Genomic DNA, 52,026 nt, shown 5'->3' on the forward strand with positions numbered 1-52,026 from the left:
CCTTTAATGGGTCCTAATGAGCATAAGATCTTAGCAGACAAAAGGATGATTGGGGTCTTGTTTGCTCATTATAATCATTTGATAAAATGCGAAGTAACATGCCATTTTTGATAACCCTTTACTGTGGGAGAAAAGGTTAAAATAACATTTTTTTTCCAAAGATTATGTAAATACACTCTTGTTCTACTGTATTTGCACTATTGGGAAAAACGCTTTTTATTAGCTTAAATTTTGAAATACAATAACCAGACCAAGGACAGTGGCCACTGACTGTGATTCTGCAGTGCAAATCTGCAGCATATACTGTACATGTGGACATGTTTCCTCAGTTTAGTTGTGGCATCTGGCATTCTGACCATGTCTTTATGTGTTTACATTTTCTTCTTCTTTGCAGGGCCATAGTTTGCAATCACTTCCTTTCCACTTCCCATCAAGTCCTTTCTTGCCCCCACTCGCTTGTTTTGGCTGGGTAACTCCTGAAATCTAACACTTCTGAAACAATTTTGCATTGAGCAAACAAAAAGAAACATGATCTGCAGGAGGCATCAATCTGATTCTCCACTAGGCATCAGGTATGTTTTCTCAAATCTAACAGAGTATATTAAAGTGGGTTGTGGTGATCTAAAGCCAATAATTGCAGCAGGGAAACTGTCTCAGTAATGATTAACTCCAAGCAGCAACAGTGGGAAACCAGCTCAGCTCAAGTAATCCCCCAGTCAGACTTCAGTCAGCAAAAACATTAATGACCAGAACTTGTTGGTGTATTGATTTTGTTTTCATAGCTTAAATCTATAACCCAGAATGCTTCCACAAACTCTCACTAAAGTAAGCAAGAAAAGGGGGGAGAGAATGGTTAGTGGGTTTTATTTGAAAATGCCTAAGCCCTGGGGGATGAATCAGTGTTGACACTTTAAATGTTTAACAATCAAACCATTGAGTTAAAACAAAAATGGTGTGTCATCTGTTGAGCCTAATATTGAGCCAGAACCCTGTCCAAACACAAAAGCCCACACAGACAGACTGGATCTGGACTCCATCCAGAGTTTCACGTGTCATTCTTCTTCTCAAGCATAATATTTGGATGCTGACAAAGAAGCTGTAACACCCTAACACACACACACACACATGCATACACACTGTCACCGTCATCTCTCCATCCTTCCCTCCTACAGCCACCCACATATGCCACATGCTCCGGTCCTTCCCCTCCTCCACCTCCTCCTCCTTCTCTTCCCTCCAGCTCCCCCATCCTCCACTCCTGCCAGGCTGCCACCTGCTATCTGCAGCATGCCGCACAGCTGCTCTGCTACAATAACAAATTAAGGTCCACCGTAGCAGGCAGAAGTTATTACCTACCACTCCTGCAATGGAAGAGTGGAGAGAACATCAGCTATCACCCCTGTTTGTTTCCTTCTTTAATGTCTAAAGAAAAGGGCGCAGTGGACATGAACAATTTGGTGTGAAGCAGGAGTTTGAGGGGCAGCTACAGTTTGGGGCCCACAAGAGCCAAGAGTCATTGTGATCTGTCAGTCAGTGTCAGAGCATGTCACATGCTGCTGACTGTGCCATTTTCATAATCTCTGGGTCAGATCCCCACCTCAAGCTACTGTTGAGCAGTTATTCCCCCACATCGACTGACAGTTTCACCTGCACATCCCGATGTGTTATTTGTCATTTCAACAACAAAAACTTGTAACATTTCTTTTTACCAAATTCCAACATTTTCTAATTCAAAAATTGTTTTTCATTTCAAAGTTTCAAAGTTTATTTCAAACATGTTCTTTCATTTACAATATTTACATCTTCACATTTCATGTCTGAAAAGGAGTAGGCATAGTATAAACTTATATACACTGAAACACTCCAACTCTGTTACGCAACTCAAATTTCCTACTTCACAATAAAAAAATGTACACACTCCTCCCTCCTCCCAAGAGGACATAAATAAATTAAACAAAACACCCCCATATTTCTGGCTTCAAACACTATCACACCATAATCACTGTCCTTTGTTAAACTGTTGTTCTTTAAGCTTCAAGCTTATATTTATTTAATATTTGCATTTTGTACCTTCTCTTAAACTGATATGTTTTACTTTCCTTTAATTGATCTGTTAAGCTGTTCCATAATTTTACCCCAGACACTAAAACACACATACTTCTTAAAGTTATTCTTACATGCTGCATTTTTAAATTCCCCCTTAAATCATAACCTTCTTCTCTTGTTGAAAACAAATTCTCAGTATCCTTTCCTTTAGGTCACTTACAGAGTGTAAAATCAAACTATTATTTGCTATCAAAGTAGCTCTTCACACTGAATGAATGACATGTTCAAATTCTTGTTTTGAATTGATTTAATGGGTGAAAAAATTGAGGTAGGGGGAAAAAATCTATTCCTTTTACTAACAGCTTGTTGTTAGGGTACAAGTAGTAATAGCAGTAGTGCAAAAAGTAAAAACAGTGAACACAAGTACATATTTTGGAGAGTTTCAAGCTAATCAGGCTACTGGTTTTAGATTTGAACTCTAGGCAAGGAGATATTTTGCAACCACGCAGATATTCTCTGGCAGGTGCACACAGTAACTGGAAGAAGATTATGCATGACAAGGTGTAGAAGTTAATGTTACTGTGGTTTCTTACATTTTAATTGCAGGACATTCTTGGTATGAGACATTAGAAGGACTGCTCCGTTTCAGTCAGGACTTATTCACATCTTAACCATGTTAGCCTAATGATAACATTTTGCTTTAAATCTGTCTCTGAACTTAGTTACTGTTCTAGTGTGAATAGAATCAGCACCAAATGGAGAGGAATGTACGTTCTTAGATTGCATTCTTTTATGTAAGAAGTACCACTTCTAAAAAGCTCCAATCTTTCAAATAACTCATGGCTTTTCTTATTGGTATGATCTTTTTTATTTTTATAGAAAAGACACACCAAATAGCTTTGCCTAAGTGTATTACTCATTCAAAAAATCTGTTTGAACACAATGTTCGGTTGTGACAACAATGTCTCATCTAACTCATTTTGTCAACCAGCTCTGTGACAGGCCAACAAAGAGATGACTAGTCAGTTAGCAGGAGGCTGAAGTCAACGAAGAAACAGGCTCAGACGGTGGTGGGATTGTCTGTGGCCATTATGGTTTCTCTGTGTGACAGCTGGTCATTGCCCCCCCTTGCCTTTCAGCATCTTATTCACAGTCTCTTTAATCACACCAGCAGGGCTGTTACACAGCAAATAAGTTGACCTGACCTATGAGCTGACTGAATGACTGTCCAAACGTTTAATCCACTGAGGTGCTGCAAATTTTATTTCAGCATGTAACAATTTCTTGTCCCCCCCCCACCCCCTCTCCCATTAACTTTAACTCACTATCAGTATTTGTTCAACATGAATCTCCTGAGTTCAAAGTTTTACAAAATAAAATCATTACTGCTTCCAGGACTCTGTTATTGAGATTGTATGTCCTTGCAAATATCGTTGCATTTTATGACATGATTATTTATTTATTAATTCATTTCTTTCTTTTATTCATGACCAAAGACAGGGTTGAGTGTTGTGGCTTAGTCATCTCTGTACTTGGTTATGGTGGCATTATTTACATATATGCATCCTTGCTATTTTTGGATATATTAGGTTCAGTCTATAAAGGACCTCTGCAGTGTATCAACAAGTTTAAAATTTTAAGCCTCTGCTTGTTTTATAGTCATGCTTGATGAACCACAGTATCAACAGATACTCAATTATTGGCTATGGACCTAAATCAGGGATGTAATGTTTGTTTATTTGAAAGAAATTTTTGAAATAGAAGAAATGTAAGCTGGAAATGAAAGTTATGTTTTCACTGTGAACTTTGAAAAACAAATAACTGAATTAAATAAAACTGAATTTTATTGGGATTATTATTATTATTATTATTTTGTGTATTTTTTAAAAATAAACTTAAAATAAACTTTAATTATATATTTTCAAGGCCAAAACATTTTTTACAGTTTCAGATTTTTCTTTAGTTATTTTTAGGTTTTAGTTAATTTATTTCAGACATGTAATAATCATACATTGATTAAATAATAATAACAAAAATTCTGCATATTCTATTTACATGTCCAAAAAGGAGTGGGAGGCAGTAAAAACCTATATTATCCTACCCCCTTTTAAATAAATCAATGTTTTCTTTCACCCTCAGACTTTTATTTTATACTTTCAGTTTCCTGTTTTTGAGTTTCAAACTTTTGGCCCTGATCTGGCGTGGTGGGTGTGGCTACAGAAGAGAATACAGGAGGCATTTCCTCTATCATGTTGCCTTCAGGAAACATGGAAATTGACTGAGTCTATTAAACACCTCCAACACAGTATTAACATGTAATTGGCAGAGAATACGACATAACAAATCTTAGCTGTTTCAGTCAGCACTGTGGAACAAATCGTGGGTCTAGAGTGGGAAATTATGAGTATTTTCCCCAACCACAACTCAGAAGTGGACACACCACACGCACAAATTATCCCGCGATGCACTTCACTGAAAGATGTCATCCTCCTCAGGTAATGCTGCAGGTGTTCTGGACAAAATTCAAACATTAGGCAGAATTGAGCTAGGATGTATGCAGCTCAGTACGGCACCAGCAGCCAGTGAGTTTGGACTCTGTACTACATGTCAACAGGCAGATTTAGAGAGAAGTGGAAATGCTTCTGGTCACAATTGCAGCTTTGGTATTTGCACTTGGTTTTATGTTCCGCTGTCCTGTAATCCCAGTCCACCTTAAAGGGTTTATGTTTTTACTGTCAAACAGTCTGAAAAAACTGCAAATCTAATAATTTTAAGGAATTAGTTCCTGTATTTGTTTCAGTAATCAATGTTATGGCTAATAATAAGAACAGTTTACTTCAGAAAAGCTGGTAACTGCACCTTTATTGGTCTACAGCCATCAGTAGATGACAGTTTTTTGTCACTGAATGAATTCACTGGTAACTGGAACAGCAAATTTTATTTTGCAGTATTAATGGAACACATACTGATCAATGGACACCATAGACAAACCAATATTAAGTAACACATTTTCCTCTCCCTCACAAGGAACTGCAATGCTTACTGGTACTGTGCTGCTTAGAATAGTGTTAGGATAGTGTAGTCGGTGCATACATCTCCAACCAGCCTCTCAGCCTGAAGTGTGCTGCTGTCTGCTCCACATCCGTGGCATTAAGCTGACAGCATCCTCCAGGGAAAGCAGGTGTTTTGACTTCAGCACACACCAGTCTAGCACTGTCTCTAATGTCAGAGCCACGGTTTCCCAACACTCACAACAAATTAAATAATACATAATTTTACATGTACTATGTAAATACTTACATATTTACATTTACATGGACTTGTTTTTTTTATCTTGAAAAAAAAAAAGTGCACAAACGTCCATAGACGACACAGATCACAGAACAACTGAAAAACGTAGCTAACAGCGAAGTTGCAGAAAAGAAAAGTATGCAAAATAAAGTCATCAAACACTTCACCTTCACATACAATTAATGATAACTTATTACTGTAAAAATGCCCCTGATGTCCTGATATAGCTTCATAGAAAACGGGACCAAATGGCACAACACTGGAAAAACTTGTTCTCGGACTTCTTGTCAGTAAGCTTAACTACTGTAATGGAGCTTATACAGGTCTCTCAAAAAATTCACTAAGATGACTGGAACTAATCGAGAACACTGCTGCTCGTATCCCCACAAAGACCAAAAAAGAGGGAACATATAACTCCTGTTGTCAGACCTCTACACTGGCTTCCTGTGCAAAAGAACTGATTTTAAAATTTCAATCAAAATCAATCAAATTTTATTTGTATAGCCCTTAACAATAACCAAAAGATACTCGTAGTGCTTTACAACAGTCATAAAAAGTATGTAAAAACAACACTTAAAAACATAAAATGATTAAAACAACACACAGAAACACAATTTGAAAGTGCTATAGGGCTGAATAACAAAATAGACCTAAAAACAGAGACTGCCGGGGGCAGTTTGTTCCATAGTCTAGGAACAGCAACCGCAAAAGAACGATCACCCCACTGTTTGTACCTGGACCTTGGGACTTCCAGCAGAAGCTGACCCGAAGTACGTTGGATTTGATTGTGGTGAATTCAAACAAGTAGGAGGCTGCCAGGCTATTAACAACATTAAAACAGAAAAAAGATTGAGCTGAGAAAAACTTGTTCTAACAACAGAACTAATCTGTTTATCAAATTTGAGCCCACTGTCAAATGTTACATCAATATTTTTAACATGATTTAAAAATAAATACAATCTACAATCTGAGAACACATTCAACATAGGTGACATGCCAAACAAGATACATTTAGTTTTAATGTCATTCAAGTTCAAAATGTTCCATGCCAACCATTGCTTTACACCATTTATACAACCCAGTAGCTTAGTAAGCACAGTATTTTCATTTGGTCTTATGAGCAAGTACATCTGCAAATTGTCAGCATAAAAATGAAAAGACAGATTATGTTTTCTCATAACTGATCCCAAAAAAAGAGAATTAGGCCGAGAATAGACCCCTGTGGCACCCCACACAAGAGGGATGCATGAGAAGAGCAGAGATCACCAATCATTACAGAAAAGCTCCTTTTTGCCGGGTATGACTTAAACCATTTGACAGCTTTGCCACGGATATCTAAATATACTGCTCCAGGCAAGATACAAGGACTGCATGGTCGAAAGGCTGCTGTGAGGTTCTGCAGCACCACCACAGCGGGGTTCCCAGCATCCACAGACAAGGCAATGTCATTGTGCACCTTTAACAGTGCTGATTCAGTGCTGTGTCAGTGGGATCTGAATGCAGACTGGAATTTATCCAGAACTGAGTTTAACTCTAAAAATGTCTGTAATTGAATAAAACTTTTTTCTTTGTTTTTGCTGCTGGTGTGCAAGACAATGAATGGCTCTGGTCCAAAATATATATCTGATCTGCTGATGATATGAGCCACTAAGACATCTAAGATCTGGGTCAGGTTTGCTGCCATCTCGAGAGTTAAAATTAAACATTAGAAACAGCATTTAGATTTTATTCTCCTAATATCTGGAGCAAACTACCAGAAAATCTGATCTCTGCTTCGAACCTCAGTTCTTTTATATAATAAATCTTTTTTATTTGCTACTCTTTTAATTACAGTAGACAGTATTTCTTTTTCTTTTTGAATATTTCTTACAGATGTACATTGATGGTGATGGTGATGATTACGGTGATGATCATGATTAAATTCTGGTTGACTTCTCTTTGTATCGTTTGTACTGCAAAGTATGTATTCTCTTGTCTGTTTCTCTATTTTCAGTTTCTATTTAATTTATTTTGTTCTTTTTACTTAGTTTTACTCCCCTTTTAGAGTTTCTTTTGCACTTTGCAGTAATGTTTTTATTGTTTTATGTAAAGCTCTTTGAGTTGTTTTGTACATGAATTGCGCTTTACGAATAAACATACTTTACCTAACAACACTAACCATGGATGGCTTCCTCTATAACTACAGCTGTGCATTTTCTATAAACAAAAATCTGTAAGGCATGGTCTTCACTCTTCTGATTAATTCTTCTACAACTTTCTTTAACTTAAAAAATAACAGTTTTAGATCTGTGCTTTCTCGTCCTTTTACAGACTGTATTTTCATAAGTCATGTTGTGCAGGACTGCAGGACTTTCTGCCACCCTGAGCCCACACATGTACTCCTGGGTTTGAAGAGGAACTATCTTTATGATCTGACATTCCCAACAGCACTGTGCAAAGATTCAACAAATATATTCACCCACGTATTGACCATGAGTTTACATACCCTCTACACTGTACATGAGATGACTTTGACAGGTTCTAAATCTCCATGTTGGACCATTTTCTCCAATTGTTTCTTCTTTGGTTTCACTGTACCAAGTCAAGTTAGGGCAAGTCATTAGCTGGGACTGTTTACCCTACTTTCTTAGCAGTCGTGCCATCTGCGTGTGCTCCGTAGGTTGCATAAGGCCTGGCAGAAATTACACCTCCGCAAAACCTGTTCCCTTTCAGTCATTGTTTCACTTTGCTTCCAATATTATCTTTCTCTTTTTTGCCATGTGCCTTCCTTTCTTCTCCTTCTGCTGTTATTTCATTATTTTATTTCCTGCATCTATTGTCAATAAATGATTTATTCACTTTGCAGTTTTTATATCTTCCTCTTCCTCCATTATGTACACCTCTCCTGTCCTCTGCTCATGTCAACCTCAACAGCTGACAGACCAGACCTTGCCTGTTGGTGACACTTCACCCACACCGACCTGAGCCAGATCATTCGTCCATGTGGGAGCCAGAGCCAGGGCCAAGGCCAGGGTGGAGGGGGAGGGGGTTATACCGAGGCCAGCAAGATGGCCCTAGTCATCATAATCATTCATTGCCTGCTGTTCCTTCTGTCCCTGTACTCCTCCCACTCCTCATGCGGTTTTGTCCTCCTCATGTCAGGGCCACAAGGCACGCGTATCAGCTGAGCCCAGGATGGTTGGAGTCAACGGGGTCAGGTGGCAGACGCCTGGTTAATTCTCCTGAGGCTACAAAGTACTCATGTCAGCTCATACAGACGGACACTGAAATGCACAGATAAAGACAAACGCATACGCACCTGCACTGGTGCATATGGACAGTTTTCCTTGCACGGGGCTGCTATTCGAGTGCGATATTATAGGAAAGGGCTTGATCGTTAGAGGGGGGGGTTGTTGATGGAGTTGTGTCAAACAGATAGATCAGCATAAAGAAGGAGGAGGGGAAGATTATAAACACATGACCAGATGGAGAGAGATATCCCTATTATGTAGATCCTTCCAACCCTTATCCCTGTCTCTTCTCCACCGCTTGGATCCCTCATGCATATACACCTTTACATTATTCAGAAGGTTATAATGAGAAACTGAAGACTGTGGTGGTTAACGAAATGGTCACAGGGCGGTTTAGATGGCAGAAGGTGGGCCACAGGTGTACAAGCCTGACACTTATTCTTCTCTTTGACCTCTCATTATCACCCTCCAAGTTCTCATTCATTATTACCCTTTGTTCTCTGGTGTTTAGAAGGCAACATGGTGTCTGTCTGCTGCAGTCTGCTCAACACTGTCATTCATATTTTAAGAATAAATTTAGCACTTTTTGAATTAATTACTGTCTGCTCCTCTGTTTGTTTCTCATGCAATTTATCAATTTATCCAACTGTTTTCTTATCGCTCGTCCCCTTTTCTCTTATCTTATTTATATAAACAACTATACATAAGGCTAAGATGTGCTGAACAATACCACGCTCACAATTTTCCAACTGACCTAAAGTCCACAATCATGACTTTTGATTGAAGTCTTGCTAAACCAAACAGCCACATCTACCTCAGTCTGTGTTCTTTTTGTCTGTTATCAGTTGATCTGTCAATCCACCAGCCCATACTCGGTGGCCTGTAGATGAGAGGTCTGGTCTGTTGTTACAGAGGAACAGGTGGGGCAGGCTAAACAGTCAGCATAGGGTTGAATCACACACACAATCACACACACTCATGCAAGCTGCAGGCAGGCAGGCAGCCGCTCAGACACTGGCCCATATGGTAGACCTCTGGAGTTGTTGCCCTTAGCAGAGGAGGGGAGGGAAGCAGAGATGTTCGGAGGATGGCAGGAGCAGGAGGACACTGAGGGAAGGGGGGCAGGTTGAAACTAATCAGCAAGCAACTCCAACTGTCCACTGTCTTTGGGGAGTTAAGACATGCATATATGTGTCTGATTGAACTGAGGGTGTGGAAATGACAAGTGGGGGGTTGTAGTTGTCTTAACTGTGCCAGTTTGGACTTATTGTTCTATTTTCAGTCATTGTTGCTTGTGGTTTTCTTTATTTAAACATCACACATGTTCCAGTCATTCCTGAACATGTTAAACTCTTAAACAAACATTTTATTAGCATTAAATGCTTTAAATGTGATATATATTTTTTACATACTGAATCTGTAGTTTGTTCAAGCTCAACCTAAGCAAGAGCTGAGGTATATCATCAATAATGTTTGTTAGTTTGTGTTTTTACAGGCTAATGCAAAACAACATAAAGCTAAATTTTAAAAACCTGGAATTTAATGGGAAGAACACGTTAAATTTATATGATGACCCAAAACACTTCCTGAAATGCTGCAATGCAGTATATTATCCCTGGTGGAGGATGCACTCTGTGAATGGCCTGCTAGCTGTTACTATTGTTACTGAATTTCCTAAAACACAAGTATAGCACCAAAGTCAAATACATATTTAAATGATTTGTGATATAATTTTCTTAGAAAAATATTATTCCAATAGGATATAATTGCACTGCATTAATATTTGAAAATGTTAGCTGTTTTGCCTCTGCTCCACAAAAATTTTACCCAAGGGCTGATTTTAATTCTATATCCAGTAAAAAATTAATCCAATATTGTATACTGTATCAACACCTTTACATCCAAAATCAGCACTTTAACATCACTTATTACTGAAGTTAAATGTCTTAGAGTCAGAACAACAAAGGACAAATCACCTTTCAGAATGATATTTTACAGCACAACCTATCCCCTTGTGTATTTTGTTGGGCATGTATTTATATGTGCGTGATAGATCCTATATGCTTAAAAATCCTCCTGTTCTCTCAACTGATGCTTTGAAAACACGTTAAGCTGTGCTAGAAAGATAGGCTGGCCACCTGCCACTCACATTGCAAAGTAATAGACTGACAGATGTATAGACGGGAGGTCAGATGGTCAAACCCTTTGTCAAAATGCAAAACATCATTAGGTAGATGCAATGCTTAAGTCAAGCCTTGTCGTTGAGGCCTCAGTCCTATTGTTGTGGAGATATTTAAATGTGCTAATTCACTGTAAGTATGTGCTGAATTATACATACTACTAAACAAAGAGGTGTGCGCCTTATAGATCATCATTCCTCAATTAAAAATCTACTTATAGTAAATTAGAGTCTGCCTGGACTATTTTATGATGTGGCCACTAGAGAGAGCAGAGACAATCTATGTTGCTCTATTTTCACCTTATAAAATGTTGGTAAACAGCTTTATATATACTCTGAATACACAGCTGGTAACACATAGGGATGTGCATTCTTAATCTCAGATAAGTCTGTGAGCTTAAAACAGCTGCATGCTGTTGCTGGAAACAGCGTTGATAGAAATTCCCAGAATGAATCTTTAGGTACCCTTTCTGGTTTAAAATGTAATCGGTTATAAGAGGCAAAGAGCTTGTGTGTGGAAACACTACAATCATTTGACATTTCTTTAAATTACTGAAAACAGAATCATCCATATTTGCTGCATTGGTAACAGCTAGAGCAGCTTGTTCTGGGTGCATGGTTATAACGTCAATAGAAACACACTTTGTTGTGTTCTATAAAGTTCCCAGAAAATATGGTCTCTTTTAGCTTGGATTTAAAAAATTCTTCACCATCTGGCTGACATAGGCACTGGGGTGATAATAATAAAAATGAAAGAAGAAAGGTTAGATGATTAAATTTATTCCATTTCTGTCTTAGATGTGTTTTACTTCCATATTTCTTTGTATTCTGCTTTGATTCTGATTTGCTTGGGTAAAATGTATTTTACAGGCCATATGGTTGGACGTGAACTTAATCACAGTGATGCATCGGATCTGTGGACAGATTGTGGCTGTGTGATGTCACTTGATGAGACATTAACAATGTCTTTAATCTTACACACAGTCTCGTGAAAGATTAATCTGTATTTGACATGATTAAATTTGTGAACCTGTAAAAAATAGTTCTTCCTCCACAATGTCTATATACTGCCAGGCAAATATGACAGGAACTTTTGCCATTGATGAAACGCTGCTCTACTTGATTTTTTTTTTTTTGTAATAAAAACCTCATTACACATTATAGTGTGTCAGTAAATCAAAGGTTGAACCAGATGAATATATAGTATGCATGCAAAATGTTGTATATAAAATGTTTTTGTTGAGGTAATGGAGACATTTAATCACTAGAGGGCGACAAAATATTGGGAACCAACTCTTAAAAAAAAGAACATGGCTGTGGAAAGAGTAGCCTGTGAATTCTGCTCAATGGCTAAAGGAGATCCATTTAATTTTATTTTTATTAGTTATGATGCAATCACCTCTATATGCAATAGTAATAGAAGCTCAGAATAACTAAAATAAAGAGTAAATATTCAGATTCAGAACACTTTATTTATCCCCAAGGGGCAATTCAGTTTGCAGACATAAGTCGCAGCAAAAGACAGGACATTCACGTTACACATAGATCAGTGAGTATTCAGGATAAAGCATCAACAACTAAAAGATCCAGCCATAAAGTGCAGCTGTTTCACCATATGTAGCGAAGTGCAACAGTAGAAATAAATAGATGAAATGGATCAAAACCTATAAAAAAAAAACAAAAAAAAAACAACACATGTAACACAAGCACTGTCACCAGCATTTAAAAGCCTGAAGGCAAGAGGAGTAAAATAATTGCAATATGTTTGTTTTCTTGCTGGGAGCGAGATACCGCCTCCCAGAGGGCATCAAGGCAAACCTCTCGTTGAAGATATGATCTGAGTGACCAATAATGTTCTTTGCTTTCTAGAGGACCTGCATGCTCCACAGAGAGTGTAAATCACGTATCTGCACACCCATGATCCTGGCACAAGTTTTGACAATGCTGGACAAGCTGTTTTTGAAAGATTACTAAAAGAATGAATTAAAAAGCACATAAAAATGGATTTAGACGCATTAAAAGAATTCAATCTCAGCAGCAGGTAGATATGCTGTTTTTTTTTTTTTTTTTTATCAAATTTGAGATCAGAATCAAATATTGTGTCCAAGTATCTGTAGGCATCCACAATTTCAACCTTTTCTCCAATGATGATTATGACTTCATACTTTTAAGGTTATTTTTTAAAGTCAATTATCATTTCTTTAGTTTTTTGTTGAGATCAACATAGTTGTCTCCACACCATGTTAGAAAATCCGACACAGCTCTGCCATGCCCTGATTGCAGGCCCTGAAGAAGAGACAACAAAACACTGTCATCTGAGAATTTGACTAGATAACTGCCCTCCTTGCTGGCTCTGCAAGTGTCCATAATGTACAGCAGGGGCAAGAGAACACAGCCCTGTGACATTTGGCCATTCACTAAAATCTGTTGAAAATTGTCAGCTAGAAAATTTAAAACCAACAATAAAATCTGCTCAGAGAGGTTAAAACAAGATGCTCGATGTTCAGTTAAAATATGTGGCTGCATTTTATTAGAAGCAGAAGAAAAAACAGCAAACAGAATTAAGGCCAAGGATCACTTCTTTAAGGATTTTCATTATAAGTGATGTGAGAGGGATGTGACATGAAAACCTTGTTTTAAAGGTTAAAATTGTCAAGATGCTTAGCTACTTTTGTGATGTGAAAACATATCATTAACAAATGGGCATCTTTAAACCATCTGTAAAGGTTTAAAGCAGTTTTTTATTCAGCCTATGCTCCAAACTTGTTTTCATTATCAGGGCATTTGCTCCTCACCAGCCCACCCAGGAGAGTGTTTTCTAAAATTGGGTGCTAGAACTTTCTTGCTGTTTCACCTGCTGTGAAGCAGATGCAACAGCTGAAGGGGCTGGGAGATAACCTGGCAGATGCAGTGCTGGAGTCGTGGACTGCTGCATCGGTTTGTATCAGTGACTCATGATTGTTCTCAGCGATGCACAATTACCCGTACCTGTCATGAAACCACCATGACAGTGCAAGACTTATTCATGATGAGTAGAAATCCAGCAAACATGACAAAATCATATTTATAGTACATAGAAATTTCTATTTTTTTTCTATAACATTTGGTATTGTGAAGAAAAAATAAAAAGTTGCTACTTAAAGTTTGTCTGAAATACAAAAATCACACGTAGTCTGAGATGACACGAAAAAGATGTTCATGCATGTTTAGATAAAGATTTTGTTTAATTAAGTTATTGAGCAAAGTCAGGTTCTTTTAGTCTCTGAACTTAGCTTTGTCACTGTCCATAAACGGGTGAGAAAATCCTTAGTTTGCATCTGCCTTTCTTGAGATTTTGCATGTATCTATCGGAGCTTGTTTAGTCTGTAAACGACACTTGAAACAGGGCAAAACTGTCTTGTTAGGAAATGAGAATAATGTCTATTCGCCTTCTCAAAACTAGCCAGAATGTTGAAGAACGTCCATTCTTTTTAAATCATATTTTGAACCATATGTCATATATCAAAATAACTGTTCAACACGATTAGGCTTATTTATTTTTGTTAACCTCACAGCCATGGCAAGTAGATTCCAGCTGCTTTGTAGATTTTATGCCTGATATAAGTTCTGTCCATTGGAAACAGAATTGCCTCTAGAAGCATATGATTTTCCTCTTGACAGAACATCTGTATTGGTTTTGCGTTTATTAGGGACAGCGTAAATTAGATCTGTGATATGACGCCTGGTTGTTCAATGCACTTGAAATAAATAAATAAATGAATGAATCAAAACTTAATTTTGTGTGACTCAGCTACACACAGCTGATTAATGGGTGGACTCAACAAGAAGCTCTTTGAACTCTGAGTATGTGTGTCAACACCGTTGCTAATCGTATCACCCTCAATTAACTTTACTTCTTACTACTGGATAAACCTCTTTGGAGGAGGAGAGAGTAGAGAGAGAGAGAGAGAGAGAGAGAGAGAGAGAGAGAGACTGTGTGTGTGCGTGCGCGTGTGTCTGTGTCTGTGCATGCCCCCTACCCCAGCCCTCCACCCCTCTTTACAGGACTGCCAGCCCGTCTAGAGTTATTCCAGGAATGCGTTGAACATGGCTGCCGCGATGAAGGCGCAGAAAACGGGACTGCTGGAACTTCGAGTGACCGTGGACCGCTGGATCCGGGTGTTGGCCACGCTTAACGAGGACGCTCTCACAGTAAACCCCGGTGAAGGCGCCGAGGAGCCCGCGAAGCCCAGCCCCAATCCCGCAGGTGCTGTCAACGGAGACCCCCCGAACCTCAGCTCGTCCCCGGTCCCGGAAGCCATCACAAACGTGAAGCGTACTGTGCGGGTTACCAAGCAAGATGTGGGAGGACTGGGAATTAGTATCAAAGGTAAGATGTCCAGGCTGCCTCAGTAACCGACTAGTTATAATCAGTTAACAAGTTTCTGTCTCGTAGTTTGCGAGCAGCGTCTGTCAATGATTGCGAAAACACAAGAAGTTAGCTAACTTCAAACTGTCCACGAAGTCCTACAAGCATGCGATAAAATCGACTTTTAAACTTTGTGGTGGGGGGGTTCATATTATAAGTTTCAATAAAATAAGCCAAATTGTTTCAACAGAAAAAATATGACAGCTGGGGGTGGGGGGATATAGTTCAGTGCCCCAAACTAACGGAGTTGCTCGTTATTAATAATTATTGCTTGCTGCTTTTGTAACCGAGAAGTCTCAAACTCCACTTTAATAGGAAACAGCAGAATGAACTTTACAAATTCACATTTGCTCATTTTCCATGAGTTCACTTGAATATGAGCTTTCTGATTTTGCTTTGTGTCCTACAGCCTTTTCTGAACTCTGAACTTATTAAAATATTTTGTGCTGTAAAGCCATTTTAACCTTTTTTTTAATAATTTTTTTTTACTTATATATCTAAAAAAAGGGACTCTTACAGCCAAGGACTTGGATACTAATTCTTCTTAACAGGTTACATGGAAAGCGTACAATAAGATAAGCGACATAGTCAAGAAATGGAGGATCTCATCATAATATCATGTTTAAAAGATGACAGTATTTGAACTGTTTGCATCTGAAGTTTTTGCTAGTTCTGTTTTAAAGAGTAATGAAACTTGACTTTTTGTTTATTTATGTATGAATATATTGTGGAATATTTTCAATGCTTGGTTTTCAAGTAACCAGAAGTATTCTGATTCTGATTTCTTTAATTTTTATTATACAGTGTATTACTATTTATAAAAATGTTGAGTTCTTTTTTATTTTCAGTAAGTTAGTGGAAAAAGAGGATTCTAACTCAGAATATGGATAACATTATTGTGTTCTCCACCGGGCATAAAATATTGGTTAAATTGATTGTTTTTCAGATTTGTATTGCCACTGGATGAGCAAAGGTTAGAAGCTCACATGTACACACAGAAGACTGTTACGTGGATTTTACTCCTGTAACCTCCCAATGGGATGAGGTTGTGGGCTTTCCATATCTTACAAGCCAGGCTAACATGCTTGTGATATGCTGACAAAAGCCTTTTCCTTGTCATGTTTCCTCAGCCTGCAGCAACAGGCAGTTATCTCTGTGGCAAGATCTCAAAGTGAAAAAGAATAAGAAGGACGAACACTTGGAAGCTGTGTAAATACAAAAAAATTCAAACAAAGTGCAGGAAAACTAGAGAAATATTTTGATTTAAGTTCCCTAGGGGTTGGCTAAATTTATTGCTGCTCACTTAAACTCCAGTTTACTTATGCACCATCATTCCTGCCTTTGTTTTTATACAGAAAATTCCAATACGACGCTCCTTTGTTTTATCACTTTTGCAGTTTTGTAACACATTTTAGTGTCACTTAAATTTCCCTTTGGTCCCGTGATGAGGAGGTGATTCTTCCATGCTAGACACATTGGGCTGTGATGTATGCACCATCAAAACAAACATCATGGAAGTAAATGTGATAAGAAATGTTTTCTTGCTCAGACTATATGCAGTATGTGTTTGAACTTGCATGTGTGTGAGCTGAAGCCAACTCCTCTTCCTCTTCCTGGCAGTTTTGCGCTCACAGGTAATCACTCGACAGCTGGCTGTTGCACTGGGTTGATTTGATGGATAATTGCAAACTTTGCGCTATAGTCATGTTTCAAAGGTGCCTTATCATTGTAGCTGCTTGTGGCATGTTCATTTTAGTTCCCCCCACCTCACCACAGCCAACAAAGCTAGGCTCTAATGACATAAATGTAATGTCCATCTCCATGGAAATGGGTGGTTTTAAAAATGAGACAGGATGTTATTAAAACAAAATCATAGCTGGCAGCCTGTTGGCTTGACATTGTTGTGACGCTGGCTGTTCAAAGGCAGGGAGGGAGAAAGGGTACAGCAGAGCAACAGAAGGAGGAATGCACCAGCACAAAGAGCAAGCTCGAGATGAAACAAGACGTGGAACGAGCCAAAGAGGCTGAATGAGTAAAGAGGAATGGAGGGAATAGGAATAAAGTGTGACACTCAAGCAGGGAAATACAAATAAAAGAAAGCAGAAGGTGTTGTAGGGTAGCTGACACCACATTGTGAACAGCTGAGAGAAGCAGTCTACAGCAGTCAGTTGTCATTGGCCAAAGATGAAAGCTATGTGGCTGGGAGTGGAGTACTCCACCAGTGTTAATTTTAGGGAGCCCACCCCAACTTCCAGAAGAGCATGAAGGCAACCTTTACTCACATGTCTAAATTTAAGAGGGGAGGCTAGACTTAAGGTCTCTAGACAGACTGACTAGTATAAAAGAAACTAGAATCACTCAGAGATCACAGACCTCATCCAAGCCATTTTATTTATTTATTTATTTACCAATGATTGTGAGCATTAGTTTTTGAGTTAGAAGCTGTAATTGCAAAATTATCCATATCTCCCCATAAGCAGGTTAAAACCTATGTCATAACCCGGTGGTCACATGACCATGACCAGCTTGCTGGTGAAACCAAACTAGCGTCCGTGTTGAAGTGTGCACTTTGTTCTCATAGTTTTAATAAAATTATCCTTAATGTCATGCAGTTATATTAATCCGCTCTGTGTCAAGGCTGGAAAAAGATATGAGGCGAAGCTAGTAGCAGTAGGACTGAACAAATGCCCTTATGTCTATCCACCGTCACATTGTGAAGGAGCTGCTGAGAAACACTGAGGAGTTCACAAAAACCACCAACAGATGGATGATTTCATGGTATTTTTGGCATTTATACAAAAACAACCATGAGTTTTAAACAGTAGTATCATAATAAATGTTTTGCTCACCAGTTACAAAATGATCTGAACAAATAATTCGAAGGACTAACCAGCGATTAACCAGCTTGATAGCTGCTAGCCAGTTATCACATCTTCCTGACCTTTTGTGTCTTTTTAGTAGTTCGAAGAACGATCTCTTGTTGTCTGTGGAACATCTATGTTCATGGCAGCCGACCACAACACAACTTTGCAGCATATTTAAAGGAAACTATGAAAATGAAAGAGAAATCTGTGAGGATCGAGACTGAAAATCCAATGGCGGTACGCTTTAACAACCTTTTGTTTTCACCAGCGAACGACCCAAGTGGGTCAAAGTTCACAAATGTTCCTGGATGTTTGCGCTGCGACTCATAAGAATCCTTTAAAAATTCCTGCATCCAGGTGGTGATCCTGATCACCCGTAAAATCTCATTTTAAAGACCAACATAATTGCACGCTGTTTGCGACCAGCTTACAGGCAATATTTATGTTAGTTAACATGGCTTAGGTGCAGTGTTACATGAGGAGCATGTCATTGCTGATTTACTTGCTCCTTCCTTATGTGGCACTTTACTTTCATCAGTGATATTAACCGGCGAAGTTTTGTGTCTATTTTCTGTTGCTTCTTTTGTTGGTAATTATCACTTTGTGCAGTTTAACTGAGGAAGTGCTGACCACGCTTTTTTAAAGTCCTTTTATCCCAGCAAACATGGAGTTACCACAAAATTACCTCATTAGACACATATCAGTACTGACGGTGCCAATACCCTTCATTTACCTGTCATGAGTAGCTCCAATCATCCCACCCAACAACCAGCGCTGCCACCCACCTGTCAGCCAAGTGACAGGCTTCCAGTTGGAGGGTGCTGAACTGTTTGATATGAAAAGTTGGAGTAAAAAAAAGTGAGAATGGGAAGGAGAAAGCAGTTTCTAGGAGTGTCAGGCATACTGACGGTCATTTTCACTGCAAGATGTCAGATATGTTTATTCAGTAGTCATGTCAGTAAACGGTATTTCAACTGGAGGGAAACCTCAAAATATGTGAGAATAGCAAGATGAGATGAAATGAGACATAAAGTTGGAAAAAGGTTCATGTGCTTCTGTCGCTGTAGTTTACATTTAGTCTTTTTCTGCTGCGAGAATCAGCTGCTCTCCTGGTGCACACTTTGTCCATCTGGTCCCAATGGTAAATTATTTTCACATGAATGACAATATCATCTTTTAACTGATTTAAAAGAAACAAGACAAGATGAGAGCTTTTTGTAGCATAAGATGTGCCCAACCCATGTCAGTTTTAATGAAGCTGACAGTCCATGTCCTGGCCTAAAAGAAACTGTTGACATTTCCAAATTCTTTTATTTTTTTAGTTTTTGCATTCATGAGTTTTTAGCTTATTTAATCTGTGATTGGACCAGAGTCCAGTGTTGGTTTCTTCCATAGTTTCTTTTCATTATTCAACATTTTATCATTAATTTCCTTAAATCTCTACAAATGTTTATTTATGCATTTTACTGTCAATCCCCTGAAAAAATCAGTTGGAACTATCTTTTCTCATAGACTAGCTGTCGGTAAACGCTACAGTTTTTATTAAACTGTTAAACCCTTCATGCATTCAGATAATGTCTGTAGTTCATTTATAGTAGTCCAGTGGAGTTTAAATGCAGTGAATGGAGATTATAGAGGCCTGCAGTTCAAATGGTGGTGCAAACTGGGGGCAAAGGTAACCTGAAGGTTAGAGAAGCAAGTTGTGACTGGAGGGTATTCAAATTTAATTCTCAAACTGGCTATGAGTGTTTTGATTGGAGTGAGTGGGGAGAGCAGTGAGTGTTCAGCTATCACCACTGACGTTAACCACCAGCTGAATAGTAAGTTATTTTTTTATGCAGGTTTTTAGTAGGACTTTTAGCTTAATCTTCTGAATGTTTTTTTTAACCTTGAGGGCTGGTAGGTTGTGTTAAGTGTCACTGTTTTTATTTTTAATATTTGATTTTTTTTTCATGAAAACCTTCATAAAAAAAAAAAATAAAAAAACAAAATGCCAGCCCTGCAATGGACTGGCTACCTGTTCAGGGTGTACCTTCCCTCTCGCCTGCTAATTGCTGGCTCCAGCCCCCCCAACGACCCAGAACTGGACCAAACGCAACAGAAAATGAATGAATAATAGCCTTCAAGTACAAGTTGTTCTTGTCACTGAACTGCATCCATAGAATCTAAATTCAAAGATTTTTTTCTACAATGCAAATAAAATACAGTATCCTTAATTAGTACAACATAAATGAAGCTGTATATGCAAACCAACATTTAAAATGGGCTCTAAAGCTCATGTTACAAAAATAAGTAGTAAAAAAGATTGTGCATTTTATTCGAACACGCTGCACGGTGGTGTGGTGGTTAGCGCTGCAGCCTTGAAAAGTTTGTGTGATTTAAGTACTTGAATGATGAAACTTGTTGCTAACATGTATGCTTTATGATACAGTGGCTTTGAGACAACTTTCTTTTCAGAACTAAAAGTATATTTTATCTTTATCTTTCTCATTTGGCACTAGGCTTTAGAGCTCGCTTCCTTCATTTGGCTTCAGTCCAAAGTGTTCCCACACTGCAGCTGTGGATTGCAATTTTAAACCACGTCCATCTGGACTTACAGTGTTGTTCCATACGTGTTTGCTTCAAAATACAGCCAGAAACCAGAATACTTGTCAACTTTGAGTCACAGGTCAAAAGGTCAAGGGAAAGAAAACTCAAATAAGCCATCTAGAATTTGGTTTGAGTGGCTGAGATTTTGGATGTCGTCTGTTAATTATCTGCCTTGCTAAGTCTGTCTCCTTGTGACATACATGTGAGGTTAAGTTTTGATTCAGGATGGACTAGGCAAGAGTGTGGACGTGCATGGTTGTCTTGCTATGTTTCATGTTACCAACTTATACAGACATGCCTTACTAAAGCTATTTACTCACCTACAGTAGCTTAATCATGAAAACAAAGCACAGTTTTGCAATTTTCCTTGCTGAATAAAAACATATCAGCACACTAATATTACTGATCCTGAGGGGACTCACAGCTTGTTGTTTCATCAAGGCATAATAGTAAAAAGTAAGAGATACTTATAACATGTTATAGTGAAACAGACACTAACCTGGAAAAGGACAAGATTCACTGTCACCGTGGGGGTTTGTGTGAGTTTGTGGAGGAGAGGCCCACCCACAGTGACACTCCAGCATGGAGCAGACACAGGCTGTAAGCAGTGCAATCAGAAGTGACAGCAAAATTGGTCTCAGCTTAATTCTTAATATTCATAAAACTTAAACCTTGTAAAAAAAAAAAAAAGCTTTGGTCTTTTAAAGTAGTGAAGATTTTTAAGTTTATTCCTGCGTTAGGTTAGCTAAAATGATGTTGACATTCTTAGGGTGTTTGTCCGCATAGCATTTTTCCTCTTGCAGAAACCGCTGGCTTGGCACTTGGAAGCGCCCCTTCCCATCATCTTGTCAAAAAAAGCATCCTACTCACATTAATATTGACTGCAGAGCTCGCAACAAGCTTGCAACTCATATGCTGATAAAAACACAGCACTCTCCAGCAATATTGAGTGTCTGAGTGATCTGCTTTAATGGGCTTTTCTTCGCATGGTGTGATCATTTCAGTCTGACATCTACTCGATACAGAAGGACATTATTAGAACTGGTTATCCTCTGTTTTATAACACTAAACTTTAAACCCCTTAACCCTAGCCTCCACAGGAATCCCTATTAGGGTAAATCTAAAGAAATTGCCCTGAAAATTCAACCTGTACAAGATATATTTAAAAATTTATTAAATGTAATCCTTCTTTTAAATAGTTTCTAGCTTGAAGGCCACACTGCAATGCCTTTAATGATGATATTTTTCAGGAAGAAGAAGCCCACAGTGAGAATCCATCAGATTACTAGCTGACCTTCATTTAACTACAGAAAGAGAGAGAAAGAAAGGGTTGGAGGGGGATGGAGCGGACATGATAGAATCTACAGAAGTTAGTACAGGAGCGTTATTGCTGCTGTTGGTGACTGTCCTCGTGCTCTTTTAACTGCAGTTCATGTTACTTTAATTTAGATCATTAAAGGGGCAAGAAGTGAAATAAGTTCACACAAGGTTTGCTGTTGTGCGTTCTTCTCCCCACCTCCAACTCGCCCGCTAAGGAATGTGCAAAGTGCAAATACAATGAGCAAAATAATACCACTATGTTGTGGAACATGTCAAAGTAACTTGTAACGTTTATGTTGTTACTTACTGTCCAGGAGAAGAGCTAGCTATAATTACCCCTTTAAAATAAGGACTGCAAAGGTTAGAATTAAGATAAATGTTGGATGAAAGTTGTTTTTTGTTTGTTTGTTTGTTTTTGTACGTTTCCAGAATTACAACTACTGATTTTTCTTGTTTTATGCCTCACAAATTGGACAGTCTGTTGTGGAGTCACAACCGCTATATTTGGCAACATAGAAGAAAACACATACATTAATTAAATATTTACTCTTTACATGTACCGTGTTTGGTTTGTGTGATTAGACAAAAACGATACTTGAATCTCCTTCGTAAATCTAAACAATGGCCAGAAGTTTAGTGTTATAATTGCAACGTGCAAGAATAAGCAACTTTGTGGAAAAAGTACTGAAACAATTTTAAGATGAAATAAAAAAATCTTTTTTTTTGTTTTTTTATTTTTGTTTTCTCTGTTATTGTGCAGGTGGAAAAGAAAACAAGATGCCGATCCTCATCTCCAAAATTTTTAAAGGCCTGGCTGCAGACCAGACCGAGGCACTTTATGTTGGTGATGCCATACTGTCTGTCAATGGTTATGACCTACGGGAGGCCACACACGATGAGGCTGTGCAGGCACTGAAAAAAACTGGCAAAGAAGTCATCCTTGAAGGTAAGTTTCTTTTTAATTAAAATTCATTATTTTTAAAAAAAATTGTATAATAAAGAAGCACCAAACCTGCATTTTTTAACCATGTATTTCTGATTGTGAGGAAATGAAATTGTGATATGGTATGTATTAGTCAGCACTCTTCCACCTACTCTCTCCTCTCCACAGTGCTAACTAGAAAGCAACAGTGGGAACGTTTGACACTTTAACATATTTTGATGCATTTCTCCAGCTGTTGTTGATTTTAACTAAAGGGGGATGTGTGACAAGTAGAGAGACTCTCTGTTAAGTCCAAACTCTGATCAGCCTTCATTAGAAACATCCAAATAATGACTTGGATAAAAACAGTGAAAACTCAGAATTGAAGAAAATTCTTCCAGCTCGCTTGCCTAAGTGTCTCTGGCATATCAATGAGCACCCTTCCCAAACACCAAGCACTTTTGACTCATATATAACTTAACTCTTGAGTAGAGTTTAATGGGGAAATTACATACAGTAAGAACTTGTGTGTGCAGGAAGGTTTGCAGTGGACTCAGCAGGTGTGCTTCTTGTCTCTTGGCCTCACTGTTTGATATAAACAGCACAGCAAAGATCCAGTATCTCACAGCGCTTTTCTGTTTCATTTGTTCTGTGCCGTCTTATACTGGATGTGTTCAAGCGCAGATGTGAGTGTGTTAGTCTACCAGCAGGTGTAAAACAACACGTGGAGTCTGAGATTTGATGGTTAATCGTGAGGACAGGGAAAAGGATTAGAGACAATCTTTGCTTTATCTAAATGACTGCCTAACAGGAATTTGGGATTCCCCCACCACGCTTGTTTTTAAGTCTGATTAATGACAGACATATTTTTGTACTGGATTCTATTGAGATGCTCTCGAAAGTGTCTTTGTGAGCTATGAAAAACAAACTTACACAGTACTGTATCTGAAGGAGGAGAGTTACCAGATTACCATGTTACAGCATTGTTGTGAGTTAGCCTGCATAGGGGAGTAGCTTCAGTCAGCAGAGAAGACACAACTAGAGCTTCAGCCAGGGGAAATCATTGCAAATCCTCCTGTCTTACATGTCCACAGTCAGGCAGAAAAGTGTTGATATCAGATGGCTCAGCCAGCGCTGCTCTGTGATCCGTCATGTCAGGAATCATTTCATGGGTTTCCTATCTCTCCAAAGGACCAGATAGAGGAGTGAGGAGAAGAAAGAAGCTTGGAGGCTAACTCAGGGGTTTTAGTATCAGCGTGTGCACACATGTACATTCACAGTTTCTTTTATGTCTTTTAGTTTTTAGCTTTGTCGCATGTGTTCATGTGTGTCCGACCTGGAGATGGTTCTAATGCCTGATCTATATCTGTCGTGGAGTATTTTTAGGTAATATTAGAACAATATAAAAAAACAGTTTTATGACATTTTAAGTCTACGAGCTTTCCAGTCACAGTTGTTAATCTGTTTAAATTTTCATTTCTATTCCATTTCACCTAAATACATGAAGTTGAAATGCAATGTCTTATTTTAGTTTTTGGCACTTAATCAAGATAGTCAGAAACTAACTCATTCTTGGCACTACTGCAGTGTTAAAGGTTAGGCCTTTCTTTCATGTGCACAGCAATAAGCAACTACCACTGCTGTGCTCAAGGCGGTTGTCAGCGCTCCGTGAAATTCACAACACAGACGGCCTTGACTGAGATCAAGGTGAAACTGCCTCCATCACATTAAGATAACTGGAAAGTGTGAACAGTTATGCTCGAATCTGTCAGATTAGTGCTTTCGTAACATTTAAGGTAGTTCTGTTAAAGGAATGCTTGGTATTCTACACCATTGTCAGGATTTCACACTAAATATTTAAGGTTAGGGTTTGGTTAATGCATTTTGTTTACTGCAAGAGCATGTGCATTAAAATAAAATGATGAGCTCTGTCTCATACCTTTATCAATCTAATCAGGGTGAAGAATGTCTTTAAGGAAAATATGTATTTCCTTCAGTAAAAGTTGACTGCTAAAGGGTCATCTTCAAAATTGTTTGCAGTAGATAGATTTTTTATGAGGGTTCAGGTTAGGGTTTAACTAAATCTTTTCAATGGGCCACACAGTTGCTTAGCAGCCAACAAGGCAGTGAAAGGGCAGCACTGGCCAGGCTCCAGGTGTAAGTGTGAATAAATGTGAACCTTCTTACCTTAAAAAGCAGTTTTTGTATGGTGATTCTTTTCTAAAAGTGTTTTACTTGACTCTACTGTTACACTCTCTATTGAAATAGTGATGGAATAATCAATGTCTGTGTATGAGAAAGGACATGAGAGGGTCAGATAAATATAACAGACCAAATGAAACCATAAAAGCACAGCTGCCTTCATTTCCTCCCAATGACATTTGCAGCCTGACTTGTGTGTGTCTGTGTTTTCATGTAAAGGTGTGAAAAGACATGCGCTTTGCTTTGTCCATACCTCTGTGTGTGATGGTGTTTGTGTTGCATCTTTAAGTATACATAAGTCTATGTGTTTGCAGAAAAGAGAGAAAACAAATGGAGAGGAGAAAACAACATTTTCCATGTTACAGACTTCATTCTGAGTTGCTGTCACTATAAATATCAAAGTTGCTGCACTGGTTTTGTAAAATATGAATTGCAAGAAGATAATGACACACTTAGACATCTGTCCACATATATTTAATCTATTTTAGAGACAACTCTTGCTGAACATGTATCCATCTTTACAACCAGTTTGCCAACCAAGGCGGACTACAGTGTGTACAATTACACACACATACACACAGTAGCCATGCTGTAAAACTGCATGTGTGCATGAAAGAGATAGTGGGGGGTAGGGATAGTTGGGTTGTAAAGCAGTTCCCTGGGCAACCAAGGTCTGAGGTCTGACAGAAAAACGTGTGCACAAAGAAAATTTCCAACTCATATACAGTACATACACTTGCTTAACCTTCCTTACTTAGCACATGAAAATGTACACACATACAAAGGGTGTTATGCAAAGAAGAAGGATAAATGGGCTGCAGAGGACAGGTCAAGACACATAAGTAAGAGTGAATGTAAGGACCAGATTATTTATGTGTGTTTGCGCGTGTATTTGTGAGTGTTTTTATGTATCCTAGAAGTCAAAGTCCTGGTACACCATGTTTTGTAGCGCAGGAGAAGAATGTAACACTTGCTTGACCACAGCAGTAGACAAGATGAAGGGCACCCTCTAACTGAGCTGACATTAGGCGATTTAATGACAGATCCTTACTTACACTGATCCATGACCAAATACAGTACAACTTCAATACAGCTTAAAAAGGCCATATATATATATATACACATATATATATATATATATATATATATATATATGCTATGATTCCTTTCTCATGCTGTTGATGACATTTCTACACCTGTTGTGACGGGATAACATTGACGTAGTGTAATAATGTTGACAGATGACTTGACATTAGCAGGAATGCCTTATCACTTGGCAGGACGGGCTTTACAGATGGCATTAAACCCTTGACTCTCAAGATCCCATCCAGCTCTGTATTTTCTGCAGCCCTTTCACTTTCCACTAACGCTCCCATTCACCATTACATTTATCATTATCAACAGCCTCCAAGCCCTGTCCATGTTCCTTGTACTCCATTTCATAGCCACTTAGTATAAACTAAACCAAACTTTTAGAAAAATATAAACATGTTAGACATGCTGGCTGCTCTAAATTGAGTTTTTCAAAGTTTTGCATCAGTATGTTTAATTAGACCGTGATTATACAAAAGAAAAAAGGTACAGAAGCTGTAAAGATCTCCATCTCATGATTTGACATGTAATTAGTAGTGAGCTAAATTGTTCGTCAATTGTTTTGGCCAATAATGTAATAGGTCAACTGGAAAAAGCCTAATGTTAACAAGCAAAGAGGAGGCATATTGCCACCGATTGTAGCAGAGCTGGACCTACTTCAATGAATAAATCAATTCTCCTCCCATGCTTGTAGATTGTTACAAGGAGAATTGTCTAATTAAATGGTCCAGTCAAGCTGTAACAGCAAATCGACTCATCCATACATGTACTGAGTAACAGTCAGGCCAAGCAGGATGCCAGAACTGGGTCAGTATTAACAAACACTTAGTCAAGCAGATTATTAGTGTGGACCAGTGTTGGATAACTACTGCGTGTTTGGGTCACCAGCAGCATCATAAGCTTCTATTTTGCTGGGTAAGAATCGTGACATAGTGAAAGTTGGTGAAATACGACTGACAAAAAATCCATTGGTATCAGAGACAGTTAATACATCATCTTCCATCTTGGATCCGGATGAACTGTGACATATGTATTTAAGCTTTGATTTAATACACATAGCTAGATCATGTTTGTACTCAGTGCAGATAAGTTGGCCTCTATTACATCAGAACTTGCTTAGATATCCAGAGAAACATCATTCTCAGCGTGACTGTACAAATATGGTTTGTGTGCATAACAGTGACTAGCAAACTGTGTGAAAGAGCATGTTTCCCCATACAGGAATTTTGTGGACTCTTCTGGTTCACTCTGGTCTGTCCTTTCCATTAAGGTAGTTCAGGCTCAGTGCACATACACACAGGGATAAAGCAGACTTAGTTATGGAAGCTCAATGGCCACACTCTTTCACTTGTCTAAACATTTTTTAGAGAAGGAATGTGTTGTCAAACGTATCAAGTGTCCTGGTTTCTGTCATCCCTAGTGGGCTGCTGACCAGTGTATACGCATGAACTATTGTTTCACTATGAACAAAGTATATTTTATGTCAACTAAAGATATTTTTTAAAGACTAGAAATTATATGTTACATATCAAATTATAAATGTATTATTTATGTTTTCCTTTTGGGGATTAATAACGTATTTTTTACTGTTTCTGGCAGGGTGAAAATATTTCTATACACATACATGACGGGCTATTTTTCTCTTGCGGTTTTCAGTCTTATATAGTTTGGTCGGTTGAAAACAGGTTTTCTTATAACGTTTTTCCTTAATAACCTGTTTCAAGAATAATGTACATTATTAGAGCAAGGTTTTAACATAAGTGAATAAGCAGGTCATCACCTTACAAGAATATCTACAGTTTTCTCTTTAGTTGCCCATTTTTAGCCACACTGACTAAACATTATCACACATGCAAAGAGCAAGAGATAATTATTAGTGACAGCCTCGGCTGAGTCATGCTTTCCATGCTGTTTAAATTGTCCTTTCATGCAGATGTATTTTAAAAGTGAGTTTCATTAAATTGCATCTTAAGATGAAACCCAGTCGACACAAACAATAAACATGTGATGGTATTTATAATATATATGATTACACTGACTGGCATCATTCCTCCAGACCTAAATATGATAAAAACTTACCTTAAAACTACCTTAAAAAGAATCTGAACATCCAACACAAGAAGGGTTGTGTTTAATGGGTGCCTGAGGTTAGATTAGATTAGCAGAGGTTAATTTGTGCTAACTAAAATATACTTCATCACCTTCAAGAAGCCCTAACCTTAAATCTAATTTGTCTTGTTTGTAGTTGAAAAAGAAACAAGGGATTTGCTATCCTTCCAGTTTAAAAGTGAGACCTTGATTGGTAGGTGTGGGCATTTATATTGCATACTGCATGCAAGTTGCATGTTGACCTTCAACAGCAGCAGTGTTGTAAATATAAGATCCACTTTAGCTTTGACCATGGCAGTAGTAGATGATCACGATCACAGTATTAAACCAGTGTTTTGTGTGCTATCGATAGAAGGACGAAGCAAAACAGTGTAGTTCTCTAGAAAGGTCAAGCAGTTTGAGTTGAGGCAAGCACTTTGAGTTGCATTTTGCTTAAAGGGCTAAAAATCATATTTCTTATCTACAAATCATGCTCTTCAAGGACATGTATCACTATAGCCCTGGAAAAGAAAATATACATTCCACATAGTCGTTTTAAGCAAGGCCAGCAGAGATATATACTCTCACCCTATCTTCCTTCACTGATTCAAATATGGTTAAGTGAGTGATTTATGGAATATAATGACTTTGGGGAGTAAGGTTTAAAGCTTCTCACAGGGACACAGCATGCTGCTGGCTAAGACTGTCTGCAATATTCTTTCTTTTATCAAAGTTCTTTCTATACGGTTCTGTTACTGCAGCAGTGCTTACTTCAGACTTGTTATCTGTTCACATATAAGATCGTGTGTAAATAGATAGTGCTCAGGTATGCAAGCATCATCACTTGCACATTAATTTACACTCATATTTCATTACACACATACTTCATCAAGCGTTCCTTCTTATCCAGAGCATGCCCCATGTCTTTTTTTTTTTTTCAAACCATGAGAAAGTTACCTGGAAAATAAGATTTTCTTAATTTACAGATGCAAATTCTTAGAGTGTTGTTTTTTAAAGCTGCATTTGCCCAGTCAGAGTTCATGTCTATCAGCTAATCTGTGCACCTGATGGGAAGCAACAGCCAAAGCATGGCCCTGATGTTTGGAGCAATCCTCACAGCAGCCTTCTTACTCTTCATCTCCTGTTCGTGGTTACTTTAAACTTTTAGATACACCCGTTTTCATTTCCTCCCTGTTTCTTATCATGGCCTGTCTTTAAAATTTGTTTGCACACTAGAAAGTGTCTATGTGAAAATATTCCAGCTTGGACTGTGTACATGTGTTGAAAGGTGAGCCTGCGCAGAGATAATACACACATGGTAAAGCTGACATGCTGATCATTTCTTTCTTCTAAATATGGATTCTTTAGTGGACCTATCAGTAAACATATTGATGTATGAGCCCAGCCAGCGTTGATAGTTAGGGCTTCACGCATGATTGGAGGGACCATAACTGCTTTCTTGAACACTTTATAACATAATTAAAAATTCTGGCTCTTGCCTTTGTGACATGATAATTATAACTTTTAAAATATGTCTTGCTCTTGTGGTCTGTGTGAATCCCTTATCTGCACCACCCCACCTTCAGCATCTTACTATTTAACTGGGTAGTTGTCCTCAATGTTCTCCTTGCTTCCCTCTTTACTGTCTTCCGCTCTGCAAGAGACTAAAATAACAGGACAGAGATAAAGGCCTTTCTTGTAATTTCAAATGTGTAATTATCTTTTTTATAGAAGTGTTTGTAGAGAAGTGCAGTGCACCAGGTTGATGGGGAACAGGATCAAACATGCATATTAATTAGAATTCTGGTGATTCTTTTGCAGATACAACTTAAGGCAGATTTATTGTCGTGTGGTCGTTTACGGCATAGCTGACGCTGGTGAGTTTGCTCTCGCACTCGAACGTAGGGAGTACACGTCATTCTGGTGTTGTGTTGCAGTTTGTCCTCCTAACTGAAGGTGGCAGCAGGGTGGTATCGGCTGGTAAACTCACCAGGTTGAAGTTCTTTTGATGGTTCACTTCAGTTCCGGTACATATTTTCTGTTTTAAAACAACAATGCGTCCAGTATGGTTCAGTGTCTTTATTAGAAGATAACGAAAAAATAATTCGATCAGCCTCTCATCAACTTGATCCACTGGTTGTTTTTAAAAATGGTGGTTACCATACAAATTCAGCGAGAAGAGCCAGATATCCGGCAACACGTGATCCCAAACTGACCAATCACAAGGGAGAACCTCCGCATAACTGACTGTGAAGCAGGGGTGCATATCAGGTCTGGAAGAGGTGCGTGTCGAGCCTCTGCGGACCTACGCTGAGCCTGCGGCGGTTACGGAGACCCCTCTCGACCATAAATTCGCTTTACGGTGGTGACACAGACTCTGCTCGAGTATAAATCCACCTTTATTTTTTATTCCTGTTCATTTTAGTTTAGTTAAAGTAGTGTATGAAAATATGTGTGAATAAAAGTCTGTATAGTGGGCAGTGTGCAGTAACTCAAAGAAGAATAACTTTTTCTTATTTACATTTAATAAGCATTTATACATACTTATACATACTTACTTATAATTAAAAATTTAATTTGTCTACGTATTGTAAGATGAGCTTATTTTTTTATTTAAAGCACAATATATTGGACCATTAGAATATAATATATTGTATTTCTACATAAATGTTTTTATAACTAGATGATGTTGGACCATGTTGAACTGGAAAGGTCTTTTTGTTCTTGCCTTTGGATGTGGGTTTCCTGTAGAAACAGTAAGGTGCATACTACTGCTGACAATACATCTGACACTTCCATAGAAATAAATCCCATTTATGTGGTGTTTTAATACTTTAAAGGGGCAAACAGAGAAATCGTGTCACCACAAGGTTTGCTGTTGTGCACTGCCTGTTGCACAAAACCAACCGTGTCTTGAGCCACAGCTCCCTCTACCTCTTCCCCCCTCCCCCCACTCGCCTCGTCTGCGAACGAATGTGCAAAGTGCACACAGTGAGCAAAATAATATCACATTTTTGTGGTACATCTCGAAGTAACTTAATAAAAATAACATTTGTGTTGTTACTTACCTGTCCAGGAAAAGAACTAACTCCGAGTCAAATTCTAGCCCCTTTAGCGCTCGCAGTGCTCTCCATTTTGTAAATACAAGGCCACCGTTAATCTGGGTTTGTAAGATCTGACGCTGAACAGGTAGACACAGTCGCAGGTTGTAGTTTCTAGAAGGTTTAATTAAGTTGGTCAGTAGAGAGAATGCATGAGCATAGACATGACTAGACAAGGAGTGGAAGTGGACTGAAGGTATATATAGGGATGTTGACAGGTGTTGGTTGTTAGGCTGATCAGGGAGCGCAGGTGGTAGCCATGATGGCGGAGTCCGGTGGGTATGGGATTTGTAGTTCTTTCCAGGGCTCAGTATTCTGGAGATGATGAGCGGGCTGGTGGAGGAGGCGCAGGCCTGACAGGGTTATTGCCGTTTCCTTATCCGACAACTTCTTCACCAACAGCCATTGTTTTTTCTAGAGATAACGTTGGATTTGTTGTCGTCAGTTGAACGTTTCATTCCGCTATTTTGCTTCAAAAATATGAGCTGCCATTGCTCGCTTGCTGTAGTCTTTTATAGGAAGGGAGGGCCGAAGGCTCCGAGAGGAGAGAAGAGGCAGCGATTCACATGAATGGACAATGAACGTTTGGCGGGACGGGCCGGTAAACACGGGGCTGGTGACCAACACTGAGAGACAGTGTGTAATGTCATGTCATCTAGAAATGACAAATTTCTGCATAGTGCCCCTTTCAGTATTTAAAAATCAAGCTTGTTTGCACTCTGCATTGCTCTTTAAAAACTTTTGCATGGAACTCGTGAAGATTATTGATGCAACAAAGCCAGTGTTAGGTGTGCATTTCAATCAAAAAGACAGTGAATGTAATCGGAGAGCAATCTTTCCACATCAATCAACTTCGGTAGTCTGGAGTTGGACTGTAGCTGTTGGGCCTCTGGGCGTATCTCTGCTGCAGAAGATAAACCCCACCCACACAGAGCTTGGTTCCTTTTTCCTTCAGAACTGCTGGTCCGTAAGGACATTGTGCTTACACTCAGCAAGGAGTGGATTAACCCTCAAAATAACAAAGCTTTAATAAATGGCAAATTTCCCTTAGACCTTTTCACCTCTCTCTGGCAGCAAGTTTGCTTAACAAGCCCCTCACTGCACCCCTCTGCCCCGATCCTGGGCCCCTGATAAATTGGTGACCCATTCTTCCTGCCATTCTATCACTTCATTTGGTGTTTAGACTGTCTCACAGTATTGTGCAGTACATAACTGCTGGGGATAGAGGAAGAGGAGATTGGTGTTTTCTTTAATATAATTCAGAATAAATAAATGACATAAAGCATAAACAAGTACTAACAAAAGCATAATCTTTTTCAGCATTCCTAAGACTGCTGATTTAGCACTAAAATAAATTTGACTTACTATAGCAGCATTGAACTTACTGAGTTCTTTATAAACTTTACTTTTAGAACCTACTGCTACTTAATCATTGCCTGATTTCCCTCAATATAAATAAAATTGAAATGTAAACAGAACCAATGAGTTGCACAGCCAGTCACCACTTTGAATCACGCTGAGGAAAATATAAACAGACCTAAAAATGGAGAATTGGGTTTCTCTTCATTTCAAGCAGAACACAGAAAGAAAAAGTTGGGAAGTAAAGTGGAAACATTTTAAGCTGGACCGTTCTGTCACTTTTTTTCTTGTCCTCTGTCAGATCCTGTTCAAGTTCCCTTCATTTTCACTGTTGAATTAGGATAATTAACTCTCCTGACACACTATGCAAAGTAATCGAATCTGTGCTTTAGCAGTATGTGCATTAGTTTAAAAGTCTGATTCACTGGTCTCTGCCCTCTCTTAGCTTCTCTCACACCATACACCCTTCTAACGTTGGCATTTATCCATGATTTTAATGAGATGGGCTATAGAAATGATGTACTAATCTAAGAGAAAGACATAAAAATAACTGAAACATTGGGGACATGTAAAGCTAGAAATTCATAAGTTAGCAATGGTTGCATTTACAGCTCTTAAAAAATCTATCTTTACATTCTCTTTCTTATTTGCACATATTTTGTTGTAGATAAAAGACAGGGTTTGTGCAAATTGTGTGATAATTGATTTAGAGCCATAACAATCCAGTAATGCCGAGCCAAGATGACACAAGCCAAGCAGAAGAAAAGATGGGGCATGTTTCTGAGTGGTAAAAAAGTTGTAGTTTGAAAACATTTCATTGTGATCATACTTCCAGAGTTGTCAAAAAGCACAAGTCCAAGCAACAGAGCTGAAAGGGAAATTGCTTAGTGAAAGCCTTGTTGCTGATGCTGGGCTGGTGCATGGGCCAGATCAGAGCTGATTTAACTTTAGAACAATTGATTTTCCACCACCACCACACAGCCACATCATTACCTTCAATGTCTCTTCCATCATATTTATGGACCTCCAATTTGTGCATTTTAAATTTCTGTAGCGCGCCACAGTGTTTTCTACAGAGACCAGCATTTGTCTCATTATCCCTTCAAACTGATTTCTTAATACTCTAGTTTATAAAAGGTATTCAGTCCCTGCTTGTAAATGCTCTTTGCAGTGGCAGCCACCATTTCTAAATGCTGAACAGTATCTACGAATGTTGTAAATTTAGTTGAAAACAGCAGTTGAGAATGCTGCTCTGCATGTCACATTGAGGAACGTTAGTGCTACATTTTACTTCACATCCATATTCAAGGCCAGTTTTATTATTTTCTCCTGAGTTTTGTCGACCTGATGCTACAGTGGCCCTGGCTTTTGAAACTTGGAACTCACAATATAGTGTGTTTACTGTGGCACCACCTCTTATTGCTGATGCCACTGCTTTGGTAGTCAAAACAGAAAAAACTGGTTCTGAGTTAGGTTCTGGATCTAAACCAGCACTGGAATCACCTTGACAGAAACTACCCCAAAACAGTGGGTTTGCTAAAGATAGAATAAACTAAAAAGAGTAATGAGTCCAAACTAGAACATGTTTGATGTAGAGAGGTCCCGCAGCTGATTCGTTTGACTCTTGGTCAGCAGTGGCCTTAAAAGTTTCAGGATTATTTTCAAGCTGAGTTACTTTCCAGGTATGAAGTAAATATTAAATCAGTTTGTCAGACTTATAAAATTGGTAGAATTTTATTTATTTAATTAAATTGAGCTTGGTGTTCTCCCTGAAAACAGCAAGTGTATCTCTTGTTTTCTACGACTATTTATGGTATTGTTTTGCCCCAAGAAATCTTTCTCAGAGTATTACACTGGGGCATTCTTTGCCAGACAGAGTTTACAGAGCCATCTGCATGTTTCTGAGGTCAGTGGCTGGCCAGAGACATTCCAACTACTCCCACAGTAACCAGTGGAGCAAGAAGGAAGGCTTGTTGTTCTATCCAGCTACTGGTGCTTTGACTAGATACCTGATAGTTTAAGGATATGGAGATTCTAGAGACTGTATACAGAACAATGCATCCAAAGGATCGGGAAAGATGGACTAATGGCGTATAAGTGTATGGACACAGTTAACTTAAAAACAAACCTCTTTCATTACCTTTCCTTTTTTGGCACTCAGATGTTTGCATCATTTTGGTCCAACAAAATAGTATTAGCTATTCACAGTTAAATATGTAAAACTTTACCAATTTGTACAGCCCAAGAAACAAACCAGCAACACCTCAAACCACTTTTCAGTAAATTGTGTCAAAACTGAATTGGCTGAAAATGTGTGGTCAGGATTTGTGAGGTTCAGTGTAATAGTCAAGATTTCTGCGAGAAGCTTAATGGCAGATCCTGCAGAAGAGGCAAAGGAACTCTCTCACACACACAAAAGTAGTTTCTCTGGCTGCCAGATAAGCTAAAGTAATAACAGTGCCATCTCAGCTAATTTTAGCTCTGTATTGAATGTGCCGCTGCTGGTATTCATGGCAAGATTTCTGTCTGAGCTTAGCTGTGTATTCTGTGTCTGTATTGCCTGTCTCACTCTTTCACACTCATTTTTTTCTTTCTCACCGTCGTATTTTCTGTCTCACTTTTCTTCAGGCTCACTCTACTTCTCTATTCTGATTTTTTAAGTGGGGACATGACTAATGCCTGACATTTTGAATCTATGAAGCACCAAGTTTAACCTTTTTTGGGGGGTGGGGGGGTCTTTCAGTCTGAAAGGCAAATGAAAATTGTAATGGGCAGTCTGCTTATGTCCTGCTAGTACTGCTGTACTTTCTTCCTTAATAACTTTACTATTCAAAGTGTAGGATTAATTGCATGAGTGAGACATCCTCATCAGATGACCATAACTTAAGTGGCCATCTTTATATCTCCACCCACACTATGCTGTTGCCCAAACAATGTAAAAAGACAGCTGAATTGGCAGAATTGTTTAAGCTCAACCAAGTTGGAAGTGGAGTGTTGCTGCTTAACTGTTTTCAAGGCTTTTCATATCTGAGATGCTCCGTCGGTTTCTGGTGAAGCCAATTCTGTTTTCTCTGCAGGGTTCTTTTGATTGAGATCATGAACATACAATGTTGCCATCACCAGCGTTGACTGTAAAGGTGTTATTAATGAAGTGATGATCACCATACACTTTTGGGAATTGTAGCCATACAGCTGAATCTGAGAAGTCTCTCATGGTCTAAGAGTCATTCAGGTGACTTTTGGTGAACTCCTAGGAAGTTGTCTTGCCTCTGCCCTCTGCCTGACCACTCTGCCATGAAGACATTATTAGTGGAGTGTTTTTAGTTGCCTTTTTTGTAGGGTTCTTCCATTTCCACATGTTAACTCTGGATCTCATTATCATTGATCATTGGTCCTCTGTCCTTAAATACTTGAAAATCTTTTGGTGGTTTTTAAACTTTTTCTTTAGTTTGGAAAAATTGAGATTCAAGAGCTTTCAGACACAAAGTGCCACCAAAATGTTCTTCACTGTGCCCTGTTCTGTGCCTTGACATAATCCTGTTTTGCTGATCTACGGACAGTCTATGTTCCTATTTACTTCCAGTTAATCCAGTTACACACAGGTGGATTTGGCTCAGTTTGTAGGATGATCTCAGGGATTGCTGATAGAAGAAGGAAATGAGAGCTCAATTACAAATGTCATTAGTGACTGAATAAAGTGACTGAATAAATATAAAGGTAAATAGAATAATGTATTAAGCCTCTTTTCCACCAACGGTGCGAGTCGGGACGAGACAGTTAGGGTGTGGATATGGTTTGTAAACTGTAATATCATTGCGTTCCCACAGCCAACCGCAACCTTAGCTGAAAGGTGGAGTATCAGCTGGATAGCAATAGATACGTCAGCTACGTAATAGCATGACGCCATCGCAGCATAATGGCTTCCTTAAAGTATTACCAAAACACAACTCAGAAACAAAGGAGACTATGCTGTTGCCTAAACAATGACAAAGACAGCTGAATTGGCAGATTTGTTTAAGCTCAACCAAGTAGAAAGTGAAGTGATCATCCAACAGTTTGTGTTCTTTCGTCTTCACAGTGCTTTGTAATGCCATTTAAACTGAGATTTAATCAGCAAAAGAAAATCTGTTGCTCTAAACAAGGAGCCATTCCTGCTTTGTCTTTATGCCAGGTCGCATTTGAAGTAACTTTGTTTTTCAACCAATCAATACACAATATTCAGTGTGTCAAGCTACACTTTTATGCGTTGGATTGGTTAGATTGGTACCCCAACAGAAGGGTCACAATAAAGTAGGACGGGTCAGGTCCGATTTTAGGGTACCCTTCCAAGTTTTTGCATGTGGAAACAAAGAAAAATGTGTCCCAACCCACACCTGTTAGTGGAAACGGGGCTTTATTTCCCTCTTAAATTACTAACCACTCCAAAAACCTCTTTTTTTTTTTTTTTTTAAGAGAAAAACTTGAAAAGAATCTGAAACTTTCTGTCTGTGCTTATTAAAGAGTGCAAGAGCCCTTCAATGATAGAGTCCACTTGAGACAATGAAGTACCCAATCCCATTTCCAGGCTTCTCTTTGTGGCATTGCCTGACTTAATGAGATTGACCACATAAATTTTGAATGGCCTTAGTGAGGAACAAGAAAACAGTTGGCTTTCCCGCGGTACAAACATCAGTGTGTTGGCACAGGAACAAATGGACAGAAGCTCATTTCCATGAAACATTACATATGCAGGTTGACAGCTACTTCAAAGCCTGTACATATTGGTTTCTTACTGCTTGTACATGTTCCCAGTCTAAACTTGTGCCTTGATTTGACACAGATGCACTTTTTGGTGCCTTAAGCTTTTTTTTTTTTTTTTGCATAGTGAAATAGGGGCAAATAAACATAAAATATACGTACATTATTTTTAGACTCTGATTACACAATAATAAAGTGAAATTAGTATGGTGAGAAATTCAGATTTTTAAAAAACAACATTGGTTGTAGAACAAAGAAAACAATATGAAACAAAACTGCTCTTCTTGAAATCCTTTTTCATTCAAGCATTTCTTAACCAAGGATTTACAAAACTAAGAGGGTTGGAGTTCATTGAAGTAAAATTTGAAATTCTCTTCACCGATTTAACTCAACTCATCTGATTACATTCTTACTTCATCTTAAAGCTTAAAAGACCAACTGACTGTAGAAAAAAACCACCACTTTAGTCTCTGATATGTAAAAAACTCGCAGGGGAATGTGAAAATAGCTTCTTTTTAAGCTATAACATTCATGCTCATGCAGCACAACAGCATAAGATGCATCAAGCTAATTTAAATACTTGCCTGAAAAATAACTTATTTATGGTTAATGTAACACACATTGTTCTCAAATCTGTACAAGCAGATTCTCCACATTATAAACTGTTTCAAGTGGTCACACTCAGTATTCGGTGCTATGAACATTATGTCAGTACTGTAAAAGTAATGGAACTTTGTTGAATCATATCAAAGAGCACGTACCCAGGGATGATAATTAATGAAGAGCAAAATACACTCCACATCATACTTCGCTTTTGATCCTTTTTTATATGCTCACTCATGCAATGTGTGAGCAAGTTTTTGTGTAACCATGAAACCATTCTGGTGGACCATTGTTAAAAGAATTATGTCAAATCAGCCCCAAGGAAGGGAATTAGTAGAGGAAGAAAGAGTGTGTGAGGCTAGCTTATTGAATACTTCATATCCAAAATGGGGCAAAAGAGTAAGCTTTTTCAATAATTCTTCATAGATTTGAACAGGACATCTTCAGTGGTAAGATTTTGTTCTTATCTTTTAGGGACTGAAACACTTCAGTTCCTCAACCGTAAGCAATCGACTTCTCTGAGAAGAGACACAGAGCCAAAGATCAGACACTCAATCCACACTTAATGTCTATTTGGAATGATCAGTTTACCTAACATGCATGTTTTTGGACCATGGGAGACAGTCAAAAGTATCCTGATATAAAAGAGATGGAAATTCCAGAGAAAAGGGAATCGGGAACTCCTTTCCTGTGTGTGGAGTGCGAAGCACCGCACTGCTATGTTGTCAGTTTAATATGGGGAATAAACTGAATTATGAGTGAACTACTTGTTGGAAATGAGACATGAGGAGCCAGTGGCTGTCAGTGGGTCTATTTTGGTAATTGGAGGAAGCTCCCTCTTACTCCTGTTGTCCAGTGCCATGACTCCTCTGCTTGCCCTCTGCTTACTTGCTGTTTGTACTGTGCAAGAAGAGTGCTTCACACTTCTACAGTGAAACCAGAGCTTTGCCTTCAGCCTCCTGCCTTACCATGTCCTTTGGGCTATTTTTACTCCAGCAGAGGCTACTTTTACTAAACCCATACCACAGCCTGCTGAACTGGAGCTGAGGCCATGTGTTTCCATGTGCGGTTCTCTGTGTAGGTGTATGTACACTGCTGTGTGGTAAAACTTCATTTAAAGAAACATGTGCACATAGTTTTGAATAGTGGCCTTTCTGTGTGGAGTTTGCATGTTCTCCCCGTGTATGCATGGGTTTTCTCCAGGTACTCTGGCTTCCTCCCACCTTTAAAAGACATGCATGTTAGGTTAATTGATCACTCTGAATTCTCCCTTGGAGTGAGTGTGAGTGGTTGGTTGTCCCTCTATGTTAGTCCTGTGATGGACTGGCAACCTGACCAGGGTGTACCCTGCCTCTCGCCTGCTGATCGCTGGGATAGGCTCCAGCTTTCTTTTGACCCTGAGTTGGACTAAGCGGTATAGAAAATTAATGAATGAAATATCTTAAGCTCTTGTAAATTTTTTGAATCGCATGCCACTAATTATATATTATATCCCTAATAGTTTCTAGGGGAACAACTAAAAGGAGTACAGAATCATTGGTATTTTTGATCAAGTTAACTGTATTACTCAAACACACAGCAAGACAGCGAGAGTGGCACCACTGATCAAAGGTCATTATTGGCAGGAATAAATAATATTCTATAGATAAATCACTGTATCTGCTCACAAAGAAAAATTGACTATACAGCTGTGGAACACAAACAAGGTAAAAAAAAAGGTAAATGAACACAAATAGGCTGTGTATTTGTTGGCCCACAGCAGGAAGGTTTTGTTTCAACCTACAGGGCCCTTTCTGTGTGGAGTTTGTTATTTTCTCCCTTTGCCTCTGATGGTTTTCTCCAAATTATCTAGCTTCATCCTGTAGTCCTGTGCAACGCAATGCATGCTAAGTTAATGGGTGACCATAAGTGTTAAAGTGACCTTTAGTTACATTTCCATTAGAGGGGATGATCTAGGCTGCAGAGTATTATTAGAATGTGGAAGAGACAAAACAGGATATAGAAACATAACTTAAATGTGTGAGAAAATTAAAGATATGCAAGTTTTGCCCAACCACTTACATTTCACTCTGTGCTTATAAAACATGGATGGGAGAACAGTATGTGTTGGCTGAATGATGGACTGGTGACCCAGTCAGCTGCCTTCCAAGACTCTTTATACTGTCAGGGGGAATGGCTAATGGATGTATGAAAATCTTCAAATTTGGTTCATGAATTCTACAACATGTCCAGCTGTGCTTGGTCACCCATGCAGCTGTGTTAGTGCACAGCTGGAAAGAATTACATCCCCATTCGGCCTCCAGCTGCTGCTCATGCCCACTCCTCCTAGAGTCAACCTTGACAGAAAAACAACATTAAGATGAAAAAATAACTAATATCCATTATTACATTCATCATGTTTGGACTGCTTTCTACACAAAAGAGCTTGACAGGCTTTGTATCCAAGTGAGAAAACTTCTTTTTGACAGATGGATTTTAATGCTATTTTGAAACTGTTTCTAACGGCTACAGTTTTTTTGATTCGTTTTCTAATTTAAAAACTTCTGCTTTCACTAAATGATGTTGTGTCATCTTGTGCTTCCTCTAACTTTTTCATCTAATCCTCCCTGTCTCAATCTTACTCTCCTACAGTGAAGTACATTAAGGAGATGTCTGCCTTCTTTAAAAGCTCTGGGTCCTCTGGAGCAGGCCTCCCGTGGGATTCTCCGCCTTCTACACCTCAGAGGGGCCCTGAGCTCTCCCCTGCGGAGGTGAAAGAACCTCGCAGCATCCCACTGAAAATGTGCCAGGTTTCACGGAAACAGTGCCCCCCAGACACAGAAAATAGGTACTACAAGTGAAATATTTTCTGTTAAATGTCACTTTTTATCCAGTTGATGCACTTCTGAGGAAGAAAAAAAAACCTGCAAGTAACAAGATGACTTTAAAGATCATTGTAAAGGGGACTTGGTTTTTTTTTGTACTCACATATCCTCTTTGTTAATATCTAAAGCTTCCTCTTTACCCCCAAGCTTTAATCTCTGCCATTTAATTTCTGTGTTTCTAACTCATTTATGTCTATCCTCTTTTTTTCTGTCTCTCCTCCTTTCATCTCGTTTACCAGGTATTTTGAGGTGATTTCATCCAACAGAAAGAACTCTGTTTTCCTGCGGGCGAAAGACCCAGCCATGGCTCAGTCTTGGTACAATGCCATTCAGGCTGGCGCCGCCAACCTGTTACCCCGAGTGAAGGAGGAGATGAAGAGCATGCAGTCTGGCATGGAGGTCAAACACCTGGGCTGGATTACAGAGCAGGTATGGAAGGATGCTGATGTACATGAGACGTAGAGCTAAAACGACTTTGTGCTATTCTATATTTTGCATATTTGGTCAAGTGATGGTGGTCTGATTCATTCATCTAAATGTTACCCACTTTTTTTCTGATTCTTGTACAGTGAATTTATTTTTGTTTTAAAATGTGAAACGACAGCACAGAGTTAAAAAAGACAAAGGCATATACACAGGACCACATTTGCATGCCAGTTACCTAAATATTTTATTAAAAGTTGTATTAAAATGTTCTTTTCACAACTAGTATTGAGTGCATTTTAAATATAATGTTAAACATTTATTTCTATATATGTTAGGCATACTTTAATTCCTTATTCCAGCTTCTACTGTAACACGGGAATTTGTCCTACAGGGGATAAAAAAAGTCTTAATTCCAGATTTTGATTGGGGCTAGCTAATATCTGCTGGCATTTCTTATCCAATCATTTATAATGGGTTGGTTTTCAACTGGGTATGTTTTCTAACCCTAGATAATTCTAGTTCATGTAAAGCAGGTGGGATGACACTTCATTATTATGGATCTGGAACCAACAAACGATAATCCAGAATGAATATGAGAATAAAATAAAACTTCTAGAAAACTGAAAGCAATACAGCTGCTGCAGTTAAAGCAGGAGGGAAAGATGAAGAACAAATATGTTGACTAAGTGAAATCATGTAAATGAATAAGCTGGTCAATCTCACCAACATCTGCAGTATATTCAATTCTAGCTGTTTCTAATTCTTTTTGCATTCAAATGAAACCCATTCAAACCAGTCAGTAGGCTAATTTTACATGTCTAGGTTTGTTTTCTATGATCCACACTCCGAAACGCTAAATTAAAAGGATTTTAGTCTCCCAGTGATTTTAATTAGTTATTTAAAATATTTTCTAAGATGGACATGCACATGAACAGGAACGTACAGATATAATTTGATGCAGTTTAGCAGGTTTGATGTGCTGTGTGCTCGTTCTCTGCTTGACATAACTGCTTGGGGATTTTATATAGTAATGATCTTAACTGAGACAAAATCAAACAGCTCAGAAAGTCTGAATCAAAAGACAAAAGACACTTGATGCAACATTGTCTTCTTTATTTTGCTTTACTTTTTTTTGCATGGTGGTGTGGTGGTTAGCACCACTGCCTCACAGCTAGCACGTTGCAGGTTCGAGCCTCGGCTAGGGGGGAGGTTTGAACAGTTGCCTTTCTGTGTGGAGTTTGCATGTTCTCCCTGTTTATACGTGGGTTTTCTCCGGGTTCTCCGGCTTCCTTCACCATCCAAGGACATGCAGGTTAGGTTAATTGGTCACTCTAAATTCTCTCTAGCAGTGAGTGAGTGTGAGTGGTTGTTTGTCTCTCTGTGTGGGCCCTGCGATGGACTGGCAACCTGTCCAGGCTGTACCCTTTATTTTTCTATCTCAACTGTATCAATTTTAACCATAAGTTGCCAGAGTGATAGACCCCAGTAAAAAGAGAACCAGCTGCATGATTCTGAAAACCCAGCGTTGCATCTGAAGCTACTTCGCTAAGCCACTAATCCTGCTTCACAGTACTGGCCTCTGGTGGAATTAGTCAAGCGTTCTCAGCACTGGATTCCTGCTCCCATCATAAATGGGAAAAGTTTGAAAATCAGTCTCACTTGTTTTTGAATAAGCCAAACCTAAAAACCTTTTACAAGGAGCGTATTTTGCTTAACTGGAGAGCTAACATGCAAACACATCCATGTGCGGCACCAAAAGTTGTTCACGTAGATATTCCCTGATATAATCAAGCAGGACCGTTTTTCACATTATTCAAATCTTTGTGAAAACTTTCTGTTTGTAGTTTGCTGGTTAGGAGGTTGTTGTCTTGTGTATTGAGGGATAATCTTATAAAAAAAATAACAATGTAGGCAGCAGAAAGGGGGCTAGAATGCTGTATTTAATGGTACACTTATACAGTTAGATTAGTAATTGTAGTAGTAAACATCATAGTATAAAATAGACACAACACATATTTGTTTTGTGTGTTTGCATTTTACAATGAGAAATGTAACCAGCTGGGGAAAGAGGAAATGGGGAATAAGACCAGTAGTTAGGTAGAAGTTTAAATGATTTATTTTAGTGTAACACAGTTTTTTGTGTGCAGGTATCTCAGGGTCCAGAGAGACCTGTACTAGCAGTGCTGACTGAGAAGGACCTGCTCCTGTATCCCTCCTTCCCTGAAAGCAAAGAGAGCCTATGCAACCCCACCAAGAGTCACCCGCTCATCACCACCAGGTTCTCATGCACAAATGCCTGCATACATATATATACATGTAACACATAACGTGTGACAGTTGTAGTTTTTTTTATTTTATTTTATAAATATATATATATATATATATATATATATATAAAAGTTTTTCCTCATGAGATGAACAGATCTGCACTCCACCTCGTACAGCTTTACCGGTTCATACTCACTCTTTCCATAACTGCACTTTGGGACATTTTGTGTCATAACATCACATTTATTTGGAAAACATTAGTGTTAACAGAACCTATGAGTCATGTTTTTCTCTCCCTTCGTTCTCTCCTGTGCACTCCACACCTCACTTTCCATCTTTCCAACCGTTTCTGTTTTGGCCACATAATTCTTAATTACACTCTTTCTCTGCCACAGCTTTGTGATATTTTCCTCTCCCCGCCTCCCCCAGATTGGTCCACTCTGGACCTGGAAAAAGTTCTCCTCTATTTGACTCCGAGCTGTCGTTCGGCCTCCGTTCGGGCACCAAGCAGGGCGTGGAGACTCATGTGTTCAGGGTGGAATCCGCCAAAGAGCTGTCCACCTGGACTCATCTGCTGGTGGATGGTTGCCACAACGCTGCTGAGCTCATCAAGGAGGTCACCGCAGGTGCAAAGATCCCTTTCTCTCTTCATGTTTGCAGCACACACAAATGGAAAGTGTAGTTCTTTTTTCCATGAGCTGTCTAAGATCCCACGGGATTGTTTGAAAATATTTTCCCTCAATAATGCTCTACGTGCTTAAAAGAGCAGAGAATGAAAGAAGAAAGCATTGTTACAAGTTCTAATGAGAACCTTTTGGCTTCTGATTTGTCTTATAAACACTTGATTATCTAACTTTTATTCACTAATAATAACAAAAATATTTAAAGAAGAAATTACCAGTATAAGTTCATTCTGACCCACAAAAGTCGTGAAAACTGAATGTTTTTCCTCTCTACAATAATTCTCCCCAGAAAAACAAACTTTTTAAAAACTACATCAAAACTGTTTTTGAAGGTACAATTAATAATAAAAATCAAAAGAAAAGGGAAGTTTATCTGCTGGGAGTCCAAACATCAAGCTGCTATCAGTTGCAGTAAAATGTGCCCATATTTTTAACACACTCCAAATCAAACGTTGTTCTGAACACAATGATTCAAAATCTGTCTTCTTTTGCAAATTCTCCTCTGTAGTTTTAGCCTGTTTGAAATGAGTTTTAGACATTTGGGAGTTTTCTTTGTCAGTAATTTCTTTGAAGCAGTTTAGTGATGAAAAAACATAAATCTCAAGCTGCCTATGTGGTTTCTAGTTCACAATCTGTGCTGAACGGTTTGTTTTATTTTATGTACATAATATTCCTGCCTTGTCAGACATGATTCAGTTCAGACACAGTGCAGTAATAGCGCTGTACTGCCCTCTGCTGGTTGTTTGAGGTGGCGTCAACACCAACAGAAAATTACCTTTTTTGATATAAATTTTGGAGTCCGATTCAGAATGAGGGTTACGTTCACTGAGATTTAGATTGATTATTCTTCCCTAACAATAACAATTTATTTCAACATAATTTTTTAGCATATTAAAGAATTATAGCCATAAGAGACAGTTGTCTACTTTTATATAATCTGCATCTTTTCTGTCTTTGCAGCCTGCAGTTGGAATGGAAAAGAGTGCACCCTTGGAGTGCACATCGATGACGGTTTCACACTATTCACAGAAGAAATGGGTGTCAGGAAAAGCGTTCTCCTCCAGCAGCCCTTTGAGCGCCTCCGAATGTCCTCAGATGATGGAGTTCGTATGATGTTCCTGGACTTTGGAGGCCCTGAGGCTGAGATTGTGAGCTATACTTTAAAAAATTTATAGAATAGCTAAAGCATTGCCACCATAAATGTAAACCCTTATGTTAAATAAGTCAAACATTAGAGTAGAATTTAGACTGGAAACACGATCTAAACTTTTTCATCTAAACCAAAATCTGAATGATCTTCATGGGAAATTAGAAAATTCCTTTCATTGGTAAAAACAACAGGATGTGACCAAAACTATGGAAAAATACAGTGAACTTATACTATAATCACTCTGTGTGGCAACATATTGATTTATATTAAAGATTTTTTCATTACCTTCCACTATATCCTTGTTAGCATGTGATGTTAATGTTGAGTGTTGAATAATTTGTTTTATGTTATTTGCATACCCAGAAACTACTATGCCTAGATGTTGATTTTTGCTCTTGTTTCTCCTTTCTCTCAGCAACTTGATCTCCACTGCTGCCCGAAGACCCTAGTCTTCATCATCCACTCTTTCCTGTCTGCTAAGGTCAAGCGACTTGGCCTCCTGGCATGATGAAAGCCATCCATCCAGAACATCACAATAGGAATACTGAGTGAAACACACAGCCTCTGAAGACTCTTGACAATGAGGCCCAGGACAAGATGCTGACAAGCTCTTTGTTTCCAGCCTCTAAAGCTCATCTTCTCTGGTCAGGCACCCCCTGAAGTTTTACTTGTGTAAGAAAAGAGAGCTACGACAATGATGGACCTTTGTTGAATTTGTAGATGTGAGGTAAAATGATGTTTTTACAGTTGGTGCAAGCCAGTAGCCACTTTATGGGGGTCTGCCATCTGTCAAAGCCGTCTAAGTCAGTCATGACACTTGATTATGGCAAACTGTGTGACTATGACAGGCTGTATCTTAATGTTTCTATGCTTGAAGTCCCAACCTTTTTTTTCAGTCATTGTTTAGTTTTATTTTATGAGTCACAGCAGGCCTTTGTCATGAGCATCTTTTCATCTTTCAGTCTCTTCTTTCTGTGCTGTGAGGACAAAACAAAAGTTATTTCACAAGTGTCCTGATTGATGTTGGGCAAACAGTTCTTACGTAAAAGCAGCTTTAGTGGAGTGACAGGATGACACGACTGATTGCTGCATGATCAATACATGCAGACACTGTACAACTAAAGTGACACACTGTTTATGTAGACTGTTAGTTGCCCTTGTGTAGAGTTATTCTATGTAAGAAGCAACATTTCAAGATGTCATACAAGGTTTTCATTACAGCTAAAAACTGTATTTTATGTTGCTTTTGTATTTTAACCCTACTCATTAACAAAGACATGAGAAAGGGGATAACAGTTTATTAAATTATAAAATATGATTCTTTTAATGGTGTTAATATGTGAGCAATAAATTAGATTTGAAATTCTGAATAAAAAGACAAACCACCTTGAATCTCATTATTATGATCATGCATCATCGCAGTTTTGGCTTCATTTCATTTCGTCCCTTGTGACGATATTTGTTTTTAAAAATAAAAAGATAAGATTCAGTTTGCTTAAAGAGTGCCATCAGCAGAGATGGAAAAAAAAACTTTTTCAGACAGTCCATACACAATTTGTCCAACATTTAATTATGTCTGCTCAAATTCCATGTCAGACATGTTGTTTACATCACTTACTTCTTTAGTGTTTATTATGGCTGAACATTTGCAGTTTGGGTCCTTCGTGCTCACTCCCCACACTAAACAGACTTGTATTAATATATATTTCAAAACTAAAAGTTGTCTGCTTCAAGAATAAACTGTATTGTATATTCTTATTTAAACAAAGGTGTGCCTTGCAGGGTTGTTTGTATATAAACATGTAATAAAATTTGTTAACTTTTATTGTTTCCTTTTCATTTGTTCAATTCTTGAACCTCTCTTAGTTTGATTTGTGCCTCGGTCATGGAAAAGTGAACAAAAGCTTCTTTCTATCCTGAGATGGTATGTATCAGGAGGTTAAACAGCTCAACCTTAGTAAGTCTTAAAATTAATTTAAAATAATCTTAGATAAACAATATAACACACCACAGTATAAAAAAATCTGAATGTCCTGGGAGAAAAATAGCTGTACTTCCACAGTATATTCTCTGTTGCATTCACAGAATGATACCACACTGGACAAAAGAGAAAATAGTTGTACCAAATTAATATATTAGTTTGAACTGATAGGTGATTAAATTAAATTTTTCCAAATTCAGTTATTAAGTTCTTATCCAGCATCATTTCCATCCCCGGTGAAACAGACTGGAGCAGGTGGTGGTAGGTATCACCTCCTGTGCTATCTACTGCACTCATGGTGCCAACTTTAACATTCAAACAGACTTGAACATCTCAACAACATTGTCTAAACATAAACATAACACAAACAACAAAGCACACAACTTCAATTTAGAGGGAGCGAGGACCTTGGGTGAAATTCCTGCTAAATGTGGTTTTTATATCAACCTTTGCAGTTTTCTCACACTAGCTACTGCAGATCTGTCAATCTGGAGAAAGGTGTATGTCATTACGATACTAAAGCTTTATTTTTTAACTTTGAGAGTAGAAATCTTATCTCAGGTGACTCCAGAACACAGAACTCCAGATATATTTAGGTTTGAGACAAGTTTTTCTTCCCAAGATGCAATGAAATAAATAAATAAACAAATAAATAGAAAAAAATTCCTTAAAGGTTTATGGTACATTTGGCTCTATTTTTATGGACTTCTTGGAGTGCATAGAGCATAGTTCACCCAAACTGTTTCCATAGAACAAATATGTCAAGTAGGAAAACACATAACTCCATCTCAGCCCCCAGTTAGCATGCTAAGTGATGAAGTTCATGGCAGTACTACTGGAAAAAGCTAGATGGGTGTGGAACACCTTGTAGTGATCATGTCAATCATGAGCAACTCTGTATACCAAAATATTTTAGAGTCAAATGTAAAGTCATCTGTGTTACTGCTGAAGCAACAGATTGACTAAATGAATGAGAAATTGAAGAATGACGGTGCTACAATGGTCCAGTAAAGGTCCCGACCTAAAACTGATAGAAATGCTGGACTGTAAGAGAACTGAGTGTAAACAAATGCCCTCACGGTGTAAAATATCATACCAAAGATGCATTTACCTAATTTAATGAGTTCATTTTATTTCCACATTGCTGTAACACCCAGACTTCATGGTGGGAACCTTTCTCTGAGTTTGAACGTTCTCTCTGTGCCTGTTTGGGTTATGAGTCTGTCATAAAAGCCTAAATCAAAGTCTGAAGTCATATCAAATGAGCTGAATTGAGCAGCAGTGTGAATATAACCTTGCTCCTCATATTTGGCAGCATCTTTTATATCTTATTACATCTAACAAGTCATTCCTTTGAGCTGCTTCAAGCAGCAAATCTAACCTTCATGTTGCCTTCATTTAACAGTCCCAGTTGGTGGTCTGACAGTTTCATTAAGTCCAGAGAGATCCGTAGAAAGAGGCAGACCAAAAATGATGATGATGATGATGATAAGATGCTTAAGTCAGCAGGGTGTGTGATGGAAACAGTCGGGCCTGCTGCTAGCCATTGTAAAAAGAGCAAGCAACTAGTGCGCTCTGGTGTGCTTAAACTGCCATTAGCAGTGTTATCAGTAAGGAGCAGATGCTTTGTCAGTCCATCTGTGTGCATATGCTTTTAAACACATGTAAATTTCCATATGTGTGCCTGAACAATAAATATAAGCAGGACAGTCTAGTAATATCAACCCAAGTTGTATAACAAGTCATAATAATGTTCATATCTGTTCATATCTTCTCCCTACCTCCCTTTTTCACTTCTAACCCCTCTTGTTGAGGTGTTACCATGGTAACAGCAGGGAGCTCTCAGTTTAGCTGCGTCCACATCTCTTTTCCTCTGAACTATGGTTTTGCTGCTGAAATTGCCAATCAGCCTCTCAGATCCTGCAGGAGAAGAGGAGGAGATTGTGTGAATATATTTTGATTAACAAAAATGGAAAAGCACTTTGGAGGGAGATGAAGGGGGAGAAAATATGCCAAGAAATATGATGTTAGTGAGGGAAAAAGCTGAGGGGACATGGAGCAGCAGATAGAATATATGCTGCCAATTCTATTTTTCTGCTAAAGTCTGAAAAACAAACAATACTACATGCAAACAGCAGTTTTAGGAATTGAATTATTTTTTTTCTCCAGGAATATTATTCAAACTTGACCTAAATCAGTGTGACTAACTGGTTCTTAAGGTCTAAGCTGGAGCTGTTATTGTGCACGGTCCGCAATATATGAAAATGTAACATTTTGTTTTGTTTACCTTATGGAATCCCATTTGTTTTTAATGCCATGTCTTACTTTCCAAGTCTGGCTCTATTCACGCCTCCTTACCTCGCTGTGTTTTTTGGCATTTATATTTTTGAGCCGTTGCATTATGATGCAATCATGAGGCAATGCTGATCACAGTTTTATTACCATAATGTTAAGAGCTTTTTGATATTTGCTTGTTTTGTCCATCTCTATGAAAAGAGTCATGAGTCATTTTGTTTGTTTGTTTTTTAACAAAACAAAACAAACAAACAAACAAAAAAAAAAACATATTTGTATAAAACACATAAAATGTTGGCATTAAGTTGCATTTCCTCTATTTCTTTTTCCATTCTACCATTTTCCCCTAAATACAGTCTGGCCTCAATAAAATAGTGTTATCTGAGGTTTTTTTAAAATGGCTGCATTTGTGCTTTTTCTTTTATTGAAGAAGAAAATGGGCGGTTGCGCTTATTTCAGTGGAAACAACTATCTACTTGGTAAGCCATTTTAAAATGACAATACTAAAAATGTCCATAAATCACAAATATCTACTCAGGACAAAGATTAAAACTGGACATGTTCCCAATTTGTCCAGCTGGCATAGTTTTTACACATTACATCTGCATGAGGAGCCTCCTTGATGTGAGTATCTTGATTAAAGCAGATGTTCAAAAAGATTGCTGTGTTATACATGGCAGCTGTTAGTATGATCACGAAATGTGAACTTTTTATCCTTTTTGCAGATTTACATAAAATTATTGGGTATTATATGTTTTGTGACACCTAAATATGTACAATACCTGTCATTTTGGACTGGTGGTATACTTTCTGAACCTTCAGAGCCTTATTAACTTAAACGGCTGTGCAAAAACTTGGATTAAGGTTAGACATTCAATTGCGATAGCTTGTGTGAGGCAATATATCAGTGATGCCGGAAATACACCAAGTGTGTTTATGTGTGTGTGCATGACTATGTGCATGCAGGAGAAGTGCAGTGGGTGCAGTATTGTGGTTAAACACATTTGTTACAAATATAGTGCTCATACCATAAATCTCTACTTCATTTTAGAGGAAAACAATGTACTACTACTGTAGAGGCAATTTTAACAAGTTCAGTTGCATTATTTAAGTTGCATCCACCAACTAAACTTACAGATAGAAAACACAGTACTTACAATTATTTCAGATTTTTGCATCCTTAGGCAAAAAGGTTTAAAGATCAAACTGACTTTTCTATCAGGTTGTGCGTACAGTACAAGCAGCAGTGGTTTTTGAGCCTCTGTATTATAGTCACAGCAGGCAGGTGGCAGTCAAGTCTTAAGGCATGATAGAAAACCTCCATGTTTCCAGGCTTCAGTGTACATTCACAGACAGTAGGGGTCTCTGTGTCTCCACACAGAATAACCACTGAGCTGTTGGGTTGGTGGGGGCCTTTAAGCTTTGATTGGTCCAAACTAAATTCAGAACAGGACATCCCACAATATCCTTAACTCTAACCCCCCCATCACACACAATAGAGAGGAAAGAGGACAAGAGATTAATACTAAGGCAGAGCAAGTCATATTCCAATTGGAGTAGCATGTTATCTATTTTCTCACAGTCATTCATTGTGCTTTTCTTTCAGACAGAGGCATTCAAATCAAAGCAGGGTCCAACTGGAATCAAAGAGGACTTTCAAGGAACAGAACAATAGCAATAACATTTAGTACAACGAAGAATGTTTCAACCTTGCACAGAATTCATGGAACAAACTGCACAACCACTCTCATATCAACTCCTCAATAACCATGTCAAATATGTACAGAGGGATGGGCCGGGGCTGCTGCTGAATCCTGTGTCATTGGAAAGTCATTCATCCAGGCTTAATCAATCTAGGTTGTTTGATTCAATTCAAACTGCCTGCCAGGCAGAAGAGGAGAGGAAAAGCAAAGCAGAAAATGAGTATAGACTTGAGCTGACTCTCTGTAACTTTGACAAGGCTTTTTACCATCTTTTGTCTCCTTCATTTCTCCCTTTTTTCTCCATTTTTTTTCACTCATCCCCTTCCTAGAGGCAGGAATTAAAGCTGCTCATTTCATGCTAAGGCATAGCTTGATTTTTTTTTTTAAATTTCAGTCACCAGTATTTCTTTTTTAATTGTTATTACTGCTGCATGTCTAAAAGACCAGGTTAGGGGTTATTAAATATGCCAAAGCGAATGTTTTTTTTTTTTTTTTTTGCTCAAGTAAGCTCCTTGGAAATATTCCATCAGGGCACCCTTTTATTCTTTCCAAATGTAGTTATGAATTTTAAAGTAGACTTGTATTACTGGAGGAGAGAGGGATGTGATCAGAATACAGAGCAAAG

At 38.4% G+C, this 52,026-nt stretch overlaps 1 protein-coding gene across 1 annotated transcript; it reads left to right on the plus strand.

Moving 5' to 3' along the window:
- Positions 1-14,708: 14,708 nt before the first annotated feature.
- Positions 14,709-47,241, plus strand: snta1 (syntrophin, alpha 1). The gene is made up of 8 exons (XM_041980934.1): positions 14,709-15,115; positions 22,688-22,873; positions 40,663-40,858; positions 41,135-41,324; positions 43,469-43,599; positions 44,019-44,215; positions 45,233-45,420; positions 45,838-47,241. Exons 1-8 carry the CDS (start codon positions 14,833-14,835, stop codon positions 45,928-45,930), a joined length of 1,464 nt encoding a protein of 487 aa, XP_041836868.1. The 5' UTR covers positions 14,709-14,832; the 3' UTR covers positions 45,931-47,241.
- The last annotated feature ends 4,785 nt before the right edge of the window (positions 47,242-52,026 follow it).

The sequence above is a fragment of the Melanotaenia boesemani genome, chromosome 3 (assembly GCF_017639745.1).
Source record: "Melanotaenia boesemani isolate fMelBoe1 chromosome 3, fMelBoe1.pri, whole genome shotgun sequence".
NCBI classification, from domain to species: Eukaryota; Metazoa; Chordata; class Actinopteri; order Atheriniformes; family Melanotaeniidae; genus Melanotaenia; species Melanotaenia boesemani.

Excerpts from the sequence above, each read along its gene's own strand:
- snta1 (XM_041980934.1), top strand. The coding sequence starts at position 14,833 with ATGGCTGCCGCGATGAAGGCGCAGAAAACGGGACTGCTGGAACTTCGA. Across the intron at positions 41,325-43,468 it reads TGGGCTGGATTACAGAGCAG|GTATCTCAGGGTCCAGAGAG; the intron begins GTATGGAAGGAT and ends TTTTGTGTGCAG. Across the intron at positions 45,421-45,837 it reads GAGGCCCTGAGGCTGAGATT|CAACTTGATCTCCACTGCTG; the intron begins GTGAGCTATACT and ends CCTTTCTCTCAG.